We start from the raw sequence: 72,089 nt of genomic DNA on the forward strand, positions 1-72,089 counted from the left end.
TTTAGTGGAGGCGTTGGCAAGAGCGATGCCTAATTGGGAAAATTAGCAGGAAAGTCATGGTCAGTAACAACCTGTCCCTTGACAATGACAGACTGGTCGACGTGTTTGACTATGACCTGTTCTGGTTGTCTGGTGTAATCAATCCGTGGCATTTCTGCCCCGCGTGCCAGTGCTTTAACGCGTGTTTAATAGGCTTGGGCGTCGGTCGGCCCTGCGTGGCCCGGCTCGTTAAGCCCATTTAAATTAAAAAATTAATTTTTTTATTTTTTAATAATATATATTTATTATTAATAAATATATTTTATATTTAAAAAATAATTTATAATTAAAAATTATATTTTAATTTTAAATGGACCTAGACCTGAGCTATCGGGCCGGGCTTGGGCCAGGTGTCTATCGGGCCGGGCCTGGGCCCATGCCCACCTTTAGTGTTTGAAGGTGATAAGCTGCCACGTGACACCCCATCTCAAATGTCCAGTCATCAGATACGGGTGTCTCTCAACACCACATGCACCTCAAGGGGCCAATGCAACGTCAAGCTTGGCTTGAGCTCGACTCCCACTCATTTTTGTTAATCCATCTTTTAACTCATTTAACTCGTCAACTTGTTTAACTAATTCAACTATAATGATCAAATTTAAACGGGTTGAGTTTTTGCAATTCCAACTCATATCGTTCAACATTTCCAGTATAGTTCTAAATTCGAGTGCAAGCCAAGTTTTTTTCGAGCTAAGTGGAGTCTAAGTCCAAGTTGGCTCAACTAATTTTGCAGCCCAATTTCCAGCATAGCGTCTACATAAGGTTGATCGATGAGTTGAGCTAACTCAAGCCAGGCTTGAGCATGACTCTTATATAGGCTAAGTTCGAGCTTGACTCATTCATAAACCAACCAAAATTCAAAGTCAAGCTTAAAACTAAAGTGGATTAGTAGGCTTGACACATTTGAACTCCATTAATGGTTTCTGCCCTCGTACACAACTGACCAGTAAAGATTAGAGCAGATATTTAATCTCCAACTCGAGTTTCTCCCCCTAAATTTACGAGGGAAAAAGACTTGAAAACCCAAATTTTGCCAAAAATAAATTCGAGCTTGACTTCTATACATATGTATGATTCTTATCTTACAGCTTATAAATTTAAACATTTAATTTGCATCGATTCAGCCTGTATAGAACAGCCTAAAAACGATTGAAACTAAATGTCAAACTCTCCCTCTCTCTTTCTCGCGTGCGTTGGTGTGCCACATTTAAAGGTTGCTGTTGAAAATCCAACAAGTGACGAGAGTAACAGGAACGGTCGGATTGTACTGTACATATACAAGCACTAAAGGGCAGCAACACCGCAAGGAGAAAAAGAATACAGGAGCTGCAGTGAGGGCATTGACAAAATCAAGTAACGAAATCTTAGCAATATTTACACCAATTGATGCCTCATGCCATTCGAAAAATATATAATATTTCTTGAATATCATGCAGAGCTTATAAATACATACATACACACGCGCCCTTGCAAATTATAGATCACAAGTTCATCGTATACATACATATATACATACATACACACGCACTGTTGCAAATTATAGCTCATAAGCTGCTAAGAATTGAGAAAATTTCTTAAAGTCAACTGTCAAGTGTAAATCATCAAGTCTGTCTCTGAAAATTAAGGTCAGGACGCATGACCCTGCACCAAATGAGACAGTTAGAATTAATGGCTCTTGATTTTCAAGTGTTCTCTTTTTCAAAATATGTTTGCTCTTGTTCTATTATATGTTTGAATAATGAAATTAATTAACATTTGAATAGGTGCCCTCTATGATTGGATGAACATAAAAATTTTCTTTGTGTACATTAGAAAATATGAACTTTCAAACCACAAATCACATAAGGAAAAACAAGTTCCTGAAACTTGTTCCAACAGATTGATCAGTACCACGGGCGATGCATCATTATCCATATGTTAATAGATTGATGAAAATTGGCTACGATAATCATGTTGGCATTATATGCAATTGCACCAGATCAACTTCTTTTAGTTCGATCGCTTTCGGTTGAGTGCTACAAGCACTACACACGGCTGATTGCCTGTGGAAGTGGAAAAACGACCCCATTTGTTGGATGGGCAGACTGTCTATAAAATCTTTGATTCCTTCTAACCAAGAAGGAAAACTGGAAAGAAGGAAAGGAGAATTAGCTTTCGTTTTTTTCTGTGTTCCGGGACAAGTCTAATCCCACAACGCCAGCAGAAGGTCATCTCCTCGCGTGAACTTCGTTTTCGTCACACATTTTTCTTCCTCTTACTTTGTCTTTCTGCGAAAAGTAAGAATTGCTTGTTTCAAAGTCTACATAATGAGAGTTGGTGAAAGAAAACTTTTATGTATTTGCAACTAAGGTTGGAAAACAAGTCAGAGGAATCAAGCACCGTTCAAACATTAAATATAGGCTGTGGTTTTATGTGTGGAATTATGGACCCGCATTGTATTTACGCAGTAGACAAGCTGGGTGTTGTTGGTGTATGGAACTTGATCCATACTGGACACTCATATGCAATACCGCATTCTCTGAGAGTGTCTGTGTTCATTTGAGAGTGTCTGTGTTCATCTAAGAGTGAATAGTAAAGATCTGTGTGACCGTGGACGTAGGAAATTATTGCTCCGAACCACGTAAATATTTGTCATCTTCTTTGTTACTTCTAACCTCCTCTTGAGAGTGCCTGAGAAATATTGTGTTGTTCCTAACAGGTGCCGTAGGTGGACATCCAAATGGCTTTCACAAAAACAACTCATGTTGGATTGGACAGCGCAAATGGTTGGTTAACTACATAAAGTTAGAGTCACTATATATATATATATATGCCAGCTGCTAAAAGTCTTAAAAAACCATGATGGGGATGGTGCAATGGTTTGAGTAGGGGGCAGACAGGCGATCAAGTCTCTAGCTCGAGTATAAAGGACATCGACCTCCTTAAGGGCATTGGAGGTGGAATCGAGAAACCAAAAGTGAACTTGACTATGAGATGATGAAGATAAAGGTGGAATACATGAAACATTCACATAGTAATGTTACCTGGTGCTAAACTGGCCCTTGGGGGCCTTTCCTACATTGTATGTACATCGTATTATGTATACATTTATTTAATGCTATAATGGCTTGAGATTGGCTCCATAATGATCAGCAAGTGCTAGCTAGTGGCGCTTCAAAGAAAATTAAAATCACAATACACTAGTGTTATTAAAAGCAGATAATTTTGAATGGGATTGGCCGTCTTGATAAGATGAATTGTCCGGCAATTCAACTGAACCAGTTGTGAATGAGCGAAAATGTTATTATATTTACCTACTCGAAATAATTAAATTGATTACGATGGAGAACATTAATTGGTTTGCCACGTATTCAATTCAAGCCTATTTTTACAACACTGACGGATGAAGAAGAAGCTCAACATCATTAATGTTTCTTAGATTTATTTGAGCTAAGTGCTTATTGCTGTAACATTTAAATTGCATCAAGTGGCGAAGAAGGTGAATTTTCAAAGATGTTGCAGGTACGAACAACATGACCTGCTTTTACTCGCTTGTTACTGTTTGACATTAATGGAGTTTCTTAGCAGCTCTTAAGGGAATGCTACTGGGATAAGTGGAACTAAAAATATTCGCCTTGCTAGCAGTTAGCTCTCTTCCTTTTGTGGATCGTGTTCACGATTTGGCAAAAGTCACTTTTGTAAGTGGTGGGTCTGGTTATTATTGAGGATTGATATGAATCAATAATTTCAAGTAGAATGCCGTGTTTATCCTAAGCAAGAAGAATTATTTGCTAATAATAAACGTAAGTACGACAAGCCAGAGGAATACTCCATTGCTCGGATGAGAGTTGGAGTTCTTCCATTCCCCTTTAGCTCCAAGGTCGGCTGCATTGCTGCCTGATATGCGCTTAGTGTAGGTGAACTAATGAATTAATATAACTCTTCCATACTACATAGCATCAAGCATCAAGGCATAATGCTTATGGGAATCGAACTGATTTCGTTTCAGTGATACCATTGCAACCATCTACTCTATGCCCCTTGGGGTGTAAAATTGTCAAGTTAATCAATTAGGCTTAAGTGTAAAACCAGCAAGTACCCAGAATCACATATATTTCCTAACACACGAACATGATATTTTGAAATAATCAAGTTTTATATATTTTGAATCCTATACATTAAAAGTTTCTATTCAACTCGCATAGGCTTTAACATTTATATGCGACTAGTTCAGATTTTTATTGGATCTTAACCGGTACCAGATTCTTATTGCGATTCAGGTTCCATTGCCGAAACTGTATATGGAATCAAAGCCAAGTTTCTTTCCCTGATGTGACTAAATTAAAATCAGATCTGCATGTCTTGTCATATCCCGGGGAAAGTTCATCTCTAACTTGGCCATATCGATGAAAAGCCGGCGAATGAACTGTCAGACTATTAATGGTCATCTGTTGCCCTCCATTGAGTTGCTCTGATGTGGGTCTTTTTAAAGGAGAGAAATTGATTCCCTTTTTTCTGTAGTAGTTACTAGAAAGCAGCATGGCTGGGCAAAGCTGGTTGGAATACATCCATTACTTTGAAGTTTCTTTTAAGGATAGATTGGAAGAGCTGGCAGATATTAGATGGTGAATTAAGGCTGTTTTTATTTTTGGGAAATTCTCTGAGCTGGGTCGAATCAAGGAAGGTTGCAAATCGCTTCTAAAGTTATCAAGGGGGGGTCCTAGTGGCGTTAAGCGCGAGTCCAATGCATTTTGTAGAAGATCTATTTCTCCTTATCTTGAAACAGAGATGCTGTGTTTAGCTCAGGAAACTTTTGATTTCAATCTGCCTCTAGATAGACATCAGTTCTAACATCAAAAAATGGTTACATTGGCTACAAATGGGTATTGAGAGTAGAGGGTAGAGGATAAAGACTCCTGCAATTTTGCTGCAATTTCTTTCTTGTTTCCGCATCTCTTTTGTCAACTCGGATGTGCGGACCACCATTGCTGTAGGCTGTATCATCTTGTGTACAGCTGGTTTTTGGTGGTGGATCAATAAAAGTTCCGAGTAACTCTCTCTCCGGCAGTTTTGATGCGGAAATGCAATGGAGAGATAGCTATGTGCACAGAAATGCCAGCATGTGAACCCTTCAACCCACTTTCACGATGGGCTTGACCCACTTTTAAGAACAAGTGTCATGCACACATACTGAAGACCTTGTGCACGGACCTGTGCGTCTTGTGCGGATAACTACCTTGGAAAGCAGGGAGTGGTAGCAAAATGCTGCACTGGGTGGCAGGATTGATGGCGACATCAGAACGCATGTCCGGTCGCTCGCGGTCGTTGAAATCCACCGTCTGGAACAGCAGGGTAAGTGCAGAGAGGAAGACTTCACCACCCACGAACATAAGGAAGATGAGGACCACGAACTGGGAATCTGAGAGGTTCTCCAAGTTAATGGAGGCCAAGCTGGAAGCTGTGTGGGCGAAGACGGACATAAAGAAGAGGTCGGGCTTCTCATTCTCTAGGGCCAGCAGGCAAATGAAGCCCACTATGGAGAAGAACATGAAGTAGAGAAGCTCGAGCCAGAACTGATGCAAGCGCCAAAGTGTGGCCCTGTACGACCGCTTGAAGAACTTACTGGTTCTTCTGTGCAACCCGCAGTAATACCATGAGAGGAAGTCCACCACATGAACAACTCCTCCCATGATTGGAAAAGAGAGACACAGAGTTGCTTGCGGGGAATGGGGAGAGAAGAAATGGGCCAATTTAAAGAAGGGAAGGGGAGCGTGAACTGTGAATCTGGTGTACTCATGATATAATGAAAAATTAAATAGTTACTTTAGCTTTTTCATAGTCACCCAATCACCTCATCAAAGCCCTTTCATTAATCATGATAGATGATTAAAAAAAAATATCGAGAAAAAAAGTTACTAATATTTTTGTCAGACAGTTTTAGTTCACATAATTTTTTCATTGTTTTTCTTTTGTCAACCATTCATTTACTTCATGCAAACTGTATTGATTAGATGAATAGGTGATTTTTAATAGCTAGAGTCAACATTCTCTCATTCTATATATAATGAGCAGGAAAGATGCGGATTTCTATTAATCATCACTCCCTATGGTCAATCGTGTAAGATGTGATAGATGAGATTCTCTCATTCTATGTATAATGAGGAAAGATGTGGATTTCTATTAATCATCACTCCCTATGGTCAATCGTGTAAGATGTGATAGATGAGATTTTTGGAGTGAGAAATAAATTACTGGCATTCACATTCGTTGTATGGCGGACGGCTGCTCATTCGAAGAGTGGCAAATGAAAAAAAAAATGTCACACGATGCGCCATGCATAATGGTCCATATGATTCGCATATACTCAGTTCATATATTTTGGGCCATGCATGCTATATATGTATATATAGTAACAAAAATATTATATTCCATGAGGAAATCACTTACGTCGTCAATTCTAATAAAATTAAACAGTAAAAAATTAAGTTCTAAGCACAGAAGCCAAATTATTTTTGTACAACTTTGAAATATCATTCAAAGGAAATGTACGAAATCTTATTTGTTTCTTGTTTTGAAGGGTATTACAGATTTTTGAAAAAACATCCTGCCTTCTATCTTTGCAACTTATTTTTATCTTGGGATTCCATAAGATTGACGGTCGGTATGATTCCCATGGTGTGGTATGTGAAGGTCCATTTTTGTTTTCTCATAAAAGAAAATGTGGTTTTAGATTATTCACACGCAACTTTCAAATGCTGTAAAATCCAATCCTAGATTTCAAGTTAAGCGGGGCATTTCCTGGGTCAACTTTCACCAAATCAACTATGCACACATCATGATCAATATAATGAAATTCAATCATGAATCAAAAAGAAAATTATACAGCCTTGAACGTGCTTAGTTCTTCTAAATCTCAATTAATGACAGGTGTTGGTACTCTTTGTGAGTATGTATATTCACTTCTTAAAATTTAATAGGAAGATCGTGTACATCTTCCTAGAAAGAACCCTAGTCCACTTATGTTATGTTGTCTAGTAATCAGAACACTAATATATCATTTTATATATCTTGTTTCAAGAGATTAGGCATGTTAATATAGTCTTTCATAAATCCATCCCAATTTTTACTGCAGTACATGGAACACTATATTATTATTCCAATTGCCAAAAAACCTGTTAATAAGAACAGTAATAAACTGTTTCAGAAATCTTATCTAAAGATTACAGTAGATTCATGGAACACTATGTTGCAATGTTCTATGAATATACTCCAATATTTGAAGCATGAAATAATTTGTTACCATTCTCATTGCCAAATAACCTTTTCGGACTTCGGTCGTCCCATTCACCTTTAATTCTTAAGGATCATATTTCATTGTGTGCTTTTGTTAGAGCAAAAAAAAACAATTATATTATCTTTGAATATTCGTGAAGCCTAAAAAACAACAATCATCTTCATCTCTCTCTCTGTCTCGCTCTATCTCTATGTGTGTGTGTGTGTTATGCTGTTTGTGACATGACAGTAATAGTTTGATAAAGTACCAAGCTAGTTAAGTGTGTACTATCTGGGAACCCTCTTTATTTGGTCATTTTAACATATTGCATCGCGCCTTCCAAATTTAGTGTAACAGGTTCTCCAATGAACCTCATATTCGTTTATGTAACTATGGGAACAATTATATATTAGACAGATTTGTATATATATATATATATATATAGATGCGTGTGTGTGTTTCGGGTCATGGTTTTTTTATGAAAAATGATTTTTGGGGGCTTCAAAACATAAGAAACGATGACCATTGATCTTTGAAAATTCGTCTCAGAGATTGCCATGTGGTCTAAATGAATGGCACTTATAAGTGGACACTAGTAAACAATGAGTATTTACAGATCATACATATGCATTCATGTGGTTAAACTTTAGGAAAGAATTTGAAACTCACAAATTCAAATGGTCCCATCCCATTCCCTTCTTCCATTCAGGAACCACCAACACACATATATGAAGATTGTCTCTTGGTTTTAATCAAGTGAACCAAATATCGACCACAAGGAAGGAAGTTTTTATGCTCTCAAAAAGATATTGACCTTTTCCTCTATTAGGAGCTTCCTACTCTCACATCTCTTCATCTAAACTATCAAGGTTGATATTGGTAAGAATCATCCAGATCAATTCCAAGTAATCAAATTATAAAGATTAAGTTGTTAATATAAAAGCTAATACTCTTTCTTCAAGAGTGCAAAATGTCATTCAAAGGTGCGAAGGGAGAGAGAAAAAGAAAACAAATGAGTTCTGATGAAAAAACTTCTTGTTTCATTTAACGCCTTACCTTCCACATTTGTAATTTACTTCTCACTATCTGATTTCATCAAAATCTACATCATAGATGATTTCCATCAAGCATAGTATAAGGTGTGAGATTTATTATTTTTCAAAAATCCTATATCAAGTTGGGGATGATATAGATAATAGTGACTGTAAGATTTTCTTTAAACAAAATAAACAAGGGAGGAGTTGCAAAAGTTTAGATGATTCTAGAAATAGAAACCTTTTGGTTGAATAACAAATGTTTTTTTTTTTTTTTTTTTACTTCCAAGCACGCAACCGAAGTAAGCACGTCAACATTTTTTATTTTCTTTCTCCCCATTTCTCCGTCCCTGGGAAGGACCAGAGGAACCTCCCCACACCCAACCTAACGTCACCAAGCACCGTCCAAATGGGTAATTAAATTGGCCCCTAGAGGTCCTCTCTCCCCTTTCAAGAACACCACCCAAGTTTGACACAGCACCTTAAACTCGACCACGTCAACAAGTCAACTCACTGACCCGATAACTCGGTCATTTGCTGATCGAGTCCGAGTCATGGATTTGCCAACTATGTTACACAGTCATTGGCCTCAAAAGTCCGCACAATTTTGGGCTGATGTCATTGCCACCCCCGTCCTCCATTCAATCTTATGACCCGGTAACTCGGTCATTTGCTGATCGGAGTCACAGAATTGCCAACTATGTTACACAGTCATTGGCCTCAAAAGTGGGCACAATTTTGGGCCGATGTCATTGCCGCCCTTCCATCCAATCTTCTTCTGTCAAGTCCCTTTCGGCGTCGGAGCGTGAAGGGTGACGACCGACGAAACGGGTCAACAGACGGAGAGACTGCACTGGCTGAGCATCCTAAACTGGGTTTTAAAAAATGAAGCATGCCTTAGGATCATAATTCATGTTTATTGAAGGTGCTATGCGTATAATCCACATCCCTGGTTTGCATTGAAGAACAAAAAGTCAGATGCTTGTTCCGTACCCTGCCGCCTACCAGTGAACGCCATAAACTCATGCCTGTGGTCGGAGTAATCCCCAAGAACTGTGCTTCTCAGTCGAGTACATATTAGGGGATTCCTGACGTTGATGCTCAATTTCGTCACTTCTTAAATGAAAGTCTGCAATCTGAGCTCATGACCAGCGTGGAATTGTTTGATATTTAATTCACAGCAGCGCAGTAGACTAAAGGGCCATGCATACGAGGGACCAGGTCTCTCATGGCGTGGTGGGTTGGTTTTCACTATAAATGACTACCATACTTGATCGAAGAAAATGCGTTCAATATTTCTTGAGAATCGAAAATCTTGTTCATATATATATATATACACAAACACACACCCCCGACTGGCTAAGTATTTAAAAACTGTAGACAATTAGTGTACCAGTAAACCATAAACCATCATTATAACATAAACCATTGTTAGTGCTAATGTTGCATGATGCTTTAGTAATTATCTTTAAATATTTTATTATTTTGGCAATATCTACTAACTATATACGTATATATTATATGGGCGATTCAATCTATCCGGATGTTACATATTGCTGGATATGATAACATCTATAAATTTGTCGTTAAGAAACAATCCCTGTATTGACATTGGTGAAGGTTTATAGCGGAGACACGGTTTGTGATTGTTTTAGCTATGATTTATGTTCCTTTTAGTGATGAACTTTTGAATTTTAATCATTCAAACAAATATATCTAGCATTCATCAGCATTGACTTTATGGATGGTTGATGTCAAGTTACTTGTATTACTATGGTTACCATATTTTTACTTTAATTATTGTATTGATTTTGCTTCTTATGATCTGTCCAATGGGGCAATGCTTACATAATCTGCCATATATATATATATATATATATATATATATATATATATATATATATATATAGACTTACATAATTCGAGGTGTCGTGCACTATTGTTATTGAAGTACCGGAAAATCAAGATGCAATGATTTAACGCACGTACCAGAAGTTAGCCATGCCTTTTTAGAGTTTATAATTTGGACTCCTAGCTTTTGAAATCGAATTTAGATCCGACTTGGATAATTGGAACCTATGTCCATATACAATCCATTTTGAGCCTTCATCATCAGATGTCATATGGAATTTGAATTATATAAGTATATACTAATTTATATTTGATGACCATATTCAACTAAGTAAATTCAAAATTAGATAAACATGTGGCTGCATACATGTATGTACGTTTTATAAAGGATGTCAATAAGTCCGATTTCAATTTGATACCCAATCAAACTGCTTAAAAAATCACATATTAAACAAAATGATAGGAACTAAAAAAAAAAACAGATTGTATCCAAACTTGAAAAAAAAAAAACGTATCCAACTGAATTTAAAATTTAAATTAATAGATTGTGTCTATTTTTAGATATTATCTCATATCCAATTTATCCACACTTTGAAAATTGCATCTTAATGTATTGTAAGTTGAATTCTAATTCAGACATGAATCTAAAAATTTGGATTCAGATCAAATCCGAATAGCAATATATCAGATATGGTATAAACATTTCTGCATTCATATTCGAATGTGAACTCTAATATGGATTTACGATACACAAAACAACCATACAAAGTATATCTGATACAAATGCAAATCTATTTGACAACCCTACCTTTGGCATTGAGGTAATATGAAAAGATTTTAACTGGCTTTGTGTTGGATTTACTATCTCCAAATGCAAACATAGTGAAGTCCCATTGAGGTTAATGGCATTAATATCATTGGCAAATGTTTACATTTAAAAATTAACGGAACTTTTTCTATATAAATAAAATAAATTTTGTGGGCTAATGCGAAGACTATTATCCATCTCGGCCACTGGTAAGAAGCTTTTCTTTTCTTTTAATCAGAACTTCTAATTCAGTCGGCTATTACAGTGGTAAGTTGAACTAGCGCCCTAAACATGCACCTTCTAAGTCGGGGTCTACCTGGAAAACTGCGGCTGGCGCTTGCAAAGAATAGAAAATAACGGAGAACTTATGGCCAGTTATAACTTGTCCCTTGACAATGACAGACACGTCGAGCACCTGTTTGACTACGACCTGCTCTGGTTGTCCTAATGCGTCGCATTTCTAGGTTCCGCGTGCGAAGAAGTTTTCTCCCCTTTGACTTGCGGGCCGTTGTCAAAAAGAGATGGACGTCAGGGACATTGAACATTACACGTTCATCAACACGAGCCCTTTAAGGGCGTGTTTGAATGCGATAAAGTGTCATGAGACACCCGATCTCATATGTCCACTCATGAATGAGATATGGGTGTTTGAGACGTGTCCGTCACCTTGTGGTGGGAGTTCATGCATTGTCCAACATAGTGTCCACCTACAGTTAAGTTTGGGCATCGGGCCAGGTCCTTTGTACCTGGTCTAACCAGGCTTGAAGTGTATCGGGTCTTGGCCCGATTGATGGGACTTGATTCCGTCTAATATGTTTTTTTAATAATATTTTTATTTTTATAATGATATATATTTTATTATGATTAATTGTGTTTATGTATTATTTTAAATTTTAAAAAATATTTTTTCTTTTAATCGTGCTGAGTTTGGGTTCGAGCTTGGTTCAGATGTTGGGCTGCAGTTACGAGCCCGATGCCTAGGCCTATATAGTGCAGCTCGATGAGTTGAGCTTGACTCATATAGGCAAGTTCGAGCTTGGCCCATTGATAAAACAACCAAATACAAGCTTAAAACTGAGTTCATCTACTTAAAAACGTCAAATGAAAGGAATTGGTAGGCTTAACTCATTTGAATGGATTAAGCTCCACTAATTGCATCGGATATGCATACATCTTTATGTGGTATGGTTTCTGGAAAAATGTTTTAATTAGGTTCAATGACACGTTTGATTAAAGGAAAAAGGTTTAGTTTTAAAAGTATGTAAAACAATTTTTTTTTTATTGAAATAAGCCCGTTGGAGGATATGAAACAAATGGCTGGAGCCAACCAACATGTAAATAAATGGCTGTGTGTACAACTGCCCACACGAGTCCAAGTGTGGCTGATCTGCAGCTGATTTAGAGTGCCAAATTGAACCAGAAAACTAAAATTGGTTTCAATCTTGGATCATCTTGTCAAGTTTCAACCTATTGTCCAAGACGCATATGATCTAGCAGCCGTTAAAAAAGATTTTCTGGAGAGGCACTCATTCGGAGACTTATATATATATATATATATATATATATATATATATATATATATATATATATATATATATATATATATATATATATATATCAAACAGTTAATATGAAAATACTGCCGACACCAAGCTCCGTAGGTCAATGCGTCCAAAGTTTATAAAGAACGCGAAATCCGACAGGATTAAATGGATAGATGGCGCTGGGCCTCACAAACCACATTTGAATCTTACTTTGCATGCAATAAAATCCGAGCTTTTTTGTTATTTTATGGAAGTGTGTCGTCGATTAAGGCATACGATCAATGGACACAAGTCATAAGGGCTCACCTTCTATTTCTCCTTCATTAATTAAAAAGTGTTCAAGTGGAGGGAAGATGAACAGCTTCTTATTTGCCTCGAGCTCAAACTCGGAGTGCAATGGAGATCTTAACTGCAGCCGGCACTAGGGCCCCGCTCTGATTTTGCAGCTTGAATGAGTTTTTAATATTTTAATGTAGAAAAAAAAAAACTTAGGATCTTGATAATCCTAACTTTGGTTTTATCCTTTTCAACTGTTTGGTAGATCATCAATTTTTTGAAATCTAGAACAAAACAGTTATATTTGAGATTGACCTTATAAAATTTTCTCCAAACGTTGGTTCTTCCAAAAGATTTTTATGTTACATATGAATTTAAACATTTAATTTGCATCCATTCATGCAATCGAGTCTGTATAAAACAGCCTAAAAACGATGAATTTAAATGTCAAACGCACTTTTTCTCTCGCGTGCATTGTTGTGCCACTAAAGGAGGCTGTTGAAAATTCAATAAGGACGGTGACGAGGGTAACAGGAACACACCGGTTGTACAGTAGCTGCACCAATTGTACATTTGCAGAACTGTACATAAACAAGCACTGAAGGGCAGCAATATCTTCGCAGAACAAGAATACATGAGAGTAGTGAAGGCATTGACAAAATCAAGTAATAAAATTTGAAAAACATTTACACCAATTGATGCCTTGTGTCATTGGAAAAATATGTACCACTTATTGAATATCATGCAAGGTTTGCATACACGCATACGCACTATCTACGAACTATGCAACTGGAGTTGCAAATTCTAGCTCATAAGTTACTAAGAATTAGCCAAAATTTTTAAAGTCAACTGTCAAAATGTTAATGTCTCTGAAAATTGAAGTCACGAAGTACGACACTGATAATAGGCAATGGGAATTAATGGTTCTTGATTTTCAGGTGTTCTTCTTTTCAAAATCTTTTTCGCTTTTGTTCTATTTTATACGTCTAGTTGGAATACATGCACCAAGAAATGTGGATTCTCTGAAGCACCTTGAGCCATTTGATCAACATATAAAGTTAATACTCACAAGTTATGCTGGGTAAAACAGATCTGTGAAAAGATAGACAGCAGGACTTGTAAGATCCATGTTAGATCCACTAACTGGTAGGCGGTTGCTTGTGTACCAGAGGTTTATCAAGGATTACCTCTTCGTACAACACCATCTAGTGGTCTGTGATCATACTACGTATGTGTTATAATGTTTGCTTTATAAAATTAATTGGAAGAACATAACCTTTTTCTTTGAAGATTAGAGAACATGAAATAGAGATTGTTCCGTACCACGGGCGATCCATCATTTTCCATATGATTAGAAGATTGATGAAATATTGGCTACGATAATCATGTTGGCATTATATGCAATTGCACCAAATCAACTTCTTTTAGTTCGATCGCTTTCGGTTGAGTGCTATATGCACTACATACGGGTGATTGTCTGTGGAAGTGGAAAGACGACCCCATTTGTTGGATGGGGAAGACTATCACTAAACTCTTTAATTCCATCTGACCCAAAAAGAAAGGAAGAAAAGAAAAAGAAAAAGAAAATTTAGCTTTTGGTTTTTCTATTGTTTCGAGAGAAGTCTAATCCCACAACGCCAGCAGAAAATCATCCCGTCACGTGAACTCCGCTTTCGTCACGAATTGTTCTTCCTCTTACTTTTTCTTTCTGCGAAAAGTAAAATTGTTTGTTTCAAAGTCTACATAATGAGGGTTGGGGTTGGTGAAAGAAAATTTTTATGTATTGGCAACTAAGGCAGGAAAACAAGTGAGAGGAATCATGCAGCGTTGGAAGATCAGCTATTGGCCGTGTGTTTGCATTTACGCGGTAGACAGTCTGGGTGTGACTCGCAGGTGGACATCCAAATGGCTTCCACAAAAACTACACGTGTTGAGATCCAGCATCTGATGAACCATCATTATTGCTTGTTTGATCATATCTCGAAAATTAATTACAGGTGCTTCTCACTCTCTCTGTGTATAATATATGTATATCCAAAAAGAGAGAGTGAGAGGCTCAAATTTGCCAGCTGCTAAGTGTTGTTGGATGAATTGTTTTTATTACCCGTTGTTAAAAAGTATCTCGACAGGTGCATTGGCCATTATTTTTATTTGACCACAGTTTTTCAAGGCTTTTAGCAGCAGTTTTGAGATTCTTAGCGACGGAAAGTTAAAAAAAATTACCTGGCAATTGAACCTGGTTATACGGGTCATGCTGGTTATGGTTTATGAATTTTCGTAGGTTATTGTCATTAAAGACTGAAAAACCTCTTATGCACGCTGAAAAAGATTTTTGTTTTCTAATAATAAAATTGGAAATGAAAAAAGATAAAAACGATTATGGAGGACATTTCCTTTTAAAATAAATTACCAAAATGTTTTTCCTTCCTTTCCTATGCCCAGCGCATGTAACTTTGGCAACACTAGACGATTGGCATATTACAATATCTTTTTCTCTCTAATTGAAATATGCCAGTTGCCGTATTTTAGCAGATAACTTTTTGCCTTAAAAAACCGCGGTCAAACAAAAATGTTGCTAATGCTAATGCACCTATAGCAACCGTTTTCAACGGCAAAATTTGTAAAAAAAATTCATCCAGTAATACACAACAGCTATTGGATTCTTCCGACTGTCCGTCTTACACATGCAATCCAACGCGCACAGCATGTGTGTGCAAGACATTCGGATGGACAGAGGAAGATGAGTTAACAACATATTTTTCTATTTCTGCAACACTAATCATGTAGATATCTTTTTTTCATGGTTAAAACATTGAGAAAGTTCAAGCAAATCAACATAAAAATCATATACAGGATGAGTTTATAAGCTTCTAAAGGCTGGTCATTAAGCTTTTCTAAAATGTTCATTATAAAAGTAATATATGGATTCGTGATATGTTGGTTAGGAAGATGACATCCATATGAGGAGTGATAAAGTTTAGTATTTTTTCGAGTTTATCGCGATATTTTTGACGGGGAGAAACAACATTTAGAATTTTATTGCTATGTGCATTTTCTGCAATCCGAATTTCCAGATATGTGTATATATGGGACACGGCTTACCTTGATCAGCAGCAATGACTGTTTATCGAGTGTGCATCAAATTAGGTGCATTCCTAAGGTCGACAACGTCTTCCTCCAACGTTGATTCTAACATCCACGTTCATCTAAAGGCTGCATTTTTTCCTCAAAAATAGTGTTAAAGAAAGTCAGAGCTCTCCCCCTTCTAAGAAAGTCACTTTTCTTGCCTAGATTTCCTTTTTTGTGATATGCACTTTCTTGATTTATCACTTCAGATCCAGTGGGTGTAGTTTCCTTTTTGCTAATATTGTGCTAAATTGATTTGTCATGATCTTCTCCATCCGTTGAGCTGCTATTCTGAAATTGTGTACAACTGTCATCAGATTGTGCGTTAACATTCCCCCTTCAATCTCGAGGGTAGATTTTGTCTAAGGCCGAGATTATGTTGTCAAATGGGAGTGAGGCAAGGGCTTTGTAAACAAATCTGTAAGCCGGTGAGTGGACCAGATGTATTGAGTGACTAATGATCCAAGAGCCACCTTTTCTCTTACAAAATGAAAATCAAGCTCAATGTGCTTCATCCGGGAGTGATTAGCCGTTTTGATGGTGGATTGCAAAGCAGAAATGTTGTCACATAACAACAGTGGTGGCTGGGAGAGAAAAAGACCAAGATCTCTATGGATGAAAGTTATTCAAGTTAGTTGTGTTGTTGTTGTTGCAACGGCATGGTATTTAGCTTCGCAAGATGATCGAGCAACACTGTATTGTTTCTTAAAAGCCCAGGATATGCGATTGGATCCCAAAAAGGTGCAATAGCTTGTTGTAGACCGGCGAATGGAGAAGCACTCGGTGCAATCTGCATCAAAATAAGCTTGAATGGACAATTTTTTGGGCTTAAAGAATTGCATTCCAAAAGATATATTGCCCTAAATGTAGCAAAAAATTCATTTAAGCAACTGAATGTGTCGTATAGAAGGGACATGCATAAACTGAGACACATAATTAACAGCATAAGTGATGTCTAGTCGCGTAAATGTAAGATATTGCAAAGTGCCAACAAAACTGTGATACAAAGTAGCATTGGGATAAGCTGTTTCTAGAGTGCATATGCTAGAAACATTAGCAACCATTGGTGTAGCAGTTGATCTACAGGATTATATTTGTGCTTGTTCTAGAATCTCCAAAGCATGAAGCCTTGCTAGTTGAGAACCAGGCCGTAAGCAAAGCGTTGAACTTGAGTGCCTAAAAAATAATCTAATTCCTCAAAGATCATTCATAGCAAAGGTACACGATACTTGCTTTTGAAAGGTGGCAAGAAAAATTGGACAGCTACCAGTGAGAATAATATCATCCACATATAATAAAAGTATAGTCACCGTTGATTCTTGGAGTCAAACAAATAAAGAGGGATCGGCGGAACTGGCTTGAAAATTGTGAGAGAATAAAAACTGAACAAAACGATCATACCATGCTCATGAGGCATGTTTATGGCCATATAATGCTCGATTTAATTTTCAAACATGATAAAGAAATTGTTCATCTTTGAGACCAGGAGGCTGCTCAGTGAATATAGTTTCAGTCAAATAACCATTCAAGAATGCATTCTTGACATCTAATTGTTTAAGAGGCCAGCTGTTCATGAGAGCAATAGAAAAAAACGATCTGAATAATTGCTCGTTTAATAAATGGTGAAAAGGTTTCAAGAAAATCCACGCCTTCAACCTGAGTATAGCCTTGCGCTACTAGTTGTGCTTTATGTCTATCAGCATGGCCAGCATTGTTTAATTTTGTTTTGTAAACCCATCGGCTGCCAATAATGTGCATGGAGGGATCTCAAGGTACCAAAGTCCATGTCTCATTTGCGATCATTGCTGCCATTTCATCCTCCATAGCTTTTCTCCAACCAGGGTGTTTAAGGGCAATGGAAATATGTTTTGGTTCCGTGGAACATAGGTAGTTAATAGGTATTTGGGATTGGGTTTAACAATGCCATTTTGAGAACGTGTAACCATAGGATGAGAATGTCAAGTAGGTATCTGATAAGGGAGGAGGTGAGATCCAAGAAGGCAAGCTAGGTGATAGTGAGTGTAGGGGAGGCGAGTCTGGTGGGGAGGAAATTAAAGGAGTGGGTATGACTAATGGTTGTGGTTGAGAATCCATATGATCAATAGGATAAGGTTCTGGTTTACTATTACGAAGTAGGGCAAGATCATGTGGGTTCAGTTTGAGTAGCGATAGGAAAACATGACACAAGATCAAGAGCAAAACTATAATTCAGCGGTGCTCTAGCAGAACCTTGATTGAAATTTGAAAGGAAAGCATTTTTCGTCAAACACAACGTGTCTTGAAATAAAACACGATTTGTCAAAAGATAAAAACAATGATATCCTTTGTGTTGATCACTATACCCTATAAAGACACATGGTAAATATTTGGGTTCAAATTTGTATTTGTTGTAACTCTTAATGTAGGAAAAACATCTACACCTGAATGTCCGTAGACAAGAATAATCTGGTGGTTTTTAAGTAAACTCTCATATAGGTTTTGCATTTGTAGCCGATTTATGTGCCATATAATTGTTGAAAAAACTTCCACCCAATAGTTTGCTGGTAAATTACTATGAGAAAGTAGAGTTAATCCATGTTCAGTACCTGACTTGTGTTTCCACTCCCCCAATCCATTTTGTTTGGATTTTTTGGGACAAGCCATGAGATGTTTGATTCCATATTCTTTTAAATAAGAGAGAAATGCAACGCTATTAAATTCACCACCCTCATCGCTTTGAAAATTTTTTACAGATCTTCCAAATTGCGTTGTCACCATCTTATGAAATTCTATAAATTTTGTGAAAAAATCAGACTTTGTTTCTAATGGATAGATCCAAGAGTATCTAGAATGTTGATCAACAGTGAGAATGATTTTCAGACACTTGACATTTAATAAGAGAAACAAATTTCCTAATGAAATACTCAACCCAGGTGGTGGGACCCTTCTCCCATTATTTCAGGTGCATGTCCAAGGAATGGTCCCATTAGTGATGGCAGACATATTATCATTTAGCAGATGAGCCTTTTATTGTTTTCTCTGCATGTACTTAGTGAGAGTATCATATTCCATCACTCATTCCTTCTGGTGAACAAGAGTTTAACGACCCACCACCACTCCAAGCATTCTAAGTTAGTGTTACCTATTTTCTTTTTAACCATTATAGGAAGGGCATTTTCAATGTGTGAACCTTTCTAGTCGTTTCGTTATGCACTAGGTACAAATTGTGGTGATCCTTTCAAAGGCATAAGTAGGTCTCCAATGGTTTGGGTCCGGGGTTGGTGGACAGTCAGTTTTTAGTTCACTATCGCTATAAGTGTCATTCAAATTCAGATAATTTTGAATGGGGTTGGTCGTCGTGAATTGTCTGCAACTCAACTGTACCCGTTGTGAATGAGCAAAAATGTTACTACATTTATTTACTGGAAATAATTAAAATGAACATATTGGAGGATATTAATTAGTTTGCCACCTATTCGATTGAAGCCTGCTTTTTCAATGCAAAGGGATGATGAAGCCACCAGCTCCCAAGACTCTAGTCTTTCCAAAAGCTCAACGGAATTTATATTTTTTAGATATGTTTGAGGTGAATGCTAATTGCTGTAACATTTAATTGGAAATAAATGAATTTTTAAAGTTGTTGTAGGTATCGAACAACATGACCTGCTTTTATTACTGTTTGACATTAATGGAGGCTCTTAGCAGTGAGAGAATGCTACTAGGATACGTGGAACTAAAAATATAATTCTATTTGCTACCTGTTCGCTAGCTCTCTTCCTTTTGTGGATCGTGGTCACAATTTTGCAAAAGCCACTTTTTTGTAAGTGGTGGGTCTGGTTATTATTGAGGATTGAGATGAATCAATAATTTCAAGACCAATGCCGTGTTTATCGTAAGCAAGAACATCCAGGCGAGCAAGAGCAATATTGCATTGCTCGGACAAGAGTTGGAGTTGTTCCATTTCCTTTTACATCCAGGGTCCAACAAGGCTACGTTGCTACCTGGTATGCTTTTAGTGTAGGTGAACTAACGAACTAATGAGCTAATATGACTCTTTCATAATATTGAGGCATAATGTTCATGAGAACCCAAAGGATAGTGTTTGATTTCAGTGCCACCATCACAACCATATATTCTATGCCCATTTGAGCGTAAGTAGGACAAGCTAATCAATTAGGTTTAAATGTAAATCCAACAAGTACCCATAATCACAGATATTTCCTAAGACAAGAACATGACATTTTAAGATAGTCAAGTTCTATACATATTATTTTGGTTCCTATACATTAAAAATGTATTCAACTGGCGTAGGCTTTAACATTCATATGCAAAATTTTTATTTGATCTTAACCGGTACCGGATTCAGGTTCTGTTGCCAAAACCGTATATAAAATCAAAACCAAGATTCGACTAAATTAAAATCAGATATGCATGTCTTGTCATATCCCGGGGAGAGTTGAGATCTTTAACTAGGTCAGGCCCGCCAATGGACAGTTAGACAAATAATTCATTGGGTGGCTCTAAGTGGGTCTTTAAGTGAGTTTTCTTTTCCTTTCTTTTTTTTTGGGTGCATTTTTGTTTGTATCAGGTGCATGTCCATATAAGCACCTTCACCATGGAAAAAGCAGTGAAATGGTAACCAAATGCACTCTGTGGACAGATTGATGGCGACATCTGAAGTTTGGCAGTACCGTACCTGCCACGGCAAGTTGGTATGAAATTTGTTAATGCAATTAACAACGAACTTACCTGGTCGACAAGAAATTATAGAAGCTTTAATGGCATGACTACCTTTCTTCCATGATTCGTCCCTGTATATTAATATGGTTGATTTGCTCCTTTTGAAACTGAAAAAAAGAATTAGTTCCACATTCCAAAAGCTGTACTAAAACCCTACTCCGACAGACATGGATTTAAGCCGCAAAAGTGCAGAAACGCATTCTGCTGAATCCAAATTCATACGTTCTGCAATTCAAGCCTTAAGAGAGAGGGAGAAAGAGTGGAAAGGCGCCATGTACTTGTTTGTAACATCATAAGGTCACGTAGCACGGAGCTCGATGAGTGGCTTAACATGTCTCTGGCCACTCGTTGGTGTTTACTACAAGCTGTCTTCTTTGGAATGCACAATGCTTCGTGAATGTGTCGCAAGGGTTACATTCATGAATTATACTGGATCTCAAACAATACGAACTTCTTCTTATACTTCGGATTTGAGATCCCATACGATTTGAGATCATGGGGAATCTCAGATCTACATCAGACCTACCTCCCTTCCAACTTTACATCTGATTTTTTCGTTATAAATTGAGGATCTCAATTCTTTTTCTTTTGCATAGTGGTAAAATCCACGATTCGTTTACACCGTGAGTCCCACATTTCAGATATGAGACAGAAGATTATCAAACGCACACTTTTAACCCTTAAGGTTACAGTAATCGAACGTGTAATCTCTTAACAACAAGGCTAAGCTTGCAAACTAAGGTGGAACGAGCCATTTCCTTGTCCAATTTTGTTCTTTTGGATGAAGGCCTACTACGTACTCAATATTTAGAATTTACATGCACTTCTTTCGGCCACCTCGACGAGTGAAGCCACCAGGGCATTTAAGGACTTGAAAAATCCGAAATTTTAATTCGAAAGATCACAATTGACTCATGAGATAAGTAGTTAGGTGAGGATAGAGCACACAAATATATATATATATATATATATATATATATATATATATATATATATATATATATATATATATATATATATATATATATAAAGACAAAAGCCTTGTTATTGGATGGAGGGAAAGAGAAAAGGTGAGAGAGAAATGGTAGTCAAATTTGTGTTTGGTTGGAAAAGACTCAAAATTAAAGGGATTAGAGGAATTGGGATGAAAAAGAAAATGGTTGTTCCTTTCTCCTTTGTCCAAACAAACTTTATGATATCTCTTTACTTCCATTCTCTTCCCCTCCCTATCCTTTTCTTTTTCATTCTTTCGTTTCCTTCCCTTTTCCTCCATCCAAAGAGAGCGTAAAGGAATTGGCTTAGAAAGTTGAAAATAACATTTGTGCTTTTGCTATTAGTCAATCATAATTCAAATCTCATGACCATTATCTTAGAGTTTAAATAAGTATATGTTGTTAAATAAGGGGTCTTCCAGTAGCGGTTTCCTTGTGCTAGAGAGAGAAAGAGAGAGATAACCCACAAAATGCAAAATTTTCAAGGTTCATAAGATTGTACTGTAAAATTTCTTGGTCGAAAAAGGCCATACCTCACACGTTTCGACTTTATTTGGCGAAGGCGAGAAAAGTTTTTCCATGCATGAAAATTTTGCCAAAAGAAGGACATTTTGCCTGAGAAAGATGTAAAACCAATTATGTCCTGGACGGAGGAGAGGACGAATGCTTTGCCTAAAGCATTTTTTGTCCCTTATGACCCATTCCCGGGCAGAACGTTTGCTTAATTAGTGTAAAGCTTTCGACAATAAAGAAACTTTTCTCGACAATTATGAGCAATAGCGTCGCCCGCGTACTTTTAATTTGGATTGAAGTAAAGAAGCCAACTTTTTTTTAATCATTTAAAACGATTAAACGTGTACTGATAAAACTAAAGAGCCCGTGGTTTGTGAAGCTTTCGTGCGATCTAAACCACGTACTTGTTTTGCCTTCTAATGGAAATTTCATAACAAAACAAAAGAAAAGGTTATGCATGCATTTCCCAGAGTACCATTTCTACTAGAGGACGTTACATGCACATGTGAAGTTTAATTTGCATTGAATATATAAGGAGAACAAGCATGGCCCCTCTTTTTTTTTTTTAATTTTTGTACTTCATTGTACAAAAGTTAAACTAAGGGTACTAAACCTAGGTACTCGTCTCGTATAATTGCTTGATTAAGTAGAAAAAAGACAGGAACAAAAGAAAGTATTGATTTTTTTGTGGCGATGGTTAGACGTGAGAATAAAGAATAGTACTATATTCTCTATATTTATACGATCCCAAACGAACGTTGAATTCATTGTTGGCGATCTCGCACATTAAAAAAATACAAAGTGGCTCAATCATCATTCTCACCATTATCATCATCCTCCAGCGTGCCCTCCAAAGCAATAGGAATCCCCATCGCACTAATTTTTTTTCTCGCCTTAGGCTTACACGTGGCTTATTTCCAGGTTCATATCCTTATTTTTTTGGGGTTTTAGATGTTTAAGTGGAAGTGTCGCTGTAGTGGAGACCAACTATGGCATATTATATTTGGTGGGTTTTTAGTGTTGCTTCTACTGCCTCTATTGGTAGAACCCGATTCACTCTTTACATTAATTAAAATCCTCACTATCTCTCTGTCTCTATGTGCCAAGTACTTGAGATTTGTAGAAGCTGCAATGATAGGTTGGTGGAGAGATTATTTTTCAATTCATGTATGAGCTGCTGTTTTTGAGACTTAGATGGGGACTTCTTTACATAAGCGCCAAGCAATGTGAATTTGGGTATCTCTTTCAACATTTTATTAACTTTGGGTTGGGTTTTACTGTATAGACCACCATTTGGGTCCATATAAGTTTTGTTTTTTGCTTCGATGGCTAATTCAGTCTCAACTTTGAAGAAATGGGAAGCCCGCATAAATCCATAAATGCATTGGTACAAAACAATTAAAAAAAATAAAACTACCACTAAACTTAATTAATGTTGCTTTTGTAGGTTTCTCCGATAAATGGGACGCTACAAGCAATGGAGAACTGTGGTCTTCAAGGTGGTTGACGCAAGATCAAGAGCTTCCATTTCCAATTTTCAAAATGTCAACTCTCAATACAACTAAAAATAGACCATGATACCTTGGGAGACAAGGAGTTGAGTGAGAGTTCAGCTTTCTTCTGAAAAGTTGGATGAAATATTCTTCATGGTCATTCAAAAGCCATGAGAACTTTGAAGAAAGAGAAAGTGAGAGCAAGAGGGAGAAGACTAACCCAATTGTGACCCTATAGTATGATGGCACCAGGGGTGGAGCCAGGATTTTTTTTTTCAGGACGGGCCAAACCATCTGCGGGTCGGGCCAAGAGGAGCAACAGTAAGGCCAAGAGGAGCAACGGGTCGGGCCAAACTAAAAAAAATTGAATTTTTACATATAATTTTTTTTTTCTGGGCTCACCCGGGCCATGGCCCGGGTGGGCCCCCCCCCCCTCCCTCCGCCCCTGGATGGCACCCTTAACTATGCATGTTTTCAAATATTACTGAAAGTTGCATCTATTTAAGTGAATTAAATTGGTTCAACTCAAAGGTAATGCAGCTCTTGATCCTCCTTATTGAATTATATGCTAGATCTCTTAATAACTAACATTTAATAATGAGAGAAATGTAGAATCTTGTAGTGGATGAGAATTCCTCTTCATGTTTTTAAGTATTTTTTGTAAATCTAACTATATAATGGGGAATGTTTGTGAACATAGGAGTCAAACAAAAATTGTTAAAATCCTATGCCTTGATTAGGTTTTATCATGATTCAAGAAGATTAAATAGTTTAAACTCTTATATTAGTTGATCTCCACATTCAGTTTCTGTGACACATTGCCATTAGTATTCAATTGACCAAAAATTCAATGTCATTAGTACTCACTGTACAAACAAATGTCATTAGTACTCACCATACCAAAAAGATGGAAAGGTCAGGACTCATTATTAAAAGGTCAGGACTCTCTGGAAAGGTCAAGATCCAAAAAGGTCCAATGGATTTACATGTTTCATTAATGGAAATTGTTTGATGTAGTGAGTAATAGGTTCTGGTTGTTCGCCGTTCCAGAATTCTTGTTTAGGCAGTTCATACTATCCATACATAGTGTTTTGATCTAAGATTTCAATTGTTTCATGTTTCAGCAGTAGTAAAAAGTAAGATAAAACTGACAAACATGATTATATATATATACTGAATGATGACCCTGAATATCCCTAATTACCCAACTTACTCATAAGGAGAAAAGACAAAAAAAAGTGTGAACTAAATCACCTTTTTTCTTGTTTTTCTCTCAACCATCATGATAAGTTGGATAGCTCAAGTTTGGCAACTATAGATGTAAACTTGGGGATAAAACATAACACTCTAAATAACATCCTTAAAGTAGGATTAACTTAATCTAAGCATGCTATTGTGCTTATTATTGCATATTCATTAGAAACATCCTTGCTCCAATAACATTTGGACATCTTGATTCCTTGTTGTTGGCTTCTTACGCTACGCGAACCCCTACAATTTTTTTTTACTTCAAGAAATCATGTAAACTTGAAAGACAATAAATCAATCATAAAATAATATTACAAGGTTAGATTACGCCAAAGAACTAACAAGTTTGTGTATATTTGAGAGAGAGAGAGATCACACGATATGTAAGGCTAAATAGCGATAGAAAATATGTATACTAACTATAAATTGTTTGTTTTTACTTGCTTGATGAGACGTAAAGTTCTTCCATAAAGTTATTCATATGTTCAAAGCCAATATACTAATTTTTATTCAGTTTTTCAAAGAATTGCTTTACACACAATACCTTGTAAGTCATCAATCAAGTTAAATATTTTAGTATATATAACGCTCATCAATTTTTTGGGTAAGAACACATTTAAATTGATCCTTACATTTATTTGAGTTAACATATATAATACAGTGCAATCTCTTTTTTGGAATGATACTTCTAAAGAAAGTTCACGTTTTGCAATTTTCTTAAAAACATAATTTTCACGAGAACAATCAAATACGGCTTAAAGTGAATTTTCATGAAATTAAAAAATGAAAGTTGTAGCTGTAAGTTCTTTCAATATTACACTCTATCACTATGTTACTTTTTCTAGTTCTTTAGCTGCCATTTTAGCTATGTTTTTCTTTCAGGTTAATGAGAATTCAATTTAGGTTCCTATTTAACAGTTTTTATGAAAAATGTGACCTTTTTAAGAAAATTTGAAAAGGTAATCCTCTTGTAGAAATTGTAAGCAAGAACTAGCCCCTAAAAAAACCTATAAAAACTTGTTTGAGTTCTAGGATATGGTTAGATTAGTTCAACTCATGTTGACACTTGATTTGTCACAAATAAAAATTGATTTAGCATGAGAGTGCATGCGTGTGTGCACGCACATGCACAAAACAGATCATCTCAACTTACGTTATGAATCTATGATACCGAATGCTTTATTCTAATTTTGCGATTCTTTTAAACTATAAAAGGTCACAAAGGACACTATATGAACTTTCAAGCAAAAGGTACATTCAAGGGGCATGGGGAAGATACAAAAATAACCACTCTAACTTTAAAAAAAAAAAAATCCCTGATTTTGAGTTGATTGGATCATTCAAAAATGGAACTTGAAATGACTAAAATACCCTTTATCAAAGGGAAGACCATTCGATAAATTCTTTTGTAAAGAAATAAAATATTCCATTTGATGTTCGCCCGCCCCGTTTGCACATTCTCTACGTTGGAGAAAAGGAACACAGAACGCCTTTTGTCCCGTGTCCTTGTCACCAATGTTCGCCCACGCGCTCCCTTCTCAACCATGTGTTCCCGAACATTCGTCAACCGGTTTGTGCCCCCCGATATAAGAAGGAAAATGAAAGTTGCTGAGACTTGTCCCTACAACTGTTAGCTGACCAGCACATCAAACGGAATATGAGCGCCCAGATTCCCACAAATTATACGCCACATCTGTCATGTACCCATTGACCTCCAGTGCCCTTCGAGCTTTAATTTTCTCAAAAGGCATGATCATTTATAGCCACAATCTCAATCTCAAGGACGGAAAGGCCTTCCTTTTTCTCGAGCCTATAAATAAGCAACTTCATTCCTCACGCTCCTTGCCCATCTTCTCCCTTCTCTGCTCACTTCTGATGGAGAAGTTCCACTGCTTCTGCTGTTCGGCAGCTTCTTGTCTTTCATGGTGCTGCAGGAAGTCCCTGGACTTCTTCAGCTCGTCATACAAGGCCGCCCTGCTCCGCTTGAACCCATTTTGCTTCCAGCTCTTCTACTTCCTGTTTGTTTCCCTCCTCGGATTCTTTTTCCTCCGAGTTTTTGACCTGAGACCAGTCCCCAAAGTGGCCAAGTTCGGCGCTTCTAATCTTGATCTTTTTTTCATGTCCGTCTCCGCCATTACTGGCTCCAGCCTAGTCTCCATACCCATGGAGGACTTCTCTGGTCCCCAGCTTGTTGTGTTAATTATTCTCATGTTCCTCGGTGGGGATGTCTTCACTTCAATGGTTTCTCTGCATTTGGAGAGATATAAACTTGTTCATGAAGTCGAATCAGGAGAAGAAAGCCGATTCAAGAGCGATGTGGAGCTGGCAATTCAGTGCAATTTTAGTAGCAGCAGCAATAACAACAACAACAGCAGTAGTAGCCCGAATATGAATTTTACTACTACAGGAACAGAGGATGTGAGTCAGAGAATTAAGTGCTTGAGCTACATGCGAAATCTCATGTTGGGCTACCTTGTGTTGGTTCAGTTATGTGGTGTAGCACTTATTCTCCTGCACTTGTGGCTCAGTGAAAGCACCAGAAGGATATTACAGCAGAAAAGAATCAGACCCGTTCTGTTCTCAGTATTCACGTCAGTTTCTTCCTTCGTCAACTGCGGTTTGATTCCAAACAACGAGAACATGATGGCGTTCAAGGAGGACTCCGTTCTCCTCCTCCTGCTGATGCCTCTGGTGACAATGGGGAGCACTATGTTTCCTCCCTGCTTGAATCTTCTTCTGTGGACCCTCGAGAGGACGTTCCCGAGGGAGGAGTTGCATTACCTGAAGGAGAACGCCGGGCAAGTGGGCTTCGACCACCTGCTGCCGCTGAAGAGCTCTCTGTTTCTTGCGGCCTCCGGCGTCGGCTTCACGTGGCTGCAGTTCGTGCTTTTCTGCTGCTTGCAGTGGAACTCGGAAGCAGCTCGGGGACTGGACTCTTTCCGGAAGGTCATCGCCGGCCTCTTTCAGTCTATTGTTTCCAGATATTCCGGAGAGTCGGTCTTCGATCTCTCCCTCTTCTCTCCAGCCCTTTTGGCGGTCTATATAGTGATGATGTAAGGAGACAAAATTTCCCCTCCATCGCATGTCATCCAACCTTTTAATTAACTGGCTAGCTGCTAGGACACCTGGCCAAAATAATTATAAACAAATATTCTTTTTCATAAAAATATTACATTTTTATAAAATCATCTTAGGCTGACTACTTTTGAACATCGTAACTTCTGGCCTAAATAAACTCTACTAGAGTTAGATTTCTTTAATAAGCCTCAGTTTGAATTGAAACACAAGTTATAAATGAGTTGACTTTAATTACAAGCTCGTTTAAACTCAATTTGGTTTAATGTTGTTTTTTTTTTGTTTAACTATATGGGTATGTTGATATTTTTTATAAATTTTAACTTTCTTTTTGTGGTTTTCATTTTTAGTTAAAGATAAAATATATGAATAAAGTGACACGAGTTTAAAGTAACATGTGACTCAAGCCAAGCTCAAGCTCGGCAAGCTCGCCTCACCTGTTGTGCATTCCTAATGATGGCCCTTCTATGTTCATTCATACACATCTAAGGGTCATATTCCTGCTTAATTAATATAAACTAAGATTCTAACAAAAGGACGAATTATTGGTTTTAATCTTTTTTTTTTTCTTTTTTGTTTCCGTTCTCATATTCGCAGCCTATAGGCTTTACGGACTGGAATTACATGCCATTTGGAACCCTAAAAGCCTACCTTTCTCATTGACATATTGCCCATTTTTTTCTTCTCCAATAGATTTGCCTCTTACTTTTTACGAACCAAATGACAATGATTCTGATGAAACATTTGCATTGCCTTGAAACCCTGGGTTACTTATTACAAACAATTTGTTCATGCATTAGAGCAGTCTTTCTTATGGTCGTGTAAGTCCAACAGCCCCGAGTGGGGTAGGTGCAGTGGGGCGGCCCGACAAATGCTCGTGTCTTTCTTAGTAGAGGGCCGAAAGGCTCAAACAAGCTCTTTGGGAGGCGACATGTCGTCTTACGCATTCAAACAAGATACCATATATCGCCCAATCCAAGCAAAACCAGATACAAAGCCTAACTTGCAAACCAGGTGGAAGGAGTCATTGTCGGCATAAATGTGTTGTCATTGTTTGCTTAACGCATGTCCAAGACGGGGGAGCATGTCCCCACATAAAATCCCCTGCGATCTGAAACAAAGTGAAATTTAAATATGTTTGCATGTGTGTGGATGGTTGTGATCTCTCTCTTTTTTTCCCAGGTATATTCCTTCTTGCACATTCTTAATTCCGAGCAAAAAGACAGATCTCCAGTTCAATTCTAAGGAGAGGAAGGGTAGGGGAGCAGAGGCCTTGGCAATGTGGCTGCCCCCATTAGTTGTCTATCCTGTCATCTTTGTTGTGTTAATTTGCATGACAGAACAGACCCACATATACTTGGACCCCCTTAACTTTAGCATCTTCAACATCACTTTCGAGGTCATCAGGTGCGCACTGTTTACACACACACACACACACATATATATATATATATATATATATATATATATATATATATATATATATATATATATATATATATATATATATCAGAAATAACTATTTTTTTAATCTTTGATTTTTTTTATTTTGTCAACTGTCTATATGAACTAAATCAAAAGCCAGAATCACCCCTCATGAAGCCACCACATATATATACATATATATAGTGATTGGTAGAAATCAAACCCATAAGTTCGAGAAAAAAAAAAAACAGACTCTTTAAATATGATATTTAAAGTGTTTTATTTTAATCTATCCTTGCTAGTATGATTTTAAGGATAGGTTGATGCAAAAATATATATTAAGTTGATCATTTTGTGTGTTTTAATAGTTTTTTTTTATAATATGCAAAAAATCAATGGCTCATATAGCATCAACAATTTGATAATAGAAAAATCAACATTTTTCATAAAAATAACTTGATTCAAAGCATATTTTATATCAAAATAGTTTTTATAAATACATGAGGATGTTTATATTTTATTTAATATAAATTTTTTATCAAAAAAGTTAAAGGGTCTGGTTTTTTTCCTGTCCTAAGGGTCTGGTCTCTCTCTCTCTCTCTCTCTCTCTCTCTCTCTCTATATATATATATATATATATATATATATATATATATATATAAGGAATAATTTTCTTCTAGAGTATACTAATTTTGACCATTTTATGTGTTGCAGTGCTTATGGGAATGTAGGGCTTTCGGTTGGCTATAGCTGCGAGCGACTGCTGAGGGTTACCAGGAATGGCCATTGCAGGAACACAAGTTTGAGTTTCTCGGGGATTTGGAGCAAGAAAGGGAAGATCGTCATTATAATCGTTATGTTCTTCGGAAAACTCAAGAAGTTCGCAGCAAGTGGTGGAAAAGCTTGGCGTACTATGTAGCCCACTCATTATCATTACCACCTCATCTTGTATGCCTTGTCACCTAATTGCATCAACCAACTACATGTTGCTTGTAATCTTAGCACCATTGGAATTTTCTAGAACATGGCGCGGCTATATATATATATATATATATATATATATATATATATATAGAGAGAGAGAGAGAGAGAGAGAGAGAGCCTTGTTCCAAACAAAACCGGGCCAGCCTGCGTAACAAAACAGGTGTGGCCTGCTTCCACTATGCCAACCCCCTCCAAGTCTCTCATCAGCCCAGTTGAGATAATTCAGAGTCTCTGAACAAATCAGACAAATATATATAATCGGACAGAAAAGGAGATCTTCCATTGAATTATAAAGCATTCACGGGCTACCAAGAGAGTCAATCTTGGTTTTGGCTCAATCTAATATAAACAAGTACAAGATAGTTCAAATAAAGGCTGTGCCATGAACTGGTTCACGCTGCTATCAAGTATCATCACTAATTTCTTGATATTGATCAATTCCAACGAAAACGAGTTTGAACGTTGAAGAAAAAAATTGTAAGGCAACTTTTGCAATTGATGCACGATTTAGAAATTTTCCCCAGCGAGCGTCTATCAACATGAAAACTGATTGGGAATGTCAGCATCATTCACCTGCATGTATAATTCAAAGCTTCAACAGTGATAACAGACGCAGCAGTACCCTTGGGTGTACCTCCGTGACCAGGGTGGAGCTACATAAAGACATGTGTGGGCAATTGCCCACAGAGCCGCCGAGTTTTTATTTATTTTCACATTGGTGGTCACCAAGAATTTGTTTACATATATATTGTGTGTCCCTCAATCAGTTTATTGTATTTAAGGGTTTTGGAATTAGTGTCTCACAGTCCATAAAAACTTCTGCCTTCACTACTGTCACCATCTGGGTCCTACCACCATGGCTCGCTGCTTCGTATTGTGGGTAGAGTTGTGCCCAAAGGAATTAAACTGCGAGTACTTGCATTCATTGCTCCGATTGGGTGAATACTGAATACGTTGTGAACTGGCAAAAAAAGTTAAATTTAACTTAAAAAATAAATAGAAAATTATAAAAAATAATTTATTCCTAAAATTCTTTGATACAGATATTGCCTTTGGGTCTAAGCTGGCTAGTTGATACAATTTCATAAAATGCGTTCAGTATGAAAGAGCCGCCATCTTCTGGGTTCTACATCTAGGGGTGCAAACAGGGTGCAACTGGAATAGCTTAATGTACAGGAAATGGGTCTGTGTAAGATTTGTGAAATCTCTATCCTGTACTCGAACTAGTAGCAATTTCTTTCCATGTCAGAAAGAAGGAAGGTGGAAAATGGACCTCATGATCAGCTGGTAGCATATAGACGTAAATCGGATTACTAACTAAAAAACCAAGTCCCTTTCTTTCTTCTACCTTCCTGATACAGAAATGAGGCTTACTCTGCAGCAAAGTGCAGTAGTTTGCCCTATTGAGAACAATAAAAAAACTCCAATACCCAGACCAACGTTGTCAATATTGGTATTAGATGCGCCACGTTCAATTGCTGGTGCGGCAAATTGGCTGATTCCCTCTTTTTTAAATTTTAAAAAATCGTCTAAAAAACTTATGTTGATTTGAAAAAATAAAATGTAGTCAGGCTACGATCAGCATTAGATTCTCTATGTTGCACGAGCAGACAAGTAAAAAACAATACCTTATTTAACGGCCAAAAAGTTAGTCCTTGACCTTACAAGGTAACATTTATGCGCAAAAATGAGTTCACGAGTCCCCACATGTACCTTCCACTCACTCCTTCAATGAAATGAATTTTGCATAACTGAATCGCTCGTCTTTTGCTAAAAGAATACAATGAAGAACAGCAGATCATTATTGCTTCTAGATGACAGGACTCCGCAGGTGGAGAAGTTACTGCTATGGAAAAAAAAAACTTGATTCTCAGCGGTGCTAGGATAAGCACCCAACGTGTTCCTGCTTCTGCCTGCACGTGCATTTGCAATGTCGACAGCACATGATGATAAGGAAAACATATTTCATCCGATCACACGAGCTCCATCTCCTACATCACAAATTAATACAGCAGTGTCATCACTGAGTTGTGATGCTAACTGCGGTTGAAGGGCTCTGTATTCATGTTTTATGAAAGTTGCAGCTTCGGCTGCATGGTCAGCAGAAACAAATGCTAAACAGCATCCTCGAAATCCAGCACCACTGAATCTTGCACCAAATATGCCAGGCGCTCTCAGAATTGTCTCATATAATTGTATTAGTGGTTCACAGCCTACAGTTTGAGAAACAAAAAAATAGTTCATTCAGCAATGCAAAGTCGTGCTAAACTGTTTTCTTTGCTTTTCAAATAGAACAGATAGAAGTTCCGACCTTTTATATCATATATAAGGAATAAATTGAACATTTCATTGTTATATTTTACATTCCTTCAAGGGCAATAGAGAAAGTATCAGATATTTATGTCAAAATAATAATAATAATAATAATGGGCATATGATACGTAAGAAACAAGGGAAGGTGGCTTAGCCCAGGCCATGTTGAGGTTCAAGGACTGAAGCAAGAAACAATATCCGTATATATCCTAAATATATGCAACCCTAGTGGTGAAAGAGAGCCTTTGTGTTGCTATTGAGCGACATGATCAAAATTATCATTTCTTAAGAGGTGCCATGAGTTTTAACTCACCACACTCATAATTCTTGATGGAGCTGAGGCCAGATTCTGAAACCAGCTTTCCAAATTCCTCCAACTTACCCGCGCTCCAAGCTGTAAGACCTGGAAAAGAAAACCATTGAAAACCCAGAAACCTTCTTCACAAGCTGTATATACAAAACCTAAAGTAAAAATAAATAAAAATTATGGCCAGACCATGTCTAGAATAGAAAATAGGGAACTATATTTTCCTTGAATACTACCTTCAGTAACTCTAAGATTTTCTGAGAAATAATGTTCTGCTCTTCTAGCTAGAACAGCACTCAACTTGTCCTGAATGTTAAAAGCAACAAAAAACCAATGAATCAACAACAATCGTTGATGAAATATGTCTCCAAAGGAATGTCCTGAATTTACAATTTTATACGCAAAAATAGATGAGAGAAAAAGGAAACACTTTTCAAAACAAGTTACAGAAAAATGGTTAAACTCCATCCTGACATTCTCACAGAGAAAATTTTGCACCACTTTTGTGAGGCCTGAATCCAGTACCAGTTATATGATGGTATTCAGCGATTGGTGTGGTCTAGACAGAAGAAGAGAGAGAGCCAAGGAGGTAAATGGCTTGTATAGTTATTAGACTAGTGTTTTTTTTTTTTTTTTTCCTTCTTTATTTCTCTTTAACTTCATTGAATTTTCAAAGGGTCAGATTGAGGTGAGCACTTGTGTACTCAGGTTTGGGCCCAGGCTGCACACTTCCCACCTTGAACCAGATACTTTATTAGGAAATTTTTGGGTCAGGATGGGCAAAGTATCCACCCTGTCCACCCATGCAGGTGTGCCTCTGCCATGCTGCTGATGCTGCATTTTGGTCCTTTTTGGAGAAGCAGCAGCAGACACAGTAGACCAATTATGCTGGTATAAGTACGCATAGCAAGAAGTACCATATAAGAACAAAAAGAAAATCTTTAGTCTAGCATCTTCCTGGAAGTACATCTGCAAGTATAGGGCTGTCACAAACACGACCAACATAGGTATGAAAAACACTCAGTATGAGATGAAACTTGACAGTATTCAGAGAAGTAGAACAGAAAGACCCTGGAAGGCTGGAATGCTGATTATTACATATGACAAGTGAAAAAATCAAATAACTAAATTAACCTGAAAAATGAATGTATTTCTTCGGCATCATAATCTAAAGGATAATAGCAGCTTCGTGCTAAAAACCCCCAAGTTATTATGAATCCTGAGAAGTCAATAAAATATAGCAGAAGACTGGAAAGTGGAAACCAAATGAAAAGGCTTAGCAAAGTAAACTAGTAATGACTAAACAGAAAAAAATTGCTAAGTAATCAGAATGCCAAACACCAAGTTCAATCTAATAGAAGATTGGTGTGCCCAGGAACAGGCCTTATGCACAATAAGGAGTGTCATTCTCCCAGATCCAGCCCAGCCACCACACTCCGTTCTTCCAGCTAGTGGTCCATTAAGTTGGATGACGGTAATTTCCAGGCAAAATGGATCCCATCCCATGTGTTGCCTGACATATGTGGGGCCTGTGAAGATGTTATTTCCAGAGAAAGAATGCACACATTGTGCATCCAAATATCACCTAAAGAAAAACTTAGCAAAAGAAGATCTCTAATTACGTTTCAGCATTCATGGAACCTAAAAGATGATAGAGACTTTGTCACATTATTCATACTGTATACGAAACAGAAAGATGGATGGTAAAATGTAGTTACTCCAGGATGATTTAACTACCTTGTAAATTTTGTACTCATCAAAACCAACTGCAAAAAAGAGAACAGAGAGATGGGATTCAATTTTTGAAACAATATGGATAAAAAATCAGCAGAAGATATTGCAAATATGAATCAAGACTAACCATTGCAAAGAAGAGGCTTAAGCTTTCCTTTGCCGCATGCCCTACAAACAGTTCATAATTCAAATGAGTAACAGCATGTTTTTGTGAAGATATTGTCAAGAGAATGAATTAGAATGTAAATTTACCACAGTAACGAAGCATCCATGCACCAAATTGTTTCAAAGCAAGAATGTAGTTCAAGCACAATTCAACTGACTCCGATTGGTATAAATTACCAAGACATGAAAGTCGATTAACAACAGTATGCCTTTTGCATTTAAATTGCAGTACATCCTATGATACATGGCCTAGGATGTGTAATGTAAAGACATAGATTGACTTAAGCAATTTCTAACAGGTAGCAGCATAGCACTTGAATGAAAAGCGAAAACAAGCTGTATCCATTTGATACACGAGAAAACAACATTCTTTACATTAGACCTAGAAACTAGATGTAATTTACATACTTGGGTTGATAGAACCTGACCTTCAAGGCATATCTTCCAAGTGTGCACACGAAGATTTTCACCAAAAAGGCATGATTCAAGGATTGATATAACTAACGATCCATGCTAAATACATTCAATCTGTGTCTTATAGGTACTAACGTGAAGTAGGGTCTAATTGCAGATGCCAATGCAGGCATGAAACATGACGTGGACATGCACACATTCTTGCAAGGTTTTGGGTGTGAGTCCTCATCTGCCAACTCTCTTCCCCAATCCAATGAAATGAACGACCAGTAGATGTACGTATACATGGTTGTCATCACAGATAGCCTGATCCTCCAAAATCATTTGAAAACCTCAACATTGAAAGATCAATTTGCCTTTCGAAAGACAACAGTCTCCAAGCATCTGAGAACATGTTGGCAGATGACACTGTTAAATGTGTAGATCTTATGAATAAAATAATCAATTTTCCTTCGTAAAAACTCCATCAGGACAGTAAGTCTATTTTCGCACTAGCAAGGGAGCGGTATGGGGCAAAGACATCTTTGCCATGGGATGTAGGTCAGTCTCTTTCTCTTTTGGTCAGGTCATCCTTACTCTCTTTTTGCTGGAAAGTATATTTGTTGCACTTGTCACATTGTCTGCACTTCATATTCTATTACCTATTATATACTCACCAAACAGCCAGAGCCAATGAAGGTTTAAGAATCTGGGCTGGCGGTTGGAAGTCCTACTGCCCCTTTTTTCACCAGGCCCTTTTGGAAGTGGAAACAAAAATGAGATATATTGGATAAAGGTGTTGAATCAGCTCATAGATGGTATTACGAACACCAAATGACTATGAAGGATGACAAGGAATTCCTTGAATTTTCTGCTAGCTAATAACCCAATTCAATGACAGAGTCCTTCAAGTCTTGTACAAGTAACAAGTGAAACCCAGAAATGCAGCATGAAAGCCCACAGAAGCTAAGAAGCCTTACTCCAGAAGAACTTTAGCAGCTTCTCTGCACTCAGAAACACGAAGGTTATATCCTGGATTGCTTGGCAATGCATGCCTGAGGCCAGAAAATGCCAATAATACCTTAAAGGTAGTCTGTCCTTTTACATCTGGATTTCCTTCCTCTTTTGGCAGAGGTGTAAGACTATATTCCTTAGTCTGCAAGGACAACAGCAGGAGAAAGTTAACTGTTGTTTTGTATAAGAATTATTAAATTAAGATAAAATATGGATTTAAATAGGATTTGAATTTTCAATTCTGGTTTGATGAGAGCTGTAACTGAATTGGATTGGCACTTTGGTTCTGATCTACCCCTGATCCAAGTCAAAAACCAGTCATGTGGATTTGTATGTAACGGACATGCTTCTAATAATTTTCAAAAGCTTCAGGCGTAAACCTATATTTGGATGTGAACTCAGCTCTAAGTCATCATAGCTAGTCCAAATTGACATTGACTGCCAGCCATTTAGCATTTGAGCTCATACGTAAGACTGAAGTTCCACATATCTATCCATAATTCCATATAATCCATGGCACTGTTCAGCTACGTTTATGCACAATGCAAAAAACATCACAGTTGTAAGGATAATAAGTAAAGGTACTAAAAAACAAGGCTCATATTTTACTATTTCATTCTTCCTGAAGAGTCCAGGACGACCAGACTGAAGAACATAGAGTGACCTTCGACATCACGATGCTTCTACTTATCTAGTAGATAACACCTATCAAGAAACTTGCAGTGAACCAACTCATACCTTGCAGTTCATGCATGTAAGACAGCCACTGCGGGAGAGCAAAATTGCAGATTGATCCAAGATTCCATTCTCCAAACCTAAATATTCATTTTCAATGAGCCTGCAGATGCAAATATTTTGTTATGTAAAGAAGGCTTCACACTAGTCTTCCTGAAGCAGTAAGTAGGAGGTTTTCTCCACCTGGTATTCCCATACAAAATAAAAAAAATGAAAATAATAGATATGCAACCCCTTTCCAACAAGATGATATAAAGTTTTGAAAACACAGAAAGCTAAATGAACAGAAAGATTGATGCTTTAAGAACCTAAATAAAATTTGGACTAAACTGCCTCCAATGCATTCTCGCTTTAGATGGGAAACCAATAACTATTAATGCAAGAAAACAATCTCAAAATACTGAATTTGAACATTGAGTTAAAAACAGCTATAGGATTTACAATAATGACCCAACACCATATGTGTCAATAGAAATAAGAAGAATGCAGCCATGCATGTGTGTGAATGAGAAAATATGAGAACCAGTCAATGTGGCCCAGCAATAACCTAAGTGAACTAGATGAAAAGATTGATCATCCTAGTTATCTTCTGCGGAAGGAGGAATACAAAAGTTTTTTATTGAGCTGTCATGACCTGGGTATAGTGTCTTTGCCTAAAAAAAAGGCTTGGTATAGAGACGGCTGAAAAGAGGATACCCTTTTCCACACCAAAAGCACGAAAAAATTGTGAAAGATAAAAATAAAAAATGAACTAAGAAATTATCTCAAAGATATATTAACGGCAAATGGTAAAAGACTATAGGAACATATATCATGTGTTCATAAGTGGCTTCCTCCTATTGATTAATACTATGTGCCTAGGCCCTGGAGAAAGCACCTAAAACTGATTTTAACTATTAAGCATGTGATATAATGTAAATGCACAAACGTAGTTTTGTTTTTGCAGTAAGAAATTCTAAGCACTTTACAATCATGGCTCTAGCTGAAATCTTATAGTTTGATAATTTTGATATTTTTCATCATTCAACATAGGTTTTTAAGAAAAATACACTTGATTCAAGTATTATACCTGTCATACTCGATATTCTCCACTGGTGACACTATTATATTGTTTGTAGTTTCCAAAGCCAATAGATAAGCTATGCCAACCTGTACGCACGTTAAAATTGGAACCTTTTAGGAAAATCAGAACATATTATTGCAAATGGTATAAGTTTACCAAATCATATACCAAAAGAAAAATATAAGGGGCATGATGGCATCTGAACCCCCTTTGTGCTCAATATTATTGGAACACATGTTATTTGTGCAGCCATTAACTAAAAGATACTGATTAATGCTATCAAAGACAAAGGATAACACCACAAAAGAAAGACCTGGACAAAGGAGTAACCAATTGTTGACATCTAAATTGGGTCAAGTAACAATTTCAAATTTCGGAGAATCTAGGGCCAGAGAGTGTTCAGAAGAAATAACTTCAATGAATGCAACTTTGTGTATGTGTATTTGTGCTTGGCATGTACATGTGCGAGTGATGGATACAACACACCTACTTCATAATAATAAAACATAAGACTTATCTTTGAAGATTGTCAAAAAAAAGATAATTTCATAACCCATTAATTATATAGACATCAATGTGGGGTGATACCGGAGGAGCTGAAACTCCCTCCCTCTCTCCCTCCTCCAAAGTACAAGGCTGTGTTGGGGCCTGAGTGTGAAGGCAATACCCCTTCAGCTCAGTGATATGCTCCATCCCACAAGGCTTAGGGGAAGAGTACCCATTGGAATCAAGATAACGAGTCACGGTATGTTCACTAACGCCAGCCCAACCAGCCCAACATCAATGTGAATCTAATATATCATTAGCTCAAACTATCAGATAACCTTGCTTCAACTAAAGAATGGATCGTAGGAGACCCTTCAAGATTCATTTTATTCAATTTTTCTCACGGAATTTGAGTATATAAAATGTAATCTATCCATAATGTCCACCAGCAAAGAAGCAACTTGAGCATGAAATACTTACAGCAGCAGATGAGCTAAGACCAGAACTATCAAGTCCTCCCGAGCCACAAATAAATCCTATGATGCCCTACAATTGAATCCGTGGAAACTACTCACTCATTTAAGTAACAAGCACATGAGAAGCAAAGTGGTATGATTAATAAATAAATGTTGGTTTGTAAAATTTGGACACAATGCAGTAAAATAATAGAATGATTGTCCTATTCGTAAACAATATGACACTACAAACACGGATACTTGAAGAATAAATTGTGAATAACAGAGAAACATTTGGTGTCAATAGGCACGCAAGACACAAAAAATCCCAATGAGAGTAAATCAACAATATAAGACTAATAAAACATAATTAGATGCAGAAAAGTCAAACAGTGATACATTTTGCAATTTGCATCTGCATGCCTGCATCTTCTGTACCAATGAACCTGCATCATCCTGCAGCACTCCTACATCTTTCTTTTGATAAAGAGCTTATAGCAGTTCCTAAGAACTTAATGGGCATGACATATTTGGGGACATGGTAGATAATTATCCAGATAATTTGGTCCCAATGTGCAGTCCTTCATGAAGCCCAAGCTAAGATAGAAGCACAGAAATGAGATATGAGCTGGATTATGTACATGTTCCAACAGTTGACAACCTATTTTTTATTTTCTAAGTTTCCAGAAAACATCAGCTTGTTATTTCATGCAAAATGTGTTCAAACTAACCTGTGAGATTTGTCGTCCACTTCTTTGCAGGGCATATAATGCCCCTCTTGCATAAGTTCCCCATGCACATTCCTCATAGCATTTTGATTTTTCATTTCCATGGTTGTCATTAGCATTTGAACACTTTGGCTGCTGAATTTCATCAACACTGAATTTAAAGAACATAATATACAAATAAAAAAACAGTTGAAATATTTTAACTCTCAATAAGAACAAACTTTTGTATGAATCTGCAATATGCAACTAGCAGGTCCTTTCATCTCACAGTTTGGTTCTGATACTCGAAGAATTGATATTTAAAGTGAAGCAAACATATAAAGATTGTCTACTTGGATGACAAGGAGCCAAAGCTACATTTTGCAAAAACCACCGTCACTAACTTGGATTTCTAATTTTCTAACTATGCTCTCTCGATTGCCCTTGACCATAATACGACAACCTATGTCACACGGACACGGCAAAATGGGCCACGTACCGGTGTCGACACTCCGACACCTGGATACCGACACTTGGACACGGCAGGATACGTTTTGGATCGGGTCTGGGTCAGACCCGATCCGAACCACTTTACTAACCCGACATTCTTTGTTTTGTTTGAGACTTTCTTTCTTATGACTTATGAGATTGGTGATGAACAATGTTTTGTTTGAGAATCTGAGACTTTCTTTCTTATGAGTTATGAGATTGTAAGAGTGAATTATTAATTTAATGTTTTTTTTATTTTATTATCTTTTTTAATTTTTTAGAATATAAAATTCACCATGTCCGCGTATCCTAAAATTTTGAAAATTGTTGTGTCCACGTACCCGTACCCTTATCGTACCCGTACCCGTGTGACATAGACGACAACATATTCAAGCGACTACGTCTTTGCTGTCATCTAATGAACATTGTGCCACAAATCAAGCTAAGAAAATATGCAAGAGAAAATAATGCAAGCCATGCCAAGGAACTTAATCATTTACCATGCAGTGGCACAATTACTTGAACAAAGTACGCACAATGAAAGAAAGAAGATTTAGAACAAGCATAATCTTGAAATTATATAGTTTTACCAGTGTGAAGTTTTTTCTTCAAACTGGTCATGATTTTAAAGTTCAATCTCAAACCAGCACAAGAAACAAATATCTGTAGATTGGCAAGAAGTAGAATGAGAACACTTATATACCCTGTTAAAAACATTCAATTTTGTACCTGAACCTTACTTCTCCTTTAAATTGTCCAGACTGAAGTAATACCTACAGCAAAAAAGAAGAGGAAAAATTGATGAAGCAACATTGTAAAAGCTGCCACTTTTTTGCACATCCAAACATGATCAAAAGTGTAATAAATCTATACCATCATCTGAAAGAAGAATAAGAGCAATTGTCTCACTTCACATAAGTGTGTGGCAGGAAAAACTGTAGAGATTGGGTTACGAATTCACTGACATTTTCAAATGAGCACTTCAGTTTTTCTATTGATTTGTCATGATATGTTCAACTTAAGGAACATCATCACATGTTTTATGAATGAAACATCTGAATTCATTTTATGTATATATGTATGCATAAGAATTGAAAAGTCAGTAACCAGGTATACCACTTCCCTTTTGGAAGAAAACAAATTTCTCACATTTTTTTATGTTTTTCTTTTAATGATAGGAAGAAGTTTGATCCAAACAATGCCAAGCCCCATGTACAACCCCAGCTTTGAACAACATTAAAAAGGAAAGTTAATAATGGACAAGAAATAAATGACACCTTAAATCCATCCCTCTACCTGTAAAGAATAAATCAAATATTCAAATATTCAAGAACTAGCCAACTGAATTTCCTAGAGTGCCAAGAAATCTTGAACTTCATTGGAAGAAGACTATTTGCACAAAGTTTCTTGTAACTGTCAGATGGCACACTGCACACCTGAACTCTTTGGACAAAATTCAGCATGTCCTTTAGATTTGCCTGGACCACCATGATCACCCACTCAGTTGCCCATTACAGCATTAGGTACAGAAGCTAAAGGACTAAACCGCCCCTTGCAAAAAATCAACAATTATACCTTCCCATCAGGTACTGTAGAATCATAGATTGATTAAACGAAGTTGCTTATGCTGTCAAATGGGAGAGAATGATTTACATGATTATCCATGTATTTGTCATGTTCAACGATGTTGTCACAAACATTATAGCTAGAACATAATCAAATTTTTAAACAACATTAAACAACATCTACCAGTATATTTGAGAAAAAAAATCCTACAATGCAGCAAAAATTGAAGGAAAATTAATTTTCAAAAGCCTACTGTAAAAGAAAATAACATGCAAAAATGCAGCACTTCTTACATTTGAGTTACCAGAAGGAACAAATCCCAGTAAAACCCCTCTGTTGATTGTCATAGCTGAAACCGTTCCACCCTGTAAAAGAAAATAGAAATGAAATACATCAGTCTAGATCTCCTCCAACACTGGTTAACCAAATGGATTACTGTTTCTACGTAACCTAAAAAACTTAAAGACATTGAAAAATGTACCAAGGATTTAACTTTTCAGATAGAAGCCCATCTGAGATTTTGTATTAAACTGGAACCAATCTTTGTATGAGTCAATTCATATCCTGTCTATCACTGAGCAGAATGTATCTCAATTTAAAGGTACTTTTGTTTCTTATACAGTCAGATGTTGAAAATACTAACGTAAACATGCTCATGGTTGACTCACAAAGGCATTGTAAAAAGCATGGTGATGTTACTGCTTCAACTTCAACGAGGACATATAATAAGGTCTATCGTAAAGGTATCAAAAAGTCATAAAACTTGTATTTTAGGTCTTGGATGGAAGAGAAAATGTGGGAAAATGCAGAAAAAGAGAAAAATGAATTTCCAAGTTTTAGCATCACCTGATGATCTATATGAGCACCCAGTGGACATATTCTGTAAGGTGACACTACAATCTTGACTTTATTGTGATCACAATTTGCTAGGACAGCCACAGACTTCTGCAATTCAACCAGCTGCACATGAACAACAAACATGGAAATATCATTAGGTCCACAGTACAAGGATGCATTCCAACTGCTTCAAAATGTTGGACATGGGATTGTATAAGAAACTAATCTCAGGAACACTAAACATGAATCAAGATCAAGTCACACTGTGTTTTACACAGAATCCAATCTGGACTATGCATATCCACCTGATAGCCTTGTCAATAGTGATAATGGTACATTTGCAAGGGAAAAGACTGGCCCTCGAAAGACACTTGGCATTGTCAAATAAAAGAACCCAGTGGCCTGGTCTAATCCCTACTAGGTACTAAAGGAGTATCTCTTGATATTATACCTTTATATGGATCGTTATAGTCACAAATGTGTATAACAATATCTGAACTGCAGCATCCCCAATATGTCTTTTTCTCCTTGTATGGACATCTTAAACACTAAAAATGTACCAAGAAGCAACCTGGAAATGGTGACAAGAGGATTCATAATCCTCTTCCCTACTACCTAAGCCATCCTTCTAACATCCAAAGTACAGGAGCAACTGAGAATAGTTTCCTATGTAACCTTGAGAAATTTTGATGTCCATATGTACCTAAGCCCCTTCCTACTTAGTATCTTGGTCAAAAGCTTTTTTATGGCAACAAGACAAATTGAGATACGTTAGACTGAACAATAGAGTTAGCACTAATTTGACTATTATAGGACTCGGATCAGAGCTGAAGTTTCAAGGAGACATGTTCCTCAAAATAGGTAAATTGTAACATCTCAAATGTGGAAGTGGCTTGAAAATATGCTAGTATTTTGAGAAAACTTGACTGGGATGCATACAAAAACCTCCTACCATTTTCCTGTCCTGGTCTGTAACATTTTGGGTCCAAATGGAGACGGCCAAAAGATGGGTCCAAATTGAATGCCTGGGTCGTTACAATCTCCATCATGTTTTATAAATTATACATAATCCTACTATAGAACATGGATATATGTAAATTCCTGTAAAGCATGTAGTAAAGAAACTCGAGACATCCACGAGTTTCATTAGTTTTTTACTAAAAAATATACATCTGTGAGAGATATGAATTCCATACGAAAATTCCATGTATGGCTCGGCCATAAACAGTAACTTTTATGGGACATATACTGCATTTATCCGTCAAAAGTAAGAAGAGCAAAAAAGGAAAAGGCGCACTTAAGGTCCTTCTTGCAAAAGCAATATTCCAATCGAAATGCACAAAGAATACCAGGCAATGCCTTTCCTGTTAACAAGATAGGAAGACATTATGACATGAGCTCAGATCAAGTGACTCGGTCTTCTCCTTTATCAATGCAACATACCATGACGACAACACATTTCCTATCCTTAAACCATCAACCAGAGGACACTGAAAAGCCCAAACAGGATAACATGTGTGGTCCATTGAAGCCAAAGAAGGTGCTCGCCCACCTCAAGGCATGTAGCCTACGACGACGACACATTTCCTATCCTTAAACCATTAATCAGAGGACACTGACAAGCCTAAACAGGAGAACATATGTGATCCACTGAAGCCAAAGAAGGTGCTTGCCCACCTCGAGGCATGTAGCCCACCCTGGAGCATGCATTGGCTCCCCTCCAATTTGGTTCCTTTAAGCATGTTGCCGTAGACACCGGATAACCTTATCTCAATTCCTGAAAACAAGGCAACTTTATTTCGAACACATACATCTACAGTTAGACGTTGGAGTCTTCCATTAAGACCTCGTACATACGAGAGGCTTCGTTTCAAAAAGAAACTCGACATATACATCACGTAGACTGATGCATTCACATTGTTCATGCAGAAAAGCCACAATCAGAAAGGAATGAGCAGCAAGAAACAAAAATCCTGCAAATGTTTCATTGATTTGAGAACGAACTCGAACCAAAACGACAAGACTCGTTTCTGAGAAAGATCAAGCTGACGGAAAATGCTGTGTCTTCTCAGGAATCCTCAGGAAAAATATCAGAGCATATACAGCAACAAATGAGATCTAGAGAAAAGAGGGTGAGTGGCGAGGAGAAGGTAGAACAGCAGAGTACCTCTTCATCAGAGGGCCAGGTCTCGCAACCCATGAGGGAGATGGAACAGGAAGAAGCAACGGCACGGAGTTGGCAGTCGGGTTTCAAAGGAAGAAGAGGTGGACGGTCGTCCTTAATGGCTTATGCGCAACCGATACGGATGATTCCTCTGCTTCATGCGAAAGATCGATGCAGACTAAAAGGGATAGAGAAGCGGCGTCATCTGGCACCCGCCCTTTTCGGTCGACTGCCTTAAAAAAGGAATTTCAGAAAGATACCACATATTTTCCCTTTTGACACACAAGGACCTTGTTTAATAACCTGAGTAAAATGTTTTACAAAATAGTCGTATCATCTAGTTTAAAGCTTTTTCTGCGAAACGGACGTTGATGACTTCAATTACTTGCACTTCCTAATCAAAATGTAGCAAAACGAGCATTTGACAAAATTTCTATTGGTGGTATTCATGATTTTGTCCCAAGGAAAAGTGTTCCAATAAAGTCATTTTACTTTAAAAATCAATTCTGATTTGGTATGTGGAATAAATTGTGGATGGATTTTGTTTTCATAAGTTTAAGGGAAAGGTTCTAGGGAATATGGATGCCGAATGACTAAAAAAAAAAAAGAAGGATCAATGAAAACATCATAAATCGTTGCTAGAAGCATCATATTGCTAGCCCTTGCTAGAAGCATCATAAACCACCATTGTTGCAACATAAACTATTGCTAATGTTCATGCAAGCGACAAATTCTTAACTTTCAGTCATCTCCAGCGAAGTTGAGGTAGCTCGCATTAAATGCTTGAATTGAATCTTATAAGCCCAAAAAACTAATGGGCTAGCTCTTGTTCGAAGAAGCTCTATAACATTTGACTAGTCACTTTTTTGGCCTTATAACATTTTAGATCAGAATCCGTTTCTACTGCTATTAACTAACTTCAATATGTGCATGTTGACTATGTCGGATAGTAGTAGGCTTTGTCCATCAAACAGAGTATAAAGTTGTCCCAGCAATCATTTCTCTCAAATATTTTATAAGTTAGCTAGGACAATTACATTGGAATATGTCCTATTTTATTTGAATCTGTACTACGACCTTAATAATTTTCAAGAGGTTTGTGCAACGATTGGGGAAAAGGGTTGTTGGATGGTTAGTTTTCATTTTGATCTCTCGTGGCGTCAACCCTTTATGCTGCAAACAAGAATGTACCGATATGCAAATAGTGCACAGTGAATCTACCTTATCGAGGCACCAAAGTAGCCCTATACCCTAAGGGAATAAAAGAAAGGAGTGGGGGGCTTCGACGGATGGTGGAATTAGCTTCTAGCTCACCTAAACCAGGATGAAAACATCAACTACTAGCTATTCTTTTAAGTTACCATCAGATTTCTTGTGAATGGTAAACTTGTAGTCAAATGCTCTTAAGTGGTGGTAATAAATAGAAAGCCAAATAAAAAAGGCCAAAGATGCCAAATTCAGTGAATCCGACAATTCAATTCAGCATTTTAGCAATAAGTTATGAATCAAGACAAAACAAGTAAAAAAAAAAAAGGGAAAGGAAATATTTTAAAAATACAAGCAATAGAAAATGAATAGAGTATGGACGACGTAAAACACTTGTACAGCTGTCAAATGAAATCGATTTGCCATCTATTCGAGGATGATGGAGATACTGCAGGAGAAGAACCCCTTTTTTGAAAAAGAAAAACCATGGCCTCGCATATGCATAAAATTCAATTTAAAGAGGCACATAGGAAATATTACATGCTGATCTAATGCGGAGATTCTTGGCAAGCAGCTCCCGTGTTCCCGTGTGTACGACACTGCTGGCGATTCACACAAGTTTCATTAGCCACCGACGTCCTGCAGTGAGACAAATTGTCTCTGAAACTGACCTTTCCGCATAAACCCTACTGTGCTGTGGTACGACACCCCATCTGCGCCATCGATCGTTTGCTCTGACAGACTGAAAGTCACAAAACCACATGACAATAAAGAAAAGACAAACCTTACCGCGAGTTTATTAGTTTGGTCCAGTCAGCGGCACGGACTTCCTTTTCCTTTTTTACATAACAAACATGAGGAGGACACTTGAGAAATAATTGAGGCAACAGTGTCAAAGGTCCATCAAGAAAAAGGACGGACGATCCGTCTTGGGCTGTAATGTGAAATTGAAGAAAGATGAACTTTAGCAAATAGAAAGTACTTTTTTTCTTTGCGTAAATCTTATAATAGTAAATGTTTTAGTACCTAATCTCTAATTAGATTAACTTTCTTTATACGATATCATGAGAGAGAGAGAGAGAGAGAGAGAGGTTGATATTTGAAATTTTGCTATCTACATATAATTCTATGAATAAATTCAATTAAAGAAACCAACTAAAATTTATTCCTCCTGTGTACATTAAAGGACTGACATCATAGATTTGAGATATGAACACGAACATGTCAAGTAGAAATTTGTTATTGCCTTCATAAAATTTAAGATTTTGGATTGGGAAAATGAGAAGAGATGAAAGAATCATGGGTTGCTTAATTTTTATTAAAATGGTAAAAGTATCAAAACTAGCTGCTAATTTATCATGTTTAATTCCTCCTAATTAACCTTTTAGACCAAATAGTTGACCTCAGGGTTGATAATTCCTATATGATGGACCCTTTTCCTTAGGAGGCGTTTGATGGTCTGGAATTTTGATTCAAGAATGAAAATTCTAGAATCATAATTCCTCATCAAACTAGAATGAAATCAGAATTCCAGATTTCAGTTTCCTAATTTTGGAAACAAAATACTTTGTTTCATTAATCATTGCTATTTCTTAAAAGTGAAGCATTTTGATTCTAAAATTTCATGATTCTAGGTATATTAAACGCCCCCAATGAAATTCAAAAGATGTAAATCTGATTCCTCTTTGAAGCAGCCCTAAATCTAGGGATGCCAATGTCTAGGGTTCGACCGGATCTAGACTTTAGATTTGGACTCGAACCTCATTTTTGAAAAATCAAACTCATATCCGACTAGCATAAGATCCAACCTTTCTATGCAATGACATCTCAGTCAGATGTCCAACTCAATTTCAGACTGTTGTGAAACTGATTTCAAATCCGAATTCGTAATCAATCAGAATCGGTCCTCTTTACCAAATCTGGCTAAATGGTCGAATGTATCGAGGTGTTAAATTATGCGGAGTATTGAACTGTGATGGCCAATTCCTATGAGGTGAATCGACCTACTTAAAACTAATTAATGAACTGACTTAACGTAAACAATCTTGAGAAGGAAAAGTAGCTAATCAACTATTGAAGTTGTTGACATATGCTACGTTAAACACAAAACTCTCCTAAAAACGTTGAGGAAATTGGAGTCTGATTATTAGCTTTATGTAAAACTTGTCACAAAGGATATATGTGTATATTTATGACCTTTCAAGAACAATTAATGGTCCTTTAAATCTACTGTTGTTTTGTTCTTATGAAACTAATGAATTGTGCACTGTAGCAAATCATTCATCAGAAAAAGTTAGTGATATAAAAACTTTCACCTAATCAATAAAGTGTTGTAATGAAGTCACCTGCCTTCAACATATTGCCATCCTTACCTAATTTGAAACCGTTTAAAACATAAGAAGGGATTATATGAAAACAGAATCTTACTTAAATATAGGAGATCAGAATAGTAAAAGTACTATACCGAAGAGATTAGGAATTTTGAGCTTAAACCAGTATTACCCAAAACAGAAATTAGCGAAAATCGGATGCTCGGTAATAGTGCTATATATGACAGAAAGTGAAGTGATAACAACTTATAAAAATAAAAAATTACTAGCGAGTAAATTATACAGCGTCTAATTTTTTGAATCTTCTAGTTCCATAGTTAAGCCAATGGTCGGTTTTCTTCAGTGAAAAATTCCACCGTCAAAATGGCCCACAAGAATTATTGCATTCATCAATTAGATGAGAATCGTGCTTTCAGGTATAAATTCCTTGAAGAAGAATACTTAGATCGTTGCCAACTCCTGAAGAAAAGCAGTCCCCTATTATTATGTACTCGAACTAGTGAAATTTTTTTCTGATTTGAAACAAGCACCATCTTGGTTTCGATTTCGTAAACTTTAAGTAGATTAAAACTGTAGCCAAAATATCAACTTTTACTTGTCTATACGCTTGCCGCTTGCGTGACTTAAAAGTGGATTACTATCAACAGAAAGAGTTTCAGTCAGGAAGTTCAAAATGCCAAATGATGTAGGGAAAAAAATTTTCTGAACTAATGCACCACAGAAGCAGCGCGCCATTGTAATTTTTCAGAAAATTTTGCATGTGGGTTTCAAACTTACAGTCCACCTCTACTGCACCATCTTGTTAGAGCAGGATAACAACAAAAGGGCAACCAGTCACCAACACACTGCTGTCTTCCTGATTAATAGAGCCAAAACTAAATGACATCCATTATCGGGGTGACACAGCCTCTCCCTTTCCATTAAGACTGCTTTCAGTGCCTGGCTATGCTTGATCAACTTACATATCAGTGCCCCCACCTCTCTCCCCACCAACACCTCCTCTACCGATTGATTGAAACATAGAGTAGAAATTAAGTAATTAGTGTAGGTAACTTTTTAAGTCTGCCGTCAAATCACAAGGCTCGACTTTTGTGTGCAACTTGGTTCAGGTAGCAAGATGATGGAAAGGAGATGTTCTATCACCTTCTCACGATCATGATTTCCACACACATGACATGATAAAGATAAAAACATTGAGTAGAAATTGAGCCTTCCCATCAGAAGAACTATACTAGTGGTGTACGGTACATCGCTGAAAGAATGTTCAATTGCATATATATAAAATAAATATTGTTGAAAGAGCCGAAAGTATCTCAACCTTAAACTACAGTCCTCTAATGCAATTTTGTAATAAACGGTACCGGTGCTGTATCGGTTTGCTCACCGATACAGCATATTTGCTGACACGTATCGCTAATGATCGATTGTATCAGCCTAATCTTAAATTTTAGAAATAATTTGAAATATTTTAAAAATAAAAACCTGCTTAGGCCCCATATACAGAGGTATGAACACTGTTCTAGTGTGGGAAGGACTCAACATGATCTCACAATGAATCTTTTGTGCTTGCAATCAATTCATCATGACTGGTTACAAAGTTGTTCAAGTTAAAAAGAAAGTCAAAAAGCAAAAATGATTGAAGAAAACTTTTATCATATAAAAGAATCAAGCTGCATATGCATATATCATCTCAAGAAAGGCTCTTCCTGTTTTCTCCAAAGACAAGCTTAATTGGTCTCGAAAATTTTCATCAGATTGGCTTAATGGTAGCTAGTTTTGAAATAGCGTGGGTTCCACTGTGTAACCACTACTAAAGAAGGCTATAAAAATATAAATAGAAGCGCCGAGAGGGTGGGCTACTCTGTGGGTTTAATCTTACAGCATTTTAGATCGATTAACCTAAAGGAAATTCTAAAATAATACATTGGGACCTATTATTAGAGAAGGTGCTGAAACACGAAGTAGTTGTGAAGATTCACTATTTCAAAACAAAATAAAAAGAGGAGGTGACACATGCTTTCCAAAAGAAATAATGGTGACCAGCATGGCTTCCACATGATAGGCCAGCATCCTATATGGAAGACGGGTTGCTGCAAAAGCAGTCAATGCTTAGTGAAAAAGGCAAACATATGAGAATACATTTCCTACAAAGAGAATGGCAGCCACACCAAAATATATTTATGTACACAACCATACTGACTGAGAGAGAGAGAGAGAGAGATGAATTTTGAGAGCAGAAAGGAGAAAGAGATCACTAATGCAGAAGTATGAAGGGCCACGTCAAAGATCTTAACATTGGATTATAGAGCTTGTGGGAGGTTGGTCGCCCATTTTATGGTTAATGTGTCATTCCAATGGTGATAGCTAATGAGTAGCCAGCATATCTTTGAGCGTGAAGCCATATCTCTCCCTCTAGCTGTCTCCCGAAGGAAAAATAAAGGGAAAAAATTACAAGATTATGGTTCATCCCTGTTTCTGTCTGTCAGAAGATGATACCCGATCTCTGTAGAAAGAACGTACTGTTACTTTTGGAGGCAGAGGGAGACTTCCATGAGAAAAGTGTTGCGTTTTAAAGCATGACATAAAGCAACACCAATACCGACAAACCGATAACTTAATTAAACTGTCATACCACGCAACCATTAAGAAGAGCAAAGGTACTTTATTGTAATGAAAACCTTTTTCAGCAACGAAACCTTCTTTACATAAAGATAGTCACCTTGTTTAGGTCACCCAAAGATTTAATTTGCTGATGTCATTTTAAAATTCTTTGGAGTTACTGCTTATATATATATATATATATATATATATATATATATATATATATATATCCATTTGAAAATTGTTCTTTAGAAGTTTCAATTATACTTTACACGTCTATCTTCCTCTTGGTTTTTCAAATTGGTGATATTTTCTCGCATAAACTTGGCATCCTTGTTTTTCTTTCATCAGAGTTTTCGCCAGTGGAGCTAGGATATTTGGCTAAAGGGTACTCGAGTCACCAGCACAGATCTGATGTGGGTGTACCATGTAATTTTCAAGTCATCAGAATATAAATTTTCCAATTTTCCATTAAAACTTTTGATGGGCTGGTGCGGGCGGTGGTGCAAACTAGCCCCCATGTATCTCCACCACCACTGGTTTTCACCATAGCTATGAGGCTTTGAGCTCATACTTCCTGCATGGTTATGTGGTTTGCCCTCGCGGGAGCCGTGAACTCATAACAAAATTCATGGATTCCGCCACTGGAAACTACAACAGTCGTGTATATGTGTGTGAGTGCACGTGCGGTGCGTGCACACTCATGATCAGGGGCCTAACACCCCTTGTATTTTTGAGACATTAAATTTTCAAGTTCTATAGTTTAACGTAAGGCACCAGTAGATTTTGTTAAAGAGAGTAACTCCTTTTTTTTTTTTTGGAAAATAGTTGCGTCCCTTTTAAGAGAAAAAGTTTCTGTCTCCCCCCTTGCATATGTGAAAAATTATACCTTACGCCCACAAAGAAAGACTTCATGCTCTTTCCAATGAGTACTCTCTTTAACATTAGATGAGGAGCAGTATAGAGATAGTAGTTAAAGAGTTTCGGTATGTGCTTATTTCTGAGAATTATACTGCCATTTATTTCTGAGAATCATAGGTTATGGTAAGCACATGAGTCCATTATGGCTTTTGGGTACACATCACAGAGCACCCACTAAAAGACTCCTTTGCTTTCAATAAAATGTGACCCTGGGCAACAACTTTCATTTTGCTGCAGTAGTTGGTGCGCCTTCAGGCTTCAAGGTTCATGATCAAACCAACCCTTGACTCCTTCCAAAAACCAACCAATCGCACCGTCAATCTTTTCTTACACGTTAAAGCAGGTGATCTTTCCTTCACTCTCTTCCTTCATCATCTCCTTTTCTTCCTTTCCTCCTCCATCGACTATGTCAAGATTGTAAAGCACAGGTATCATGGCTACGGAGCACAAGAAGACCAAGACAGGCCCAAATATCCAGAGCAAAAGCGGTAAGGCAGAATAGAAAAGCCTGTTTCCCATCATGTTCAGGACAGTTCCCCTGTGTAAGAGCTCAGACACATACTCTGGGCTCACAATTGAGGTCTCGTACTGTGGTGGGATGTTTATGAGGAAGTTCACTATGTTGATAAACCTTATAGAGAGGGAGTAGCAGAGGAAGGAAAGGAGGAACATGAGAAGCAGAGACACATATTTCAGTGCCACCATGAACTCGCCATGTGCGCCGAACACCGAATCATACAACGGCTTCTTCACACTGTACGTGCTGCTTATAACTGCAGCAAGCCCGGAAGAGAGCAGGATCGACATTGTTGCCATAAGTGTAGCACCCATGATCATGTTTCGAAGTGACTGCACAGCTAAGACACTCTTCTTGTCAATGTCCTGCATGAAAACAAGTTGGAGGGGCAATTGAGAAATAAAAGAAGGCTGCATTGCTGCATTACAATCAGCTTAACCCCACAAGTAGCTTGCTTAGTTTATGAAACTGTAGTACTAATTTACTTTGTAGTGGAAATTAACAGAGACAAGGTTTCCATGCAGTGAGTCACTAGGAGTGGAAGTGGACCAAGTGATACTTAGAATTACCAGTGAAGTCACTATGACTGGAACTGGATCAATTGATTCCTAAAACTGCCAGTGGTATTGCTTTTCAATATTCAGCACTCAGGACACCAAATCCCCAAATTCGAAGCAATTGGTGAATTCATAACCTGATCAAACACGTCTTATAATATGTATTGGCAGCAATCTGAAATATCAGCTGGGGCTGCTGGGCCAACTGGTGCCCATGACTCTGTGAGATGGTCCATTCTGAAGTAGGGAATGCCAAATCGGAACATAGTCCATAATGTTCTATTCAGCAATTTGTATGTTTATTGCTAGAATGCATTCAATGGACAGTCTTTCTTTAGAAAATCTCGAAAAGGTTGACAAAATCGAGAAACAACAATAAGGGATAACCAAGACAGCTGAACTAATACTGCATTTTGTGAGCTCTTGCAAAGAGTACCGGAAAAAAAGTATGAAAAGCATAAAAATAAGGAAGACAATCTGAAAAATATACGAAGACAATTTGGATTATGATTCTAGCCGAAAGAGTATTCGATCGCAGTATTTTATGTATCCTTTAACTGTTGCAAGAAACAAGGCAACACAATGTCTTCAAAATATTTTGGAGGAAATTTCTTGGAAATTATATTGCCAACTCTTGTTAACTTGATCTGATTTCCTTCCCCAGAAACTAAACAAGCCTGATTCTAGCTAAGAAGAGCTGGATGTCCTTATCAATCACCATGACAGTAATCTAGATCATATCTTCCATTAAAAAATTTGAGGACAAAATGGCACGTATTAGCTGTACCACTGGCACTGGGTGCCTGGGGCATATGTGGCAGGAATGATGTCCACTCATTACATCTTGGTGCTGGTATATGGGCTTTCTGTAATTAAAAAAAGGGTTACAGTAAGAGCAGCCTTAGATTTTTCAATACGTTCAAGTTGACTGACTCTGTTCATTTTCAAAACATCACATCGACGCCTCTAAAAAATATTGGTAGGAATTTTTTTTGTGCATAAGTAGGTAAGATATACGCCAAATAAAAGTGTCTCTTCGACATAGGTTTATAATTCACTCAAAGATATGAACTCCTAGGTAATATGCTGCTGCTGAGGGAGATTGGTTATGGCCATACTTGATTACCCGGATAACCTTTTATACCTTTCCTGTACTGAAAGCAATCAAACGCATGGTGAGAAAGTCCGGGACTTCACTCACCTTGCAGTTTGAGGGAAAAAGTCAAATGGAGAAGAGGTCTGACTTCTTCCCTGTGGAAAAGTGCATCCACAGGCACTGTTTAGAAAAATCAAAGAGACCCTAGAAGTGAAGTTTGATAAGTGATTTCCCTGTCACTGCTAACATTGATATGATGTCATGCATAGGAAGTCGAGAAAGAATTCCGAGTCGGATGTCAATAAGTTTGCCTGCAAAGATGGCATTTGATTGGAAAGTATCAGAAGTACAAAAAATGAGAAGAAGGCCACTGGCAACAACAACTTCTACCTCACAATAAAGAATGGAATGTCAGCAGTTGACGTTTAATATTATGCCAGGGGCCCTTCTGCCCTTGAAATGTTTCAAGTTAACATGAGACAGAGAGAGATGCCAACTTCAGCATGGGAAGCCTACAGGAACAAGGAAAGCTACAAGAAAATGAAAAAGGTGGTTTATACAACTGTGATGGGAATGTGCCCATGACTGCCGAAAAACAGGAGACAAAGTAGGCTATGTCAATTGACGACTGAATATGTAACTGCATATGATCAACCTGAGAGGCAGAGCCAAGTATACTGCAACTTTCTTTCAGGCGGGCAGAGAACTTACAGTGCTTAAGATGGTACATGTAGCAGCCACTATAAAACTTAATTACCAATATTTAAACATATATATTTCTCTTGCTGGCCATGAAAAATATAAGGGTACTGAGCAAATAAGAAAGAAAGACAAACAAGAACAGGTACCTTCATCATGGCCTTCACCCAGAGCCTGCGGCCAGCGGCATTGATGCCTAAGATTGTTTGCAGTGGTTGGGTCCTTACCTTGTGCCACAGCCAAATGTGGTACATAAGTGTGAAAAAAAGGCCTAATGGCACCAGTACCAAGTCTAAGTAGCTCTTCTTCCATTCCATTTTCTTTCTTTCTCTCTCTCTCTCTCTCTCTCTCTCTCTCTCTCTTTCTCTAGTTTCCTTTCTAGGTGCAGAAGGAGTTCTCAAATGATGCCGGCGCACTGCTAACTGCTATTTATGATGGTTTCGATGCAATGAACGTAGACAATTTGATGTTCACTTGAAATGACCGACTTGCCCCAAAATATTGCATTCATATTTATACGCACTACCTGAGCAGTTAGCCTAACCAACTTTCGTAGTACCATTCATCAAGTGATTTAAGCGAGAAATTACAATTTTTCTTTTCAATTTTCCGTATGGGGCCTCCCTGGCTTATTGAGTAATTAACCTACCACTATGTATGGATCCAATGATCATAATATGCAACCAAAAAATATCATTTTACTGGAACTCACATCTTCTTCCACTTGGAGTTTGAGACCAATATACTGCACAGTTGGCCAACTTGGTCAAAGAAGCTTTCTTCATTCTTCGGCAGCCAATGCTTCTTGTGGTGCACAAATCCAAAGTTGCCGTCCAAGTTGGTAGTGCTCTTGGTTCATGCATATCTCAGGTAAATTACATTGTATAACCCCAATATAAACTTAAGATTTGTTATAAGTGTTTAAATGAATCTATTCTAAAGATTGAAGCAAATTCATAAGCAGCTACTTATAGTTAAGTGTTTTATGAATCTGCTTCAATGTTTAAAATATATTTATGAGACACTTATAAAGTGATCCAACTACCAAACTTTCCCTTGAATTGTTATCGAGCACTCCAAGCATCCAATATCAGGTAAGATGCTTCAAGTTTCATCTCTTTATCTCCCTAAACGGCTGACGGACAATTTTCAAAAGGTTAGTGGGAAAAGAAGGATCATTTTGTTAATACAAACGGGTGACATGAGTGAGAATCTGACTCCGCATCCATAACAATATTATAATTAAGCAAAGTTTGAACTGAAAAGGGCGAGATAATGGGGAGTGACGTGACATGCTAATGTGCTCTCTCTCTCTCTCTCTCTCTCTCTCTTTTTCTCTCTCTCACACACACACTCGCGCACACACATACACACACAACCTTCAGGCCATTTGCATGCACTCCCACGTTAAAAAGGAGAGGAAGAGGGGAGGTGAAGAGAGGGAGGAGGCGGCCCGGGAAGCCTGCTTTTCGTGTGGCGTGCACATCACCTTCCCCACATGATCACGAACGGAATAAGGGGAACACTGCTCATGAAATTAATTCCTGGGCAGCCCAAGCTGATCGAATCACTTGATCTACACGAAATGCAATGCTGGTCTATGTCGTCCATCTGTTTGATATTTATAGCCCGTTCGTTTCAAAGCTAACCTCTGAAACAACTGTCGCCATTTTGAGACAGTTCTTCAGTTTCAGAAATTAACACCATGAGAAAGTTTAGACAACAAAACTGTAAGTTTGAAACTTCATTCATGTTGGCCTTCAAATCTTCAGCAATTTTAAACTCTCTCTACAAGCTCTTGCAACTGGAAGCGTCATGCATCTAAAATCTGCCTGCCATTGTGAGTGAAAAAGCACAACAGCGCGCAGTTTACGCAAAGGGAGGTAACCAAAACTATAAAGGCCACTGTACGCAAAGCTATGGATCATATACGTGATCATGGTTGCTCAAAATTTAAAAAAAATATCCAGATAAAATGGGAAATAAGAAAAATAAGGGTGCTTGGTGGTTCCCGTTGTGAGATGAGCATCTTTAAAGGTGTTTTGTTGGTGTTGTCTGCTTTATTCACTATCAGGAGTGCTCTCCTGATATACAACTGATTTGGTATTAGGAAGACAGGGAGAATCTCTTCCATATCATGATGAGGAGACTGAGTTAGTGTGATTTTTATAATCCATATGATCTGTCGTGGTTCTCTTCAAGATAATAAGTGGAGGTTGGGAGATTCTCTAGAAAAGAATGAGTCATCACTATTTCCTTAATGAAGGTGTAGGTTTTTCAATAGATTGATGCCTTTATATGCAGTCAAAAATTTGATGCAGGGTATTGCATCAGTTTGGCTTGTAGTAGGAGCACGCGGAGTGCCTAAGAATGCTAATTTTCCTTTAATATTTCTTGGATCTTACCTACATTTTTATATGAAACAAGTGATGATTGTTAGCATCCAGGCACCGACTCTGACTTTTGACTATTTAAGTACAAATTGAAGCATTAATCTCTTCCAAAGTTGAACCTCACACATTATTAATTTCCTCATTGCTCACCTTTCATCGGCGCGTCTCTAGTTCATAAGTCCATTATGAACTACTTTACGCATTATTATCTACTTAACTCGTGAGTAGACCGGGTTCTGCCTTATAATCTACTTTTACGAGCGCAAATCAGACGGGTGGAGGTGTTGCCACTTGCCAGCAACGGATTGAAGTCCTTACTGACGTCTCTTTAAAAATTACTGACGCAATAAACGAATAGCAGTCTTTTTTTTTTTTTTTGGGAGCAGCAGGTTAATTATCCCACTACCCAAACAAAGAGCTGAAGCTTCTTGCTTTACTCTTGTTGGTTCAGACATGCAAAACAAAGAGCCGAAGCTTCTTCCTTTACTCTTGTTGGTTCAGAGATGCATTGGTATGGCACGATGAAACAGTCACATGCTTCAGCTTGAATGTAGAGCCCACCTTCTTTTTGGTATAGGAGCATAGCCCTGCACGGGTCAAACTGGTAACATGCCGCACACACACCTCCCATCCACCCATTTGAGCTGAAGTTAGTGTCCGTGAATCAAGGAAGGACGGTGTCGGTGCTTAGGTTGGAGCTTGCATAGCACATTAGCTAATGCATCACTATCTTTGACATTAGCACAAGGCTGGTGCTTGGTGAATTGATCCACACTCATGTTTCTCAAACTAGTGACTGATTGCCTACTAGCTAAGTGCGGAACCAAGCCTATTCAGGATAGCTCCCTAGCGTTGTATGGTTATAGTAAATTATTAGATGAATTGAGGCTAGCGTTGTATGTTTATAGTAAATTATTAGATGAATTGTGGGCGAGATGCTGAAAACAAACCCAAACTTTTGTATTACAAAAAATGTTTTGAAGGCTTTCTTAATGAAGAAAATAAGTGGGCTAAGATAGATATGATGAAAATACCAGCCTAACTCATTGCAAAACCAGATTGAATTGCAAAACTTGTGGTTTGACTCCTTAGCGTGGTGTAAAAAACTTGCTTGAATTCATGAGCATGAGCTTGATGGGACAAATACGAACAATAGATGATGACTTTGGATGAACTTTAAGTTAAGAGCCGATTATAATATAAAAGCTCAGTTTACTATATAAGATCAAGTTTTTTAAGCCAAATTTGTACAGTGGGTAGGTTGTCTATATGTTAATGGCCCTCTGGTTTTCTGTCCCAGCAAACAGGACACAGATTGCAAAGTGATTTATTAGCCTTGACCAGTAGATATCTCCATGATGTGCCCATCAATATATGTATTTTAACTAGGGATCTAAGGAGGCTAGATTTGGATTGGATGCAAATCTAATTAAACTCATGCATCGCTTAATCAGTTCTAATTAGCGATGCATGAAATACAATATCCAAACAGAATTGGTACATATAATTGTGTTCAGATGTCCATCCGGTTCGATCTATATAATGAAAAAATTGGGCCAACCTTACTAACCTGATCAAGTTTATCCTACCAAATCAAGCATTCTCCTCAAATTTGAATAAGTATTGGTGACCATATAATAATGGCTCTTGCTCTTGAGACCTCAAAAATTAAGTCACAAGTGAAGCATCTCATTCAAATGTTGACCAAGAAATGCACGGCATTTTTATATTAATTTGATCATTTTTTAATATTATTTTCGTTTAGACGTGGACTTTGAGACTGTCATTTATGATGCAGACATGGTTGTAATCTGCTATTGGACCAAACATTTCCTTCTGGTGCTCCTATTTAATATTTAGAAAAACCAAAAAAGAAAAAGAAAAGTAGAAATCTGTGAACTTTTTCGCGAATCAGCATGAGCATGGCTGGACAATTTCACTCCTTGACGCACCTACCAAAAGGCACCAAGTTTTAATAAAAAAGCGCAAAGAGCCAATAAGAAGCTCGGAGCATGCTTGATACACAACAATGGACAACGGAATAATAAACCATATCTTTCGACAATGTCGACTCCATTTCCGGCCACATGATCGATTGTGCTTGAGCTTTTGAAAGTCACCGGTATTGGCCAACTAAATACCTATCTTTGGGCATTTATTGTTGTTTATATTATTATGTTGACTAACAAGAATCCTTCCTACAACACCAAAGTTTTAAAAGAAACTAAATTACAGTTGGTTCGGAACCGTGATGTCGGTACATAATCTTGCTTCCATGGATCATCTAAATGTATACCAATATATCGTTAGATCGAGTCGTATGAATGACCTTATAATTAATAAGCTTTTTATAACCAGATGTGTAGGCTACTTACTCTAAGGAACATAATGAAATTCAAGCTCTGAGATATTCAAACATCAAAACTAATCTCCCCTTGGAAAAGATGACAACAGAACCATTGTCCTCACGGTCCGAAATGAAGATGATCGCGATAGGGTTCAAAATGGCTGAGAAAATCACTATGTTGGCACAATATATTAGCTCAAATACAAATTAACCCAAATCTTGATTAACATTCTTTCATTTCTCTTTCATTATGAAAGAGATACCAGCTTTAATCGGGAAAATGCCACGAGTTCACAGCATTGTAGGTGATATCTGGCCTAATATAAACCAAAAATATCGTGAAAAGAAACAAAGTGGCTACTGCCAAATGAAAATTAACAAATAATGGAGCTAAATATGTGAAGATTGTGAAAGATGAGAACTTTTAGAGGTCATTTGGTATAAGGGACACTGTGGGAGCACTCCTATGAAAATAGGGTAGATTCATAGAACACTCTGTGAGTATTTCTTTTGCTAGAGACCCTTAGGGGTGATTTGACAGCAAGAGACACTTTGTGAGATAGGGTAAATTCATTGAACACTCTGTGAGTATTTCTTTTGCTAGAGGCCCTTAGGGGTGATTTGACAGCAAGAGACACTTTGTGAGTGTCTATCAATCTTTCTAAAAGATTGGATCATGTAGCAATAGTTTTATTAGTGTCTTATAAACCAGCTCAATCTTTAGGATAGATTCATGAAACACTAACAAAGTGTCTTTGCTACCAAACTACCCCTTTAAGTTATAATTTATCGGAAAATATGGCATTTGTTGAAGATTAAAAATACATCTACAATGACAAAAGGCGCATTAGTTTTAGACCCAAGTGAAGCTTCATTGATGCATCCAATAATCTATGCACAGAGCATTATGAACTTTATTCTTTTTTGTTGTCCTTCCTGGATTATAGAAGGAGACGCGCTCTAGCTAAGCATTGAACTGTTGATCTTTTTCAAACTCGGAATACGAGACTGTAATAGTGCCTCGGTTCAATATATATACATATGACCATTTTCTTTGATTTGGCACTTGTCCTATCTGACAGCCATTCACAAATATGAAGTGGGGAGAACACATGTACTATATGCATGCGCTGTTTAATTTCCACAAAGTGCTCCACTATGTTATTGATAAGACAAAGGAAGAAGGCAACAACCAATCCAGCATCAGAGGAGCACTAGTTGTGATGGATTACTTTTGATAAGAATATCTTTATGATTGTTTTCTCAACGCGACGTACACTTCCATGTTGTTTATTCAACATTGGTAGGCAAACCTAAAGTGCTAATTATTTGAGCATCATTTGTTTTTTCAAAGGCTGCCATGTTCGCTTGGGTGTTTATAGGCGTTCAAGTAGTGGACTAATACGCACTTTGTAGGCCATATTAAGATGTGGACGACCTTTGTTCTATCTCATGTTGATGTTCAAGGCCTCTGCATGAATGACGCTTCTGGTTTAACTTTTTTTTCAGAAATTGTCCCTTTTGCATTGTATTTAGTTCGATTACAGCCTTATGACGCCACTAATGCTATAAGAAAGCATATCTTGTGCAGTTGTCATTGCACAAGGTTACTGACCCGTGGCAATCAAATTAGGTTTCACTTTTCTAAATTATAATTGCTCGAATGTTGTCTTCGTAGCGTAAATCCTATAAATAAATTTTCAAATGGTTGATTTGATTGTATAAATGAGATGTTAGAAAGATATGAGAAAGTTTCCACAAGGAAAATGTAATATCTTACATAATACATGCAAAAATTGATGTAATTAAGAGTGCAAGAGGAGCGGCAGGCATGCAGCGCAAAGCTAAAGGTGTCATAAAATCAGATTCAAATTGGAATAACAATTGCTATATCCAATTTATTGGATGTTCGCATATATATTTCAGGGTAAGTGGGGTTAACAGTCCACCACCCAGAAGAAGCCTGAGTTCCTTGCTTTTAAGGTCTTGGGCTGCATGGCGGCTTGGGTGGGCAGCAGACTATCTTCAACTTGAGGGAGCACCCCCACATTTTGCAGCCTAAGGGAGTAGCACTCTACGTGAATCAGAGTAAGGATGTTTTGTTTATGTGTCCCCTGTCTCAACCGGCTATGCTATACCCCTTGATGCGAATGTTCATGCATGCATGTTATGATACATTAGGAGCCAAAGTTTAAATGTGTAATATTGGATGTGGAATATTTATTTAAAACTGAATTTGCATCCAAAATTCGAATCCAGTTAGATATTTGTCTAAAGCAAATCTAAATCTGGATCCGGTCGATGTTATTTCTCAAATCTAAATTCGATCTGATGATTCTGTTGGATATCTAATCTGAATGTGTTCATTTACATCCCTAAGAAAAACTAAAGTCCATTATTATTTTATCGGTCAAAGTCGAAGCAGACTTCCAAAAACTCCAATGCTGGGCAGGGCATGTTTCACTCTTTGTTGTGGCTCTATATGCATGAAAGTACATGAACATATTTATGTGAGTATATAACTGCCCGAGTGAAGGCCGATGCCTCCCCCCTTTCCCCATCCTCTCAGGTCCAAGGCTGATGTATGCACAGACACATGACACATCTACACTAAATATTTGAAGAGAAGTGATCCTTTCTCTGAGATAAGAATTAAACAAGTGGGGCGGGAAAATCTAAGGTCAGAGCTAGTGAATGTATAAAAAGAAAAATGCTGTAGTCTGGTTCTTTCTCACACGTCGACGAAATAGTCATTAATGGAGGCAGCATATATAAGTGTGCAGGTGCAGCAGGCCACAAATGCATCCCACTCATTTTGCATGAAGCTGCTCAAGAAATCACCATGCACTGTGTATATTGTTGGATCTCCATCTACATCCACAGTGTAAAGTGCTTTTCTGATGATGAAGGTGAGCCTGACTACAACACCATGAGCAAGGTGATACAGTAAAAGTTAAAACTGTAAAATGACATGTTTTAGTGCGCGATCCGGATGCACACAAAAGTGTCAGGCAGGCTACAAGGTCCAAGCTGCATACTCCTTTGTGGATTGCTGAGTAAGGAAACAATTTGAGTTTTACTTTTACCAAGGGCCGGTTTAAACGGCTTGGTAAAACCTGATTGCTGGCTTGAAAACGGGTCCAGGTAAGGTAAATTATAGTCGGACTCAGATTTGGGTACATGCATGGTTCAGGCATCTGGATCCAATTCTGAGTCGGGAATAAGTAGAATCAGACCTAATTATATATTTAAAAAAAGAAAAAGAGCGTCATACACCTGTTGGGTCTGCTTTGATCCTAAACTTCAAGTCCATGATATATGAATCTGAGTCTGACTGGGGTTAAAATACTCGATTAACAGGACACGGTAAATGGTGGCTTCAACTATTGCGAATACATGATTGATTGCCCATTGGAGGAGTTTTCCATTGGTTTAACACAAACAAGAAAAGAAAAAAGAGAAATGAAAATGTTGCTCCCGTTATGGTCATGATCATAATCATAGCCATCACGATCGATCTTTTAGTTGCCATTTGGAGTTCATCAATCCTGTGAAGATGTAATGATGAGTTCAAATAGTTTCAAAGATGTAGCACAAGATGCCATTACTTTCACTAGTACTTATGCACTTGCAGCTGTAATCCTGATCACCAGAAGTCTCTCTTCTTCATAATATAATTAGCTAGGGATGTTAATATATCTGATTTGGATCGAATATATGACAAACCATTCTGAGAAAGTCGGATATGAAAAAAAATTTAATATTTGATTAAGAAGCGAATTAGATTCGAATTTAAGAAATGGCATCTGATTGGATTCGGATATACATAAATATTTGATCAAATTCAGATTTGGATTTAGATCAGATTTATTTTTAAATAAATATCCCTTATCCAATGCTTTTACATTTTGGATTGGATTCGGATTCAGGTTGGATTTATGAACGTAAAAGATGGATTCAAATTGGATTCAGATAGTGAAGTCAAAGTTCAGACTTAGATGCATTTATGATTTTTTTTGTTTGTATTCAAATCTGAATTTGAATCCAAATATGTGAGTATCCAAAAAAGTAGATACAATTATGGGTATATCCAAATTCTAGTCCGATCCATTGGCATTCCTTCGATCCAGGCTGTTTAGGTTAAACTTGTCAATTTATTTGATAAATGTTTGAATTCTAACTTATAATCGATTGAAGCAAAGTTAATATTTAAGCTTCAATTATCATAAAAAATGGCACTTCTATTATCAAATTTATCCAAAAAATTGAAACATGACTGGCCCGGTCTGACCTCGATCACCTCCTCGCCCGGTCTAACTTTTCCGGCGCGAAGTCAAAGGTGTGAAATCGATGCCATTGAAAGCATGTCGAGCACTAGGTCAACAAGGATCACTAAGGGACCTTTTGTTGGTGGTGACAAGGATCATGATCTCAACATCTATTGATCGGTGTTTGGATAGTGTATCGTAGCACTTGGGACGTTGACCTTGTCTTGAGTTTGCAGACCAAGTACCCCAAAGTGGGTTGGCTCCCAATAACCATGAAACGCAGAATATTCCAGTGTGTTGGTAGGGGAAGTGGGGTGATTCAGTGCCCATTGTCCACATTATCTAACCTGTTTGGAATCCATTAAAAGCTTATGTCATCGAGCACCATCCTTTGAAAAATAAAAAAGAAAAAGTAGTGCATTAGTATGGTCTAATGAAAAGTTAACTATATAAATACGATCTGCATCGATCGCTTTGATAAGAATGGCATTCGGAACAATGGAGTTGGGCAAAGGTTGGTGTCCGTTAACATTTTCCCAGAACAGAGGGTTTCAACAATCTGAAGGTTTGGTTGGAAACAAGAAATTATCAACGCCTTTTACATAGAAAAAATGCGATATATTTAGATGCATGCATGTGGTTTTTTTATCATACCTCGATTATGTAGAGTCAAGTTATTAATATAACCTAAAATGTTGAGATTTAAATGGCAATCATCATTTGGTTTCTCTGAATTCCAACTTTTTAACCAGAAAAGTGGCAGTCATCACAAGAACTCAAGATACTATATGTGCTAGTGTTTGCTTGATCTAGAAGCTAGGCAGTTCAGTGTTCAAAACTCTCGAGGCGGGTAATTGTTTTCCACGTAGTTTGAGACAGCAAAGTTGCTCTCAAGACCCATCTATTGCTGCTCTGGCGCCCTTCCATTCTGGAATAGGAGCTCAAGCACTCAACCGGCCACTAGATCGATGAAGAATCTCTCCAAAATCCACTCTTTGATCAGTGATAAGCTAAGTCTTTCATCGAGCTCGCTAAAATGAAAGACGGTTGATTATCTTCCCAAGAAGATATAAAGTCCCTTTACAAAAAAAAAAGTCGCAAATGGAGTTGAACCAAATAAAGCACTCTTGTTTTGCTTTGCCAGTGCTTTTCTCCAATGATCGGTCACTCTGTTTTTTTCTTTTCTAAAAGCTGAGTGCTTTCAAAAAGCTTTTAAAGCCAACGCATGGATGATTGACTAAAAAAGCCCTTGCGTGAACAGAGAAGCTCCCATGAGCAAAGCCGTATGCTTTGTATTGTAGGTTTTGCATGTTTGCCTCTTCCTTCTTATTATAGAGAAATGAGTACTTGCTTGCTCCTTTTTTTTATTAAGAGCATAGGAATAACCACACATTCGCCAGTTTCGTCCATTGGCCCGCCGAATTTGATTTCTCATGCGAGACAGAGTCCTGCAACCGGATCTAGTGCTAGTCTCCACAATGGACTCAAGCGATTGAATCTAGGTGCCATCCAAACTGCCCAATTAAAGAATCATTTGGTGGGCCGACATATGTCAATGAAGAATTTCAGACATTATGGCTGTTTTAATGTAAATGTCTGTTTAAGTGATTGCATTTTTGGATATTACGTCATTTTATATGGTATGAGATATTTTATAATGTATAGATACCTGTATGCAATTACGAACTTTTTGATGGGTTGAATCCGTAATTGCACTTGATATAAAAGGGTAGTGCTCACTGGGGTCGTGCAACGGTTGCTTGAAACATTGGTTTTTAAGGTTGTCTCTTCCCCATCTGAGAGAGACTGAACATGCGCCGCACAGACCCTGGAAGATCCTAGTGTGATCTACCGTTTGTGCTGTTCAGATGGATTCAGGTATGCTTCCGCTACAGTTAAGATTTTGATTCAATGATTTAGCATGAACATGATCCTGTTTAGGGCATATTCGTTTTGTGTATACATGAGGGAAATCTCCCGTCGCCCTAGAGACCCATTGTTCTAGAAATTGGGAGAGGACTAACTTTGTACTCTTTTCTTGTGCAATTGAAAGTCCTCCTACTTACCCATCCGCTGGTAAGCCATCATTTTTTGGTGCAGTGGCCGATAATATGAGATTATTCAGTGTGACGAACCCAGAAGTGAAGCTTCATAGACTCCAAGTCACTTCTAGTCTTTAGGCATTCTGCGCAGAGGGCCACCAAGCATTCTGGCGCCATGCTGGGAAGATGAAAAGGGCATTTCGTTTTATATAGGAAAAGTTTTTCTTGGTTCCCACAGCCCCACCCCTTCATTCCAGAAAAGCCATTACTTCACGTTCAGCAAGCAAAGCAAAGCTTAGCATGTCATGAGCTTTATGAGTGCATGCTTTGTGCTTTGCCTCCAACCCATTACGACCGGGATATTCACTTAGGTGTCAGCTATATTACATGGGAGCAGGTGCGGGTGCTGATGTGAGTGTCGATGCCAGTGCGGAATACAGCAAGTTAAAAAAAAAAATATTAAGTGGTGGGATGCGACAAGTAAAAAAAAAAATAGAATTTTGGGCAAGAAAAATATTATATATTTATATATATATATATATATATATATTATTTGTTATATAAGTAATTTTATTTATCTATATTTTTAAACTTTTTTTTATCAAAGTTACCTTGAATCAATATATTAATGAAAACTCAACCAAAACATTTTTCAAAACAACCAAAACTCATTTGATGCCGTGTCGGGCTGCACCTGCACCAGTACCCACACCGATGCAGGTGCAGCCATAGGCTCAATTGCTAGGAGCATGGACGGGAACCTCAACTCCTCGTTCATGGCATGCTATACTTCTCTTATTTTCTTGACCATAGGAATGAGAGATTGCCGGTAAGCCAGATGCATGCATGTTAACACCCCAAATTTTTTGACATCAGAACTGAAGCGATATCAAAATTTTACAAAAGAATTGTGAAAATTTGTAATTTCAAAGCTAATTTCGAATCTAAAGAACAATTTAGATTCAATTTAACCCGCAACACAACTCCCAATGCAAGATTACGAGTCTAAATATTTACAAATGTCATTTGACATCCAAATTCAATTGCAAATGTCATTTGACATCCAAATTCAATTGCAAATGTCATTTGACATCCAAATTCAATTACAAATGTCATTTGACATCGAAATCTAATTACAAATTTCATTTGACATCCAAATTCAATTGCAAATGTCATTTGACATCCAAATGCAATTACAAATGTCATTTGACATCCAAATCCAATTGCAAACGTCATTTGAAATCCAAATCCAAACGTCATTTGAAATCTAATCCAATTGCAAAATTTAAATTTTGATTTAAATCGAAGAATTGGATCTAATTTAGTCTAGAATACTACCTAGTCAAGAGCCCCCTAGGGGTCACCCCCCCCCCCCCAATTAAAGAAAAAAATATTTTCTCTCAATTAAATGAAGAAAAGTCATTTTTAAGAAGAAATGAATGAGAAACCTAGGAAAAGAGAGACATTTATGTCTCTCTCTCTTCTTTAACCAGGTCCTTTTTAAAGAGGAGTCAATTTCTAAAAAGCAATAACTATACTAGTCAAACTCACCTAACCTACTTAATCTAAGTAGGTTTGACCTGGGTGCACTCAAATGTGGTGCCAATTTCAGCTAGGTTTGGTCAATTTGGGCTCAGCACAATCAAAATGGTAGGTCTATCCCGCAACCCAATCAGTGGAAGAAAATAGACTTTGACCGAATCGAACCCACTTTGACTAGACTCTGTCGAAGTATAATTCAGCTCAATTAAGAGCTTTCTTAGCTCAAATTTATCAAATTACCACAAACAAAGTGAAACTATTCGTAAATGAGCTTTGACTTTGGTCAATTGGTTGAAATTGACTAATCTGAACAATTTTGCCATTCTATGGTCAAATTAAAATTACAGAGCCTAAATTGGTTTATAAAAGACAAATATACATTTGGATTTGTCAAATACATAAATCAAATACCAAATTAAAATTCAGTATTTCAAACCAAAGTTTCATTCAGTTGAAATCCATCTTTAATCAAGTTGTAGAAGGAAATACCCTTTTCGAACCAAATTTGATAGAATTTTCAAATTTTATTCAAATTTAAATTAAATTATCATAATTAAATGACATTTGGAGCTTAGTAACTAGGTTTTAACCTAACAAACTTGATTTCAAACAAAGAAAAAAATAAATAGTACAAAATAAAGAAAAACCCTGTGCAAGGGCATTTTTGTCTGAAATTTTGGTCAAAATTGGTCAGCTAAGTCTGAACTAATGTTACCAAACCTAACTCAACCCACCTAGTTCATGTAAATGGGATAATAATAGTCAATTAGAGTCATTAAACCCTCTTTAACTCATTTTACGAGTTCCCAAGATCTGAAACAAGGTTGAACCCACCTCCTCTTCTATATAATCTTCCCCTTGACCACCAAGGAGGATGACAAAAATTTTGAAGATTCCATCAAGTTGCTGCAACCAAGGAGCTAGGAGGGAGAGGCCAAGGAGGAGAAAGAAGATTCATCCAAGCCTTCTTCCCCCCTCTCTTTCATTTCCCTCTATTTTCTCAATTGATTTTGCTAAGTTAGGGTGTTTAAGTGAACCCTTATTTAAGATTTTAATGGCGAAAAGCTCTATTTTCCACTCTAAATTCTAGCAAGCAAGCTATTCTTCTTCTAGTTTTGCTAAGTTCGAATCCAAGTTTGGATTCTTGCTTAGGATTGCTCGATTTAGAAAACAAGTGAAGAAGAAGATCAACTATCAAGACCGACCGCAAGGTAGGTGATTTTAACTCATTTCTTATATACTTTAGCTTCTCATTAGTTAATTTTAATTTCAAACAATTCATGGGAGGGGTTCATTTTTATTTATTTTATAGCTGACAATGATGTCCAGTTAGGAGAAACCTACGATTTAATGTATATGTTAATGCATAATGCATGCATATATCGGTTTCTTTTAAAGATGAACCCATATATCAAGTTTTGAAAAAGGGCCCCAAGGCCACGTCCCTTTCAAAACAACAAGCTTAAACCATTAGTTTTGAAAAAGGGCCCCAAGGCCACGTCCCTTTCAAAACAACAAGCTTAAAACCATTTTGAACTCCTCACCATGAGAGAATCCCACAGTGAGAGAGTGATTTTGCAGCAACATATGTGATGAAAATGTCTATTAGGGATGACTACATTCTTATGAATGTGATCTACCCTTGCATGGCAAAATTATGGATAAATTAGCTTGAGCATGGTTTTGTTTTCCTTTTCATTTGAAGTCATTTGGATTCATGTATTTCAATTTAATTGATCAAGGGTGGTAGAAGAGATTAGAAACAAGTTTTCAATCTTCCTACGTAAAAGAACTCAACCATGAATCGTCATGATTCATGAGTTATGCGGTCTCTTGATTAAATTCTATTTTGAAGAGTAAAATATATATATATATATATATATATATATATATATATATATATATATTGTTATATATATACTAGTGCAATCTCTTCTTAAAAACAATTTTTCTCTTTTACCATCAGGTTGGACTATGTTTCCAAACTGGTTTTTAAGAAGGGTGATCATTTTGTTGATTTTTATAGTGCAAGGCCATGAAATCATTTTCATTTTATTTTTACTTAATTTCAGCAATCCATACGTAAAATGTATGCAAATTGTTGAAATTAGACCATGCTTTTATGAGAATTAGCTTAAGAATGTCAAATTTTATATATTTATGATGCCAATTTTCAGCCACAAAATGATTAGGTTTTAAAGAACAATAAAAAAGTTTTACTCCTACCTAATCGGCTCTTTAAAAGCCTTTTAGAAATTTCTGATTTCATTGACCAATTTTCAGACTTACATGTAATTGATTGAGTCTTAAAAACAATGCAAGATCACATTTCAAAAACCATAATCTTTGTATCCCTTAAAGAATAAGAACAAAAGTATTTTAATAGTTCAAGAAATGAATGGATCTTCTAGGACAAGAATATGAAATTTTGTTTGATTTTGGAGAGAAAGAGAGGTTCTTAGAGCTCCATGACATGAACGAGAACATGTGGCACATGATTTTTGCCAACTTGATGCTTAGTTCGTATGGAGTAAAACTGAATTTCATCATTTTTCAAGAGTCAAATACTCTTAGAATCAATATTTTAATTTTAATCAATTTAAATCAGAATAAAATCTGATTTTTATGACAATTTTGAGGAAAAAGGATGATATCCACATTTCTTCTATATTTTAAAGTTTGATTTCATCCTTATTTGCCTAATTCTTATTTGTTTCGAGTTTTTCATCTATGACTCAAGCTTATGGACTATATCTCTAATTCATGTGCTTAACCATATAATAAGCACATTTAGAGAAAGCCTTATATTTTAATTAAAATCAATCTTCACGCATAGATTGTATAACGTGTGATTGCAATGAATGAATCTTGAGAGATTATGAGAGAGAGAAGAATGAATGTTTCATATAGTCTCTCTTCTCATTTCATGCATTCATTTTCACTTAAAATCAATAGCACCACGTGCACATTCTCAAGAAGTTAAGTGATTCAACTTTGAGTTGCAAAAAGTGACCAAGTAATATTGCAACAAGAATTTATAAACTTTGCAACAAGAATTTATAAACTTCACTTAACTTCCAAAGAAAACATAAGCAATGCATTCATAATTTCGATCAAAATATATTTAGAAAACAATACATTTTCTAACAATTTGGACTTATGTCCTATCAAAATAATGAACTCTACACAAGTTTTTAAATCACACCATTTGACAAAAGAAGAATTCAAAATCAATTTTGATCATAAGATCATCATTTCAACTCATGAATCAAATTGAATTTACAACAAAGAACTCAATTTCAAAATTTCTAAGAATTGTGGATTTCAAATGACACCAAAACAAATGTTTTTAAATCAATTTAAAAACCCTTCAATCTTCAATTTTCAAAACAAGTTAAAATCACTTATAAACTTTGAGTTTTGAATCCAGCAAATCACTTTGGTTTTTGAATCCAAAACTTCAATGCATAAGCATATAGGACTTGCATCAATAACTCATACATTATCCAAATGATCCTTATTCCTTGGTCTAATTATCCCTGTTAAAGGCGGCAGGAACGGATGGACCTCATACCGATGAGCGGATCCATTTCTCTTAAAAATTTTCTTCAAAACCTCAATTTTAAAAGAATTTTGTTGATTCACATTTCGACCCCCTTTGAGAAAGGGGTGGGGTGTGAACAATGCCTCTAGCCATAACGTACTCGGATACGACGTATTTTTATTTTGGATTGCTTCATTATCTATCTTTCAATTTTGAATTTGCTGTTTTCTTAGTCGTGGCTGTCGCTCTTCGTATGATAAGCAGGGGCGGAGGGAGGGGGAGGGGGCACCTAGGCCATGGCTCCACCCCAACCAAATGAAAAAAAAAATACTGTGTAAAAATTAAATTTTTTTTTGCTTTTATGTATTTTTCGAGTGTGAGTTGAGTTTAGCCCTACCCAAATTCAACCCACAAAACCCAGCCCCCATTTGACTCATCATTGAAGAAAATCTTGGCTTCGCCCCTCATGATAAATATATGTAGGTGTGGCCAAGGAGAGATAGAACAAGAATCACCCACCTTTCTTCCTGATCATACACCTGCCAAAGCTATGAAAAAACGGACAGCCCGGATCATCCACCATAGTGTGAGCTGGGAGCATCTCTGAAAAGCTAGGCCTACTCAATCATTTGCCAAGTACCAAATGCTGTATATTTCCAACAGCGAAGCCGCTCCCTCTCTCGATCATATGGTTTGGCTAAGGGAGCGCGTAGAGCCTGGGAGGTGCAAAGCTCATTTTCCTTCCTGAGTAAAGCAACACATAAAAAGGCAGTCTGCCAAACAATCCTTTTGATGCATAAGATATGGAAAGCCGTTGGTTTGGGTCCCTTAGCATACTTCCTTAGAAAAAGACTTGATACATCGTAAACAGCAAGCGGCCTTGATATGCTAATGATCTTCCAATTGACAATCTACAATGAGGGTCTGTTGAGATTTCTCAGGTGAGTGCTCAGATTGTATCCTATTTTCATTTCTTTTCTTTCTTATCTTCTCGTCTCGTTGGGCGGCATCAGCACACGAGGAAAGTTGGTGTTGTATCGCTCAAGAACCGAGAGCCGTTCAATCCCTGGCCAGGGGAGCTTGCTTATAGAAAGGCAGTGGCACAAGGAGTTAACGACGGGACATGTTGCAACCTATATGGATCATCAGGCAGCTTTTTACATGAGTATGCCTAGAAGATAAAAGAAAGAATCGCCTATTGTCAATCTTAGCGAAAGTT

At 37.2% G+C, this 72,089-nt stretch overlaps 3 protein-coding genes across 4 annotated transcripts; 1 reads left to right on the forward strand and 2 right to left on the reverse strand.

Moving 5' to 3' along the window:
• Nucleotides 1-26,758: 26,758 nt before the first annotated feature.
• LOC116264812 (cation transporter HKT1;3-like) lies at nt 26,759-30,314 on the forward strand. The gene is made up of 3 exons (XM_031645221.1): nt 26,759-27,948; nt 29,153-29,377; nt 30,110-30,314. The coding sequence occupies exons 1-3, from the start codon at nt 26,771-26,773 to the stop codon at nt 30,312-30,314; spliced, it is 1,608 nt and encodes a 535-aa protein (XP_031501081.1). The 5' UTR covers nt 26,759-26,770.
• Nucleotides 30,315-31,994: 1,680 nt separating this feature from the next.
• LOC116264421 (galacturonokinase) lies at nt 31,995-45,002 on the reverse strand. Of its 2 annotated transcripts, none has more exons than XM_031644622.2 (14): nt 44,811-45,002; nt 42,653-42,766; nt 42,100-42,171; nt 40,970-41,013; nt 39,776-39,923; nt 39,070-39,135; nt 38,110-38,189; nt 37,044-37,143; nt 36,272-36,447; nt 34,861-34,901; nt 34,737-34,765; nt 33,236-33,305; nt 33,006-33,095; nt 31,995-32,592 (listed from the first exon to the last, which is right to left on the reverse strand). In XM_031644622.2, exons 1-14 carry the CDS (start codon nt 44,841-44,843, stop codon nt 32,345-32,347), a joined length of 1,311 nt encoding a protein of 436 aa, XP_031500482.1. In that variant the 5' UTR covers nt 44,844-45,002; the 3' UTR covers nt 31,995-32,344. The 2 variants fall into 2 exon arrangements, with proteins under 2 accessions (XP_031500482.1, XP_049936549.1); XM_050080592.1 differs by lacking the exon at nt 44,811-45,002 and adding an exon at nt 44,321-44,443.
• A 6,931-nt stretch (nt 45,003-51,933) lies between these two features.
• LOC116263717 (uncharacterized) lies at nt 51,934-55,141 on the reverse strand. Its single transcript, XM_031643457.2, has 2 exons — nt 54,884-55,141; nt 51,934-52,747 (listed from the first exon to the last, which is right to left on the reverse strand). Exons 1-2 carry the CDS (start codon nt 55,049-55,051, stop codon nt 52,193-52,195), a joined length of 723 nt encoding a protein of 240 aa, XP_031499317.1. The 5' UTR covers nt 55,052-55,141; the 3' UTR covers nt 51,934-52,192.
• Nucleotides 55,142-72,089: the final 16,948 nt, after the last annotated feature.

Source organism: Nymphaea colorata, chromosome 11 (genome assembly GCF_008831285.2).
Source record: "Nymphaea colorata isolate Beijing-Zhang1983 chromosome 11, ASM883128v2, whole genome shotgun sequence".
NCBI lineage: Eukaryota > Viridiplantae > Streptophyta > Magnoliopsida > Nymphaeales > Nymphaeaceae > Nymphaea > Nymphaea colorata.

Excerpts from the sequence above, each read along its gene's own strand:
- LOC116264812 (XM_031645221.1), top strand. The coding sequence starts at position 26,771 with ATGGAGAAGTTCCACTGCTTCTGCTGTTCGGCAGCTTCTTGTCTTTCA. Across the intron at positions 27,949-29,152 it reads GCGGTCTATATAGTGATGAT|GTATATTCCTTCTTGCACAT; the intron begins GTAAGGAGACAA and ends TTTTTTTCCCAG. Across the intron at positions 29,378-30,109 it reads ATCACTTTCGAGGTCATCAG|TGCTTATGGGAATGTAGGGC; the intron begins GTGCGCACTGTT and ends TATGTGTTGCAG.
- LOC116263717 (XM_031643457.2), bottom strand. The coding sequence starts at position 55,051 with ATGGAATGGAAGAAGAGCTACTTAGACTTGGTACTGGTGCCATTAGGC. Across the intron at positions 52,748-54,883 it reads GGGTGAAGGCCATGATGAAG|GACATTGACAAGAAGAGTGT; the intron begins GTACCTGTTCTT and ends GTTTTCATGCAG.
- LOC116264421 (XM_031644622.2), bottom strand. The coding sequence starts at position 44,843 with ATGGGTTGCGAGACCTGGCCCTCTGATGAAGAG. Across the intron at positions 42,767-44,810 it reads CCTGGCCCTCTGATGAAGAG|CTGGTTGAATTGCAGAAGTC; the intron begins GTACTCTGCTGT and ends GTTCATGTGCAG. Across the intron at positions 42,172-42,652 it reads GTGCTCATATAGATCATCAG|GGTGGAACGGTTTCAGCTAT; the intron begins GTGATGCTAAAA and ends TTTCTTTTACAG.